This window comes from Thermobia domestica, chromosome 13 (genome assembly GCF_964235325.1).
Source record: "Thermobia domestica chromosome 13, izTheDome1.hap1.1, whole genome shotgun sequence".
Taxonomy (NCBI): domain Eukaryota; kingdom Metazoa; phylum Arthropoda; class Insecta; order Zygentoma; family Lepismatidae; genus Thermobia; species Thermobia domestica.
In genome coordinates this window covers 194,779,025-194,851,113 of record NC_137466.1, presented here as the reverse complement: position 1 = coordinate 194,851,113, position 72,089 = coordinate 194,779,025, and the positions used below count along the sequence as shown (strand labels likewise).

At 36.7% G+C, this 72,089-nt stretch overlaps 1 protein-coding gene and 1 long non-coding RNA gene across 2 annotated transcripts in view; one reads left to right on the top strand and one right to left on the bottom strand.

Moving 5' to 3' along the window:
* Positions 1–27,670: 27,670 nt before the first annotated feature.
* On the top strand, positions 27,671–58,279 carry LOC145667459 (aquaporin AQPAe.a-like). The gene is made up of 6 exons (XM_081734934.1): positions 27,671–27,867; positions 38,175–38,386; positions 44,175–44,318; positions 51,013–51,231; positions 55,148–55,228; positions 57,893–58,279. The coding sequence occupies exons 1-6, from the start codon at positions 27,831–27,833 to the stop codon at positions 58,118–58,120; spliced, it is 921 nt and encodes a 306-aa protein (XP_081591060.1). The 5' UTR covers positions 27,671–27,830; the 3' UTR covers positions 58,121–58,279.
* Positions 58,280–69,681: 11,402 nt separating this feature from the next.
* Positions 69,682–72,089, bottom strand: part of LOC145667458 (uncharacterized) — an 8,611-nt gene continuing 6,203 nt past the window's right edge. The window contains exon 3 of the long non-coding RNA XR_014127891.1: positions 69,682–69,875. This is a non-coding gene — a long non-coding RNA (uncharacterized LOC145667458). The remainder of the gene's footprint in view (positions 69,876–72,089) is intronic.

Genomic DNA, 72,089 nt, shown 5'->3' with positions numbered 1-72,089 from the left:
TACTATTCCCCTTACCTGACTTTCATTCATTCTTCCTCACAAACTTACATAAATTCTGCAATTTACCCGATAAATTTCCTAAAACTAGTGCGGCGATACAACAGGGACCCCGATTCCCTTATGAGGACTCAAACGTTATGGGTAAAAATACAGCACGTAGAAATATGCAATAAAAGCTATAGTGGAACAAACACCAAACAACCTGTGTTATGTGGCCATTAAAAACAAGAAATGTATCTGATCGGTCAAGAAACTAAGAACCTGATGGGTGCATGAACGATTGGATCCGTATTGAGCTAGCGGGGGCCGCGGTGACTCAGTGGTAGAGCGTTCACCTCTGGTGCATGGAGTCCCGGGTTCAAACCCTGCTCCCGCCAAGTGAACCTTGTGGTGGACAAACACCGTGTGCATGGGTTTTCTCGAGGTTCTCCCGTTTCCTCCCACTTTCTTCATTCCACCATTTCATTTATTTCTCATAATCACCGTCTCCTTTAGCCTAACCGGCATAACTGTGGGACGTAAAACTCAAAGATTTCATTTTTTTCCGTATTGAGCTAGCGAGTAAACGAGTACAGTGTAAAAAAATGATCAGACTTGTATTGGATGGCCACAAAAAGTAAGGAAATATTTAACCAAGTCAGAGCAGGGCGAAACTAGTAGAACTCAAGGTGTCTATAGGGACCAGGCGCGTTAGCAAAGGTGGGTATCCTTGTAAACAAAATAGTGTAAACATACTGTATAAAGAATATTCCATAGTTCTTCTGCAAATTATACGTGGCATCCTTATTCCTTAGTGCAGGTTAACTTTCTATATAACGTACCACGTTTATGCCATTTAGGCTAAGGAGGACAATGGTTAAGGCAAGTGACTGATGATGGAAGAATTGGCGGGATAAAAATGTGAAAGAAAGCGAGAGTACCCACCAACCCCATGGACATGATGTTATCCACCACAATCTTACTGGACCGGAAATCGTACCAGGGATCCCACACACCAGAGGTAAGTGCTCTCCGCTGAGCCATCGTGCCCTCCCAGCTTAACATTAAGAAGAAATACCTACACAAGTTTCCTATTATAATTCAATCATTTTTTTTTTTTTTGTACTATGCTTCACAATAATTGAATACAGATTTCTGATATACTCAAAATGATATGTCTGGAAAGCGATTCTTCTCGGAAAAGTACGTACAAACCTCTGCATGGTGGTGACTGGAAACTATCATTTCATCTATTTGAACAGAACGAAGTTGAAACTCACGCGGGCTTGTGTCCATATGGAGGACGCATGTCAGCGACAGTGTATATGTGCGTAAAAGAAGACAAGGGCGAGAAACGAGCACAACCTGTGCTACGTAGCCATTGTGATATGACACATTCTTGGAGTTCAGGAAAAGCAAACATGGGACTGAGTTCTTAGAAAATAAACACGTCAGTACGGAAAGTAAAACGGAGAGGCTTATTTTCGCTTTGTGTTGACGAAAATCATTACAAAATGAAATAATCCAGGTATAAGTACGAGGTTCATTTCAAAAATCTTGCACACAGCCCATGCACGACCGTTTCAGTGGTTTGATTAAGTTCACTTTTAGGTTAGTTTGGGTCAGAGTTTGGGCTTCACGGTTGTTTCTGTGTTTTCTCGTTTGCGTTGCTGTGTTGTGAGAAATTCAGTGGTGAATCCGACTGAGGTTGGGTTATACATGATGACAAGCGTTCCTATATCAAAATCGAAACTCTATGTGGAAAGATACCAACTAAAATTTACAATGCTTTGCGAGACGTTTGTGGAAATAGTATAGTCGATGATAGCACTGTATTACGATGCTCTGCTCGTTTCCGTGAAGATCGTGTAAGCACTGTGGACGCCCTTGCAATAGGCTACATCTTTGAGATTATTGTGAATGACATTTTGAGAGAGGATCGACGAAAACATGAAAGAAAATTGCATATGAGGCCAAAATGACTGTCACTTCAGTTTACAGAATCATTACTGAGAAGCTGAAGATGAAGATGACATGGATTCCGCATGATCTGAATAAAGAGCAGAAAGCATGTCGCAAAAGAATCGCTAAAGAATTACTTCAACGTTATCAAACAGAAGAAGATCAGTTTTTACGAAAGACTGTTGCAATTCTTCATCACACAGTCTGAATTAGAACTGAAATCTCAGTCCTTACAATAAAACAGTTCAGACTCTCACGCCCGAAGAAATTCCACCGGCAACAAACAAAGGTTCAACTCACGATGATCCCGTATGATACGAATGGAGAGATGGCTAGAATAGAGTGTCACAGGGGACGTCTGTACCAAGCGTATACTACAAGCTGTTTCTGCAAAATGTTCTGCGAACGAAAATTCGTGAAAGATATCCTGATTTGCTTGCAGCTGGCATCCTCATTTTGAACGATAATGCAAGACCGTATACTGCTCTACAAGTAAGGGTGACACTTGAAAAGTATGAATGGAAAATACTTCCCTTCTCAATATAGTCCTGATTTGACCCATCAGACTTTGATTTGTTTTCCAAATTGAAAGAACCACTCTATGGAAAACGTTTTGAATCAATTGACAAAGCTTTCAGTGAGGTGACCCGAGTGATCAAACACCTCAACAATGGAAAAAATTAAATCATTAAGTTTTACGTCCCACGCTTATGCCGGTTAGGCTAAAGGAGACGGTGATGATGAGAGATGAGTGAAATGGTAGAATGAAGAAAGTGGGAGGAAACAGGAGAACCCCGAGAAAACCCACGAGCACGGTGTTTGTCCACCACAAAGTCCACACGGCGCGAGCTGGGATCGAACCAGGGACCCCAAGCACCGTAGGTAAACGCTCTACCACTGACCCACCGCGCCCCCTCTCAAATGTGAAGGTGCCTTATACAGAATACAGAATTTACCAAATGTTGGGAAGCTGTCATAAACAACTATGGAGATTATATTGAAGGCCTGTAAAGATATTTTTACAATAAATTATTTACTTCCGAAATTTTACTTTCAGTGTGCGGAAGTTCGAAATGACTGTCGTACAATACATTGCATAAAATATTCCGAACAGTTGCTAGGACATAACATTGTACGTAAGGGTACATGTAAACACTAAGTGCAAACATTAGAATCTATTGGTACCATAACAAATAACGGTCTTATGTGCCACACTAAATAACAGTATGTGAGTCTAATTTCGTAATAATGTTCGTAAAATTTGCAGATCGCAAACGAACGCAAGTAATGAAATAATAATTATAATTGCATACCAAGTATCGCAAAAAAAAAAAAAAAAAAAAAAAAACCTTTGGATTTCGCTAACACAATCCACTGCAGAATAAAGCCGTATAAAACATTTTAAGACATTCATTAATTACTACCCAGCTGCTGCGTATGTAAGAGATGACTTTTGTGATATTAATGCACAATTCACATATTTTTACGTTTGCTGAAGTATCATAGAAGGAGTTTACCAGATGTATACTTTGCTAAGCTAACCAAAGCCAACCTACCTATCCTAACTCATATTTTATGTTCCAGAACAACAGGAAAGAAAAAAAAACTAATTTTATTGAACCCCGTCAGCACTATATTGCATAAGTTAAACATATCACGAATTGTTGTGCGTGAGCCCGTGTATAATACATTACGTCAGTCTTACTACTTGTATTTTGGTTGACTTATTTACCTTTGAATTTATAATAAATATGGAGCTGGTTTACTTTTGGTAAACCAAATTCGGTAAGATTTACAAGTAAAATTCAATACTTCGCATGAAAAGACATATATTTATAAAGAACAAATTTCTGCAAGCGATAGAATTAAATACAAAGTAATAACACATCTGTATTTTATGTTTACAAGTGCAGGGTTACTAGTGTAAAATCCTTACAAGTACGGATAAAATAAGTGAGTGCATATGAAAGATGGTTCTATTAGAAACTATTTTCGGTCCATGTTCCGTTAAGGGTGTCCAAAACTACACTGGACCCCCTTAACCTAACCTAATAGAACCTAATGTAACGTTATATTATGTAATCAAACGAAAATCAATAGAAAGAAGTGGTGTCAAAGACACTGGACCTCCTTAACGGAACATTGACCCAATTTTCCACCGGTGTTGTGCAAAGTGTACAGAAGATGTATTTTATGTTTACAAGTGGAACGCTACAAGTATGAAACCCTGACAAGTATTATTGAAACTCATATCAGACAGTAGCGCGTTTCAAACTAATTCGATGAATTGTAACTACACATTAAATAAATGAACTGACAACTACGGAAGATAACGTGCAGTTTCACAAGCTGGCGGCAAAGTAGAAATGTAAAAAAAAAAAAAAAAAAAAAAAAAAAAAAAAAACTTTATGGTAAATATAATTATCTATTTCCAGAATAAGACCAATTTCACTGCATATAGGTTACAACTCATACATCTAACCTTTGCAGAGATTTATAATATGGTAACAAAATAATAAATAAAAAAAGTACTAGTTAAGGCCAATGACTTTAAAATTTTAAGTTCCTAAGTGAGAGTTCATCTGTACTAACTATACCATACAAAGGAATTTGATTTGTGAAGGAATGGGTATTGCGAGAGACTTGGGGGACCATTCCGTTATGGAATGCGTCAGCGCAAAGCAATATTTACCATTTTGTTAGTGATCATCGGAATAGCAGTTATAACGACTTCTTGCATTTCTTGAATGTAGAATTTATTGAGCATTGCTTCCGAATGATCCTCGTAGACGTGCGTTAGCAAACGAAGGAAGTGAGTGGTTATCTTGGTTACACGTACTTGGTTACACCCAGGGCCGTGCCGTGAAAAATCAGCGCCCGGGGCGAGAGTATACGACGGCGACCCCACACATACATTCCAAACAATTTTTCGTATCTTTTCTCCTTTTTCTCCCGAATTTTACGCCCCCTTACTTCGGCTCCCGGAGTCGTCGACCCGCTCCCCCTCCGGCACGGCCCTGGTTACACCCACTAGCTACCACACGGCCAAACAAATTGTCCTTGCAAACCATCTTTTGTATTGCTTCAATTGCAACAAACTCTTATTTATTTCATTCATTTGTGTTTAAAAAAGAAATGGTAGTAAGTCGGTAATATTTAGAGATAATATTGAATTGTTTCGATATTACTCCCCTAAAGTTGCACAGAATAAGTGTATTCACCGCACGAAAGTAGCTATTAGGTAACTCTCGTAAACGTATTTCTACCATATTGTTGAAATATGAATTCGTATTACTAACTCAAAAACAATTTATATCCACAACATTACGTTTGATTAGTCCCTTCAAGAACTCAAATGGGTTTCATTTCATTGTATGTTCATTCATTAATGTTTTATTTCGTTTTAATCATTTCTTCACGATTTCTCCAACGCTGAGGGAAAAAAGGGAATTTTGAGACATCGTTACCATCTTGTACAGCACAAAATTCTCAGCTTTTACAAAGTACCGAATATCTCGGTAAGTACTTTACTTATCGATCTCAAATAAACGTGACAATGTTCCTTATGACATACTTATTTGCTCCATGCATTTTACACCATACTGTACTAGGAGCCTTTTCCAAGTTATTGCACTATTTCCAAACTCCACTTTTCTTTCTTCTGTTGTGGCAACACTGTTTAACTCATCCTTCTAAACTTGAAGTCATCTTAAAGAGTTCTTCCCGGTATTTAATTTAATGTGCACAAATAGTTACTACTTCATTCCTTGTGTGTGTTAAAGGCGTTTAAATTTGACACATGTTTAACGTTATTTCTCAAAAAGTATGCAACACTGATTTGCGAGTGTCATCTCTTTCGTCTTTGTTTTCATTGCTGATTCGAATTATGAAATTAAATTTAGGTCATTCCATTTAAAAAATCATAACTTTATATTGGGTTGGCAACACTGTTCACCTGGTGATGTTACCCAATATATGGATAGATGTCCCCCTTCCTGTAGTTTCTTTGTGCAAAGTTTCGCTTCTCTCTCTCTCTTGGTTCCTCTGTTATAAAGTTGGGACATTATAAATGGTGCACCCGGTATATATATATATATAAACAAAACAATATATTTCTATATTTTTTCTGAAAATATAGGTGTGTAATGAACCAATTTGATCCATTACAGGAATTATGTGATCTAGTCTGTGTGCCCTTATTCTTTACACTAACCTATTTAAAGTGTTATGACATACTCTTAATGTTGAATTTGAGTAATCAATTATGCCAAGCTATGTGCCATGGTGTTTATGTTAATTGTTGTTATAATGTTCCATTTTATTATTACTGTTACAATATTATTTGGTACAATTACAGAGTCTTTACAAGTTGTATAGTAGTAGTAGATATTTTGCACGGAAACTTTGTCATCTCCGACAATGCTATTTCTCTGGTCTTTAAATACTGGTCTTGAAGAAAGAAAAAAAAAAGTTATGTTGGAATGAAAGAAAATTGTGACACTATTGATCAATGACATTATAAAATAGGATCTTATTTTTAACATCCTTGCCATTGATCTTAAAATGTACTACACCTATGCCAAACTAGGTAATCTGCAATTAAGCATAGGAAAGTACAAGACCTAATTTTTGTGAATCGTATTATCAAATAATTAATGTTTTAACATAAGTTATTAAGTAGCTGCGATTAAGAGAAATGTCCTTATATGTCGCTAAGCTTTATGACTAAAATTGAAGTTACCGAAACAATCTACAACTTATAAGGTCAAGCAATTTAAGTTGGTATCTATACTGATTAAATTAAATAAAATGTAGGCCTACTGGTGTAGTTTTGGTGCATCACATTTTAGAATATGTACAGGTAAAATTGAATGTTTTGTATGAATAGATATATTCATAAGGATCATTTTTCTGGAAGCGATAAAATTTTATACGGGTTAAATTCCAAAGTTTGGCGTCCGTTTCCAGCGAAATTTTTAAAATTTACAGGAAATATATGGATAATTTGATCGTTTGTGTGCTTGATAATATATGTCTCTCCAGAAATCTGTTTATTTGTTATATATAAGCGGTTATAAACATGGGACTATATGGCGAGCGGAGGGAACTACTTGGCGCAAGGTAACCGAACAGTTGCATTGTGGGAAAGAAACGAGCATTTATGTTACCAACATGGCGAATGTACAAGGGCAATGAACTAGCAGTTTTATCATTTGTGAAGGAATACATTGATAACGAGCAAAATCTTTTAAAAGTTTGTGAAGAGCACGGATTAATGAACCTAATAACAAATTGCAGAAAGTGTGGAAAGGAGATAACAGTGAAAAAACTTGACGAAAGCGGACGCCCAACTTCGGAATATATGCCTTTTATACAAAGTAACACAGCTGTATTTCAGGTTTACAAGTGTAGGGTTACAAGTGTAAAAGGAGTATGTTTAGTACAAGGGGTCCAGAAGCACGTAAAAACACAAAATTTACAGGAGAAATAAATGATGCAAGTACTTAGACGTAACATAACGTAGCCAAATCTAACCCAATCTAACATAAACTAACCTAAGCTAACCTGAACTAACCTAAACTTACGTAATATTATAGAAATAAGCGAAATTCTATCATTTTTTGGAAAATTATGCGGGACCCCTACACTAATTTAACATGAACTAACCTAACCTAAACTAAACTTAACTAACCTAAGCTAGCCTAAACTAACATAGCCCACTCTAAACTAACCGAATGTGAACAGAAATTACCAAAATTGTAAAAATTTTTAGAGAAAAGAGCTGGACCCCTTCTGCTAAACATAGGCCGTGTAAAATCATTACAAGTGCTTCACGGTGGATCAAATAAGTGAGTGCATATGAAAGATGACTCTATTAGGTATTATTTTTTCGCCGGTAGCAAAGTCAATGCAATGCTATTGAAACTTGCGTATTTGCTAAAATGCACTTCTTTTACAGTCCTAGCTTATACGTATACCCACCATCGCTGACACGCCTGATCTCTTCTAACGTACCCCCGCGCAACCGTGCCGGTCTGTAAGCTTCGCCCTACCCTGACTCGGTTAGATAACATTCGTGCTTTTAGTGGCCACCTAGCACATGTTGGTTTATGCTTTTCCACTGTAGTTCTTATGCCGTGCATCCGGAAACCGTATTTATACACAAATCGAAAAATAATTGTAATTTTTCAACAATTATCTCTAGTGGCCCCCTTGAATTTCATCTATGCCAAGTGACATATTTTTATGTCGCCCAGCGCAAATCTTTTAGGAGACAATAGGAATTAAATTAGTGAAAGAATTACAATTTTTAAACAATTGTTTCTAGTGGTACGCCAAAACTACACCTGCACGAAATAAAATATCAGGAGCATTGAAATACCAAAATTGAAGACTTGTTTCCTAGTTAGGCTTATTTGTAGCAGCAATCTGATCATTAAATGTACGTCAAGCAAATGTCGGAATAGTAGGAGTTTCAACGGAATATCATATGTCAGAGTGGTTTAATCAACAGAGGAAGATAGTAATTAGTATGACGCTAAATAAATATAAAAGATAATGTATGAAATGAATATATGTCATGTCGACGACGATTGTTTTATGAAGTTTATGAAGAATAAGAAAGTACCCGATTAGTTGACAATTGCACTCTATTGTGTTCTGTTGTAAGTTAATAATTTGTTTCTACATTAAAACTAAATGTACTCGTAACAAAATATTCTCCTATAAACGCTGAACTCATGTAGCGCAAATTCAGGAGTTGTTTAATCGTGTGTATTGTAGGGAATTGGTTGACTGGTTGAAGTTGAGTGTATCTTTTCAGCACCAAGACCATATGACACGCGGACCTACACTTTTAGGTGGAATTTGATTCATCGTAATTCGTTCAAGTGCCAAGTCTCTCATTAGCAGGATGTCTATCGGTCACGAAAGTCTCCAAAAAGTAATAAAATCAGAAAACGACCATGAAAGTCAAGAAAAATCCACGAAATTTAGCTTATGGGTCACGATGTTTTTTTTATCTGGACAAATATAAGTACAGACTGGAAAATATTGTTGTATAAAACGTCAAAATTCAAAAAATGTCTATTGTCTGGTCTGCTTTACACACTACCAAATCGCAAGGAAAACACGCTTCTATCACATTCATAAAAATGTTGTCTAATTCGCTCTTGAGAATGTTACGAAATTTTATGCTTTGGTAAAGAAAAGGTCACGAAAAAGTCACGAAATTTCATTTTGGAGTTTTAGTAGACACCTTGGTTAGATATTGAACTCGGGACTATCGTGACGTATTGCGAATTGCAAAAATAAAGTTTAAAAATATGATGGGCGTTAGTTATGCGATTAGTTAGTGTCGTATTAGCTCTGTAGTAAGGAGGGTGTACTTTTTGGTATTTAGAACCTACTTGCAGTTCAACTAATAACTTGATTTATGTATGATTAACTAATACAATCCCAATACCTCAAGTGAGACAAATAAATGTAGCAACAACGGAAATCTAGACGTGCGTATGTGTAGTTTTTTAAAAATAAAAATATATGAAATCCGAAATTGGAAATGGTTTGTTTGTGGTTTAACATCAGAACACCTTATAGATAATTACGAAATTGATTTAAAATCGAGGTATTCATTTCTGAGGGATTTTTAACGGGAGAAATAAGTAGAATTCAATTAATATTAGCGACAATAGATCATGTTGTACTATAAGGGAATTTATCGATCAGGTATTCGTATACCTCAGGACACTGGACATTTTCTACTCATCCCTACCTGTTCACTTTAAGAAACAGTTCTGCTAAACAGGACTCGACTTAATAGCTGATTCATAGTTAATTCACCCGATGAGGTGAAAGAAAAGAAAGAAAGACAGGTAATTAATTGCCTTTGTATTATCAAATTGCAAGTTTAGTGTGATTTAACCAAGGCACCCTCAACTCTAAATTAATTAGTTATATGTGATTAACTTAGTCAACTACTACGTGCTAATTAGAGATTCTGGATACACTTCTGATAACCATGTCTCAGTAAAACCCTTAGTATGGCTCTAATCATATATCAAAACTTCTCTGCATAAGGCCTATTGAGTTTAAATAGTTTAAAGTACTTATGTTGACCAACAAAAATGTATCCAATAATTTCGATCTCGCATTATCAATATCAAGTTTAACTTTCTTTCCCGTAGTGGAACATAAAATAATACGTCGCCAGGTTATGGGGACATTCTCCTCAGCATTACTGGAGTAACGCGTCTGAAAGCATATCGCACAGATTCTTTTTATCCGTTTATCATAATATAACATTGTGGTGCAACAAGATTCTTGATGGATTCTCAGAGCGAATTGTCACAGCCTATAAGTCTGGATTTTGACATGGTCAGTCAATTGGAACAAGCAATGAAAGCAATTCCAGCGCCCTGGAAACACCACATTGAGATAATCTCGAACCGAAGTTGCAAAATGAGGAGGTGCTTCATCTTGGTACAACCTCTCGCGTTTCGAAGAGGGGAATGAACTAGTTTCTTAGCCTATTAAGATATCAGTGTTACTCAACAGGCCAATCAAAAATAAGTAAACTGTAAATGTGTTTACTTTCCACGACAGCCCATATCATAGCATTGGGAGGGTTATTCTCAATCTCCTATAAAAAAAAAAATAAATAAGGGTTTTTCTTTGACCTAAAAACAATTTCTTGCTCGGGAGCTACGGTATATGGCACATTTGCAATTGGAACATTTAATTATTAATTGCAATTGACAATTGAAACTTATAATTGTTAATTGTAATTGTTAATTGCAATTAAAATCAGCAATCAAAACTGAAGATAAGAAGATGTGTGTATAGTGTGTCGTCCACTTGTTACTGTTTTACGTATTTCAAATAAGGTACTTATAAGAAATGCTGGATAACTACTATCCCTTCCACCCCCTGGGAAGAAAGCCGTGAAATTCAGTATTTTTTAAATATATTATGTTTATGGTTCTATCCTCCTCGAAAGAACTCTATATGCCCATCATGCATACAATTTAAGGGTCAAAACATTGAGTGCTAAAACAACGGGCGAGAAAAACAGCGACTGCTGACGAAAGCAGATCCTATCATTAGAAAAGTCTCAAAATTAGGGGGTAATTGAGAATAATACAGTTTCCAGGGGTGGAGTATTTCTAATCATTACAAACATGAAACATATATATCAATCAACTTGGCTTGACGAAAGAAAGCGATCGGTAACGCAATTGGTCACTTCCGGTCAACCACCTCCGGTACACGGTACCTAATGCAGTTTCCAGGGGTTGGGGTGTTTCTAGCTTTCATACATGCGCAACGTATATGTTTATACCAATTAACTCGTGCTGACGAAGAAAAGCGGTCGGTACCTGAGCTGCTCACTTCCAGGTAACTACTCCCGGTACACAGAACCTAACACATTTTCTGGAGGTGCGGTATTTTCAACGAGTGCACACGTGCAACATAATTAATTATCAATTTACTTTGACGAAAGAAAGCGATCCGTATCGAAATTGGTTACTTCTGGTCGACCACTTCCCGTATATGAGCCTAATACAGTTTCCCGAATTTTGGTATTTTGTAGCTTTTGCACACATGGAACGTATATATCAATCAACTCGTGTTGACGAACACAAGCGGTCAGTACTTGTATTACTCACTTCCGGCCAACTATTTCCGGTACATAGTACCTAATACATTTTCCGGGGGTGAGGTATTTGAAACTATTGCACACATACAACATATATATCAATCATTTTGCCTTGACGAAAGAAAACGGTCAGTATTGAAATTGGTCAATTCCGGTCAACTAGTTCCGGTACATACTACCTAATACAGGTTTCAGGAGTGGGGTGTTTCAAGCCTTTGCACACCGTACAGTAAATATATTTCAACTCGTCTTGACGAACGAAAGTGGTCGGTACCGGAAATGGTCTGTTCCGGTCAACTACTTTCCATATAGGGATGGGCACGAGCGAGTTTTCTTTAAAACTCGACTCGACTCGAAGCAGACATTTTTGAGTTCGACTCGAGAATTCGGCTCGAAAAATTTCCCACAACTCAACTCGAATTCGGATCGAGTTTTGAGTCGAGCCGAGCCAATTCGAGCTAAATCCTTTGTGTAGTTCAAGAAGTACTACTCTCTTCAAGTATCCTACATAGACAATATAATTATCAATGATACTACTACTACTAACTAACTAACTAACTAACTAACTCTATGGCCTATGGAACCCGGAGGTTCAATGCCGCGTTCACAAAAGCTCTCCACTGACTTCTATCCTTAGCTAACTGCATCCAATTTCTACTTTGTATTCCAATCTCTGCGAGATCCATCTTAATATTGTCCTCCCATCTGCGCCTAGGTCTTCCTAATGGTCGTTTTCCTATGGGTCTACCAGTCAAGACTTTGAAAGCGTTTCTACTTTCTTCCATTCTAGCTACATGACCTGCTCACCTAAGCCTCCTAGACTTGACGACCCTAACAATGTTGGGTAAACCGTATAAACTATGTAGTTCCTCGTTATGAAGCTTCCGCCATTCCCATTCTCGTTCCTCTTGGGTCCGAATATTCGTCTCAGGATCCTGTTCTCAAATACTTTCAGTCTATGTTCTTCCCTCAGAGTAAGCGACCATGTTTCACAACCATACAGAACAACAGGCATGATTATCGTTTTATATATTTTAAGCTTCAAATTCCTCGACAGAATTCGCGACGACAAGAGATTTTGAACCGAATAGTAACACGAATTCCCTGCTTTTAGTCGACATTTAATTTCTTCGTGAATATGATTTTCGTCTGTTAATATTGATCCTAGATATTTGAAACTATCCACTTTATCAAAAGCATTATTTAATATTTTAACGCATCCATAATTTGCTGTATTACGGTCCCGACACATTTCCATGTATTTAGTTTTCTCTACATTTACTTCTAAATCCATGTCCCTGCAAGCGTTTAATAAGATTTCTGCATTTCTTTCTATTGTTCTCCTATCATTCCCTATTAAATTTACATCATTAATATATGCCATAACCTGGTGAATGCCGTTCAACTCTAGGCCCTGGTTGTTATCTTTGATTTTCCTTATAGCGTACTCCAGAACAAAGTTAAATAATAATGGCGACAATGCATCTCCTTGTTTCAGGCCATTTTCGACGTGAAAGTTCGTGAACAAAAATTTTCCTACCCGGACTTTACTTTGGGATTCATTTAAACATATGTTAATTAATCTAATTAGCTTTTTCGGTATTCCAAGTTCTGTAAGAACGATGTATAATTCTCTCCTAACCGAGTCATACGCCTTTCTAAAATCAATAAATAGTTGATGTACTGGGGTATTGTATTCCCACTTTTTTTCGAGTATTTGGCGAATGGTAAATATTTGGTCGATAGTTCATCGATTTCATCTAAATCCGCACTGATAATCTCCAGTAATTTCATCTGCGTATGGGGTCAATCTTGCTAATAGAATATTTGAAAGGATTTTATAGGATGTTGACAGAAGAGAAATGCCTCGATAATTATTACAGTCAGTTTTGTCGCCTTTCTTGTGAATTGGAACAATGATTGATTCTTTCCACTGTTGTGGCAATTCTTCCTTGTTCCAGATAAGGAGAATGAGTTTGTGTATCTTGTTCCACAATTTTTCGCCTCCAGCTAAAATTAACTCAGCAGGAATTTCATCTACACCCGGAGATTTGTGTTTCTACTACTACTACTACTATAACTAATTATTATTACAACACCGTATGTAAACATGATATATAGACGATTTGTATATAAATACTACAAATTAGGTGACTGTCGATATCGGTCGTCAAGAAATCTTCAGGAGGCAAGGACATCGAAAACGAGGTTCTAGGTTTGAGTTCAGGAGGAGCAAATATTCGGGCTCGAGCCAAAAATTGTTAAAAGTTATAGGACTCCGGCCAAACATGTTCAAAAGTGCTCGACACGGGTTTAGGGTTGACAACGACTCAAGCGGCTTGCTCACAGCTCATTCATTATCGAGGCGAACCGAGAGGTGAGTCGAGCCAACAGCTCACCCAACCGAGCCAGCTCGAGCCGATGGCTCACCCGAACCGAACCGAGGTGATTGCTCACCCCAACCGACAATGTTCGACCATCGGCTCAGTTGAGCTGACTCGAACCCAGCGGATGGATTCGTTTCAACGGATCTGGTTCGAGCCATTGGCTCCAATCGAGCCGAGTCGATGACTCGTCCCTACCGAGCCGGCTCAAGCCATCGGTTCAATTGAGTCCAGTCGATGGGTCATCCCAACCAAGCCATCTCAAACTGTTCGCTCAGTTGAACCGAGCCGAGCCGGTTGATATCACTATCCCGGCTGGGCTTCAGCTTTGGCTAAAAATTTGGCCCGTGCAATTCTCAGCCTTGATGGTAAGAACTACAGTATATACTTACCTAGGTATATTGGTGCTCACGGAGTCATTAACTTGTTCCGCCAACAGTGAATTTCGAGGTGCTTTGCTTTCCATTTTTTGTGTCGCTTTGAGCGCCTATTCCTACTTTTAGTGCATCATCGGAAGTGGGTCAAAATAGGCTCGCAAATATGTCGGAACAAGTTATTGTTGTTCCACCACCAACGAATTTCAAAATCGTTTCCTTCACATCGTTCTCTGCCGTTTTCAGCGTCTACTTCTACGTTTTGTGCGTCATGGAAAGTGGGTTAAAATCAGTCTCCAAGGTGGGAGGAAAATGACCCACTGTTCCGCTACCAACGAATTTCGAGGTCGCTTCTTTCGAATCGTTTAGTGCCAGTTTCTCGCCTTTTAGATCGCGTATTTTCATGTTTTGTGCGTCACCGGAAGTGGGTCAAAATGGGCTTCCAAGAAGGGACGAAAATAACCAAGAGTCCGCCACTATTGAATTTCGAGATCGTTAATTTCACATCGCGTTCCCTTTTGTGCGCCTATTTCGACGTTTTGTACGTCACTTGAAGAGGGTCAAAATAGGCCTCGAAAGTGGGACGAAAATTGCCCACTGCTCCGTCACTACCGAAATTCGAGACCCTACCTTTTGCATTGACTGTTTTGTACTGTTTCGTGCACCTATTTCCACGTTTTGTGCGTCACCAGAAGTGTGTCAAAACAGGCCTCCAAGATGTGACTAAAATGACCCACTGTTCCGCCACTATCGAATTTCTAGGTTTTTTTTCGCATCATTTAGTGACTATTATTTTAAAGTTTTCTGGGCCTACTTCCTCGTATTGCGCGTCACCGAAAGTGAGTTAAACGGGCCTTCAAGGTGGGAGTTAAATGACTCACTGTTCCGCCACTATCGAATTTCGATGTCGTTTCTTTCGCATCGTATAGTGCCTGTTTTGTGCCGTTTTGTGCGCGTATTTCCACTTTAGTGTCCCAACGAAAATTGGTCAAAATGGCCTACAAGTATAGCGGAATAAGTTAATACCTTTCCGTCACCATCGAATGTCGAGGTCGATTCCTTTACATTTTTGTGCGTGATATTTGTCGCTGTGTGCATCAATGGAAGTGGGTCAAAATGGGCCTTAAAAGTGGGATTAATATGTCTTTTTCTGCCATATTTGTAGGTCCTCTTTGATCTACTTTCGGTGGCCCACAAAACATGAAATTATGCGCAGAAACGGTAAAAACAGGAACTAAACAATGCGAAAGAAGGGACCTCGAAATTCGATACTGGTGGGACAGTGGGTTATTTTCCTTCCCACATTGAATGGCCATTTTGACCCATTACCATTGATTCACAAAACGTGGAAATAGGTTTACAAAATGGTAGAAAACACGCACAAGATGGTGTGAAGGAAGGGACCGCGAAATCGTTCCTAACCGAACAGCATTAACTTGTTTCGCCATATTTGTAGGATAACATTGACACATTTCCAGTGACACACAAAACATGGAAATAGGCGCACAAACTAACTAACTAACTCTATGGCCTATGGAACCCGGAGGTTCAGTGCCGCGTTCACAAAAGCTCTCCACTGACTTCTATCCTTAGCTAATTGCATCCAGTTTCTACTTTGTATTCCTATCTCTGCGAGATCCATCTTAATATTGTCCTCCCATCTGCGCCTAGGTCTTCCTAATGGTCGTTTTCCTATGGGTCTACCAGTCAAGACTTTGAAAGCGTTTCTACTTTCTTCCATTCTAGCTACATGACCTGCTCACCTAAGCCTCCTAGACTTGACGACCCTAACAATGTTGGGTAAACCGTATAAACTATGTAGTTCCTCGTTATGAAGCTTCCGCCATTCCCATTCTCGTTCCTCTTGGGTCCGAATATTCGTCTCAGGATCCTGTTCTCAAATACTTTCAGTCTATGTTCTTCCCTCAGAGTAAGCGACCATGTTTCACAACCATACAGAACAACAGGCATGATTATCGTTTTATATATTTTAAGCTTCAAATTCCTCGACAGAATTCGCGACGACAAGAGATTTTGAACCGAATAGTAACACGAATTCCCTGCTTTTAGTCGACATTTAATTTCTTCGTGAATATGATTTTCGTCTCTTAATATTGATCCTAAATATTTGAAAGTATCCACTTTATCAAAAGCATTATTTAATATTTTAACGCCTCCACAATTTGCCGTATTACGGTCCCGACGCACTTCCATGTATTTAGTTTTTTCTGCATTTAGTTCTAAACCCATGTCCCTGCAAGCGTTTAATAAGATCTCTGCATTTATTTCTACTATTCTCCTATCATCCCCTATTAAATTTACATCATCAGCATATGCCATAACCTGGTGAATGCTGTTCAACTCTAGGCCCTGGTTGCTATCTTTGATTTTCCTTATGGCGTATTCCAGAACAAAGTTAAATAATAATGGCGACAACGCATCTCCTTGTTTCAGGCCATTTTCGACGTGGAAGCTCGTGAACAAAAATTTTCCTACCCGGACTTTACTTTGGGATTCACTTAAACATATCTTAATTAATCTAATTAGCTTTCTCGGTATTCCAAGTTCTGTAAGAACGTTGTATAATGTTTCTCTCCTAACCGAGTCATACGCCTTTCTAAAATCAATAAATAGTTGATGAACCGGGGTATTGTATTCCCACTCCTTTTCGAGTATTTGGCGAATGGTAAATATTTGGTCGGTAGTTGATCGATTTCGTCTAAATCCGCACTGATAATCTCCAATAATTTCATCTGCGTATGGGGTCAATCTTGCTAACAGAATATTTGAAAGGATTTTATAGGATGTTGACAGAAGAGAAATGCCTCGATAATTATTACAGTCAGTTTTGTCACCTTTCTTGTGAATTGGAACAATGATTGATTCTTTCCACTCTTGTGGCAATTCTTCCTTGTTCCAGATAAGGAGAATGAGTTTGTGTATCTTGTTCCACAATTTTTCGCCTCCAACTAAAATTAACTCAGCCGGAATTTCATCTACACCCGGAGATTTGTGGTTCTTCAATTTCTTTTAGCGGCTTCCACTTCTATTCGATTGGATTCTGGAATATACGGTTCTGCGGTGTGTATCTTCTTTTCTCCACGCACATTTGTTTTTGGCTGCGTGTTCAGCAAATCTTCAAAGAAATCTTTCCATCTATTTAAGAGGCTATCCGTATCGGTGAGAACTGTTCCGTCAGATTTCTTTAATATATAAGCACGAGGTTGATAGGCTTTCTTAAATTCGCTGATCCCCTTATACATGTCCCGAATATTTTTATTTTTACTATTATCTTCAAGTTCCTTAATTTTAGCTTTCAAAAAATCCCGTTTCTTTGTTCTAAAAGTTTTGGAAGTTCCCCGCCTGATATATGCGAAATTTTGTGTAGTTGTTTCATTCGGATTTTGTAGCCTTCGTAATTTTGCCTGTTTTCTCTTATCTGCTAGTTTAATGCATTCTTGGTCGAACCATGGTTTGTTCCTACGTATTTCCGCGTGTCCCAATTTTTCTATTGCTGAACTTTTAATGCTATCTCTAATTTCAATCCAAGTATCCTCAACACTAGTGCACTCCGAGTCTTCTAAAACCGCGAATCTATTCGAAACTTCAATCTGGTATTCCTCTCTTACCTGGCTCTCTTCTAATTTCTTTAAATTAAATCTCTCCGTTTTAGGACATTGAATATTACCTTTATTCAACGATAATCTCTCCCGTATTATCGCTACTACCAGGTAGTGATCAGTGTCACAATCAGCCCCTCTAAACGACCGGACGTCAATTATGCTAGATTGTCTTCTTCTATCTACTAAAACGTGATCAATTTGATTATGTGTTTTTCCGTCTGGTGATGTCCAAGTGTATTTATGAACGTCGCGATGTGGGAATTTTGTACTCTTCACGATTAGGTTTTTGGATGTTGCAAAGTTCACGAGTCTAACACCGTTGTCATTACTTTCCTTATGCAGACTTTCGTTCCCTATAATCGGTTTGAAAATATCCTCTCGTCCTACCTTCGCATTGAAATCCCCTAATAGAATCTTCATATGGTATCGCGGGAGTTGGTCAAATATCCGTTCCACTTCTTCGTAAAAACTATCTTTTATATCGTCACCCTTATCTTCAGTTGGAGCATGTACATTTAAAACAATAATATCACACCACCGTCCCTTAAGAGTAATAAAAGAAAGTCTGTCAGTAACAAATTCAACCCGTTTAATTGCTGGTAATATTCGTTTGTGAATGAAAAACCCTGTTGCTAACTGGTGATTTTTATTTCCTTCCCCGTAAAAGATCGTAAAATTTCCGGAATTCTCAGATCCATTTCCTCCCCACCTAACTTCCTGAACTCCTACTAAGTCCATCCTGTATTTCTCTAACTCACTCGTTACAGATTTTAACGCGCCTGCCCTATAAAGACTTCTAATATTCCATGTTCCAAATCTCATGTCCATTTTCTTTTGCTGATGTCGTGCCAAGTTATCAGTCCTTGTCCGAGGCTTTTGTGAATGTTTCTGAACAAGTACCTTTTTTTACAGGATGAGGGTGTTAGCCTTACCCAAACCCCCAAGCTGGAGGACCACTCCTAGTCGTCTGTCCGCGACTGCTTATTCAGTATATTCGCAGCTAACCTCTATATCTAGAGGCCTTCTCCTCGATCCGCAACCTGAGGACGCGCCATGCCGTGGTGACATGAACCCACGTTACACGGAATAGGCGCACAAAACGACACAAAAATGGAACTAAATGTTGCGAAAGAAACGACCTCGAAATTCGATAGTGCTAAAGTTGGTTATTTTCGTTCCACCTTAAAAGCCCATTTTGACCCTCTTCCAGAGACTCACAAAACGTTGAAATAGGTGCAGAAAACGGAACAAAACAAGCATTTAAGTATATGGGATTAACGACCTCGAAATTCGATAGTGGCGGAACTCTTGGTCATTTTCGTCCCATCTTCAAAGCCCATTTTGACTCACTTCCAGTGACGCACAAAACAGACACTAGGCGATTTGAAGGAAACGACCTCGAAATTTGTTGGTAGCGGAACAGCATTAACTTGTTCCGAAATATTTGTAGGCCCATTTTGACTCATTTCCGGTGACGCACAAAACGGCAGAAAGTACGCACGAAACGATGCGAAAAAATGCACCCTGAAATTCGTTGGCGGCGGACAGTGGGTCATTATTGTTCCACCATGGTGACACATTTTGATCCATTTCCGATGACACACAAAACGTGGAAATAGGCGCACAAGGCAGTACAAAACGATGTGAAGAAAACGACCTCGAAATACGTTGGTGGCGGAAAAGCGTCAACTTGTTTCGTTATATTCGTAGGTCCATTTTGACCCACTTCCGTTGACGCACAAAACCGCACAAAACACGCACAAAACCATTTGAAGGAAACGACCTCTAAATTCGTTGGTGGAAGAACAGCATTAACTTGTTCCGCCATATTTGTAGGCCCATTTTGACACTTGCGGTGACGCACAAAAAGTGGAAATATGCGTACAAAATGGCCAGAAACGATGCAAAAGAATCCATCTCGAAATTCGTTGGTGGTGGAACAAGTTAATGAAGCTGGTGCTCACAGATTTGACGCTGTCTCGTTATAAAAATCTATTGTCGTTTCGTTATCGAGACGAGACGAGATGCACTAAAAGCCCTCCTCGAGATGCGCTAAAAGTACGAGACAAAATGGAACCCTGTTGGGAGCACCACTGAAAGTATTCCACATTACTGGTTACATTTCTCATGGCTTTCGATTTCCAGTATAATCAGATCATGATTGCAAACCAAGTTAAACGAGCTATTTGTCAAACTCGGCTCAACACGAAACTCGACATCAATTTATAGAGTAAAAAAAAAAAAAAAAAAAAAAAAAAAAAAAAAAAAAAAAACAGAACGTGTCCTAGCATTTTTAAAAAAATCTCTTTTATGATGGGGGGGGGGACTTTCTACGTATGGGAAATTGGTAGTGAGTTGACTTGTAAAAATAATCGAAAACGATCGATATTAGTTGAAAAAGAAATTGAGAAACAAAAATACAGTGCTTTGCATTATATATCGACTGCTTTCTATTATAATAATTGCTTAAGCTTGTGTTTAGCATTCAGAGCACAAGGAAATCAAGTTGTGAGAAAAAGAGACATAAAATTTGTACTGTAAGCTTAATTACATGGAAATTTTAAGTTTGTACGGTACGCTTAATTATATGGAAAATTTTATACTTTTCCCTTTTACGTTGGTCTACTTTACCTTGATTTGGGACTTTCAAATTTAGTCTTTTTTCCACTGAAAAGTATCTATAATTCAACAAGGAAATAATTATCAATGATAATTATAATAATTATCTATATAATTGAATTCATTGTAATTTGGTCCATGACAAACACTTTACCATTTCGTACTAGCTGTTATGCCCGTTCTTCGCACGGATTAGATAAAATATCAATATAAACAAACTGAACAGCGGAATGACAATTAAGAAACATTTCTAAAATTGGATATATTTTGTTTGGATATATATACAACAACGTACATGTTTTTTCCATTGGGAAGGCCGATGGGGGCTGAATTTGAACGTAAACACTATCCGGAGTATCACTATACATCTGAGCAACCCCGATAAGTATAGATTCTACACAAATATTGGTCATTTTGTACTATTTTTACATGTCCCGGTAAACGCCCCCTGAGACCCTCTTGGTTCAAATTATGAAAAAGTCGCCTCTGGCCCCCAGCCGATACCGCGAATACTATGAATGTAACACTAACATCTGTCATTTTCTACTACTTTAACATATCCCGGTAAACGCCCCTATAATCCTCTGATTACAATTTTGAAAAAACAACGCCTCTGGCCCCCAGCCGATGGGGGCTGTATTAGGAAGTCAACGCCTGTGAGAGTATCTACCATTCATCTCAGCGACAGCGAAAACTGAAATTTTATGTCTCTTTTTCTCACAACTTGATTTCCTTGTGCTCTGAATGCTAAACACAAGCTTAAGCAATTATTATAATAGAAAGCAGTCGATATATAATGCAAAGCACTGTATTTTTGTTTCTCAATTTCTTTTTCAACTAATATCGATCGTTTTCGATTATGAATTTGACACTAATATAGGTCATTTTCGATTATTTTTACATGTCTCGCAATTCTCCACCTCCCTCCCACATACAATGGTGACTGAATTTGAAAATCATCCCTAATGAAAGTATCAACATTGATCTCAACGACCGCAAAAACTACGGATTTGACATTAATATCGGTCATTGTGGATTATTTTTACATGTCTCGTGATCCCCTTTATAATGCCCCCGTTCCCTAGCTGATGGGAGATAAATGTGAAAGTAAACGCGGTCTTGAGTTTCACCATTGATCTCAGCGACCGCGAAAACTATGATATTTGACACTAATATCGGCCATTTTGGATTACTTTTACGTTTCGGTATCCCTCCCTGCCCGCCGATGATCCCCGGCCCGCAGCCGAATAGGGTGAATTTGGAAGTTAATGCAATCGGAGTTGTTAATGGATTCATTCTTTATCATCTTGACGACTAAATATAGGTATTTTAGCAGAAGACCCATTTTCTGCTACTGAAACCATTATAATAAAAGTTACAATTTCACCGTTACATGACAGCAAATACCGTCCAGTAATAGCCATCTACCGGATGAAATTCGAACTTTTAGTGTGTGTGATCCTTTTTCTCTCTACCAGAGTCTATTTATTTATGTATTATTAAATAGTAAGTTGTATGTATTGTTGATTTTCTTCTACCAATGACAGCCATACTTCTCAAGCAGTAACGCATATACGAGGGTGATTCACAAAGTAACACCTCCAAAGTGACATCTTTATTTGTGTTTGACAAATAGCACCGATAGAAGTATCAGTGGAAATCTTGCAATGTCCGCTACAAATGGTGGCATCATTTTTCAACATAGTCCCCATTACGAGCAACACACTTGCGTTAATGCGAAACAAGGTTTTTCATGCCATTGGGGAACAATTATGGTGGCTGCTGGAGATACCATTGCCGAACTGCTGTTCCCTCCTCTGCATCACATCTGTAGCGTAGAGTCAAAAGTTGCAGGCCGCAAGATCTGGACTATGGACAGGATGAGGCAGAATGTACTTTGCCAGCAAATGGGACAATCTTGAATATTTTGGCGGAGGAGAGGACATGTGGTGGTACTCCATCGACTGACGCATCGTTTCCAGATCGTAATGGTGTATCCACGACTCGTCGTCAGCGATGAATGTTGTTGGTCCTGGCACACCTTCCGCAGTCAGAAATTCACTGACAGCCCGCTGTTTCAACCGGACATCACTACTGGATGCCATAGATTGCTCCATTACTCTAGGACGAGAAGAGATAGGAAGGTGAAACAAATGACATTCTATAACTTAAACATCAGTGCATTAATGATAAATAGTTCAGAATGGGACTTGGCCAGGGCTTGGAAGTATTACTTTCTAATACTCCTAGGATCGTATATGAATTTGCTAACATTTTCTTAGGTTTACACGAAATATTCCTTTGTAAAACGTATCTCCTTAGCCTCACTTCTGAATTGGTAACAGAAAGATGGTAAAAAATCCTTTCTTTTTCTGTCCTCGTGTGAAGTGCTTGATGAAAATCATTCTTATGTTTCAATTATTTAATTAAGATAAAGCTCTTTAATTCTTTTCTGTTCTTATCTCTTAAAATAATAATTAGTAAGAAAGATCAAATTATGATAAGTATTTCTTTTGTATTAATTATTTTCTTTATCTTTAGATAAGAATTCTCACATGTGAAAAACCACTCACATTTTTAATTATTCATTGGGTATTTTTCCATGTTATTACCTCTTCTATGGACACGCATTACGTCGCAAAAAAACTTTGGTCCTTATCCTACATAGATAAAGTAACGTTAATTCTTTGTCTTTATTTACGCACAACTTAGGTTATTTGATCGTAAACATTCTGTGTTATTATGTTTTTCATGTTCTCAGTTCTAATTCTTAATAGTGGCTAGTGTTTGAGTTTAGAGAATGATATCCTGGGTTCGATTTACCTTGGGAGAGGGTCAAATGCGTTACAGTGGTTCAGGACCCGCTATGAGGCAGGCAATCCAGCTAGGGATTGCCAAAATTTTCCGATATCAGAATTTTCTGAAATCCGGATTTTTCCCCGAAATCCAGAAGTTTTCCGAGATTTTTCGATTTTACTTTCCGGATAGTAAAAATTCCGGAACTGGCCATCCCTAAATCCAGCCAGAGTACAGTACTATAAGCATAGCAACAAAGCCCTGATAAAGCATATTCGCTCTAACATGTGCTACACAAAGTCTTCTCCAGCGCTGTGATTGACAAACACGGTCCATACATTCAGTCACTCTCTCCGTGTCAAGGATGTTATAAAATAGAGGATCTGCCCATACGTAGCTTCATCATATGAACTATATGAAGCCAAGAAAAACAGCCGAGCATCGTCCGAGCTGGCACCTCTGATTGGCTACTCTCGTTTCCACCATGATTGTTTGCTCGAAACATTGTGATCCTAGTGGCTCGGAGTGGGCAGAGTAGGTGTGGCGAAGCTGTGACGTATGGTTTCGCGATTTTGTTGTATGGGCAGATCCTCTATTTTATAACATCCTTACTCTGTGTTCTCCTTTGTCTTTACCTGCCTCGGCTTAGCTGTCATTGATCAATGTGCGTCTACCATAAGCTGTACGTGTTGTCATGTTAAGTCTCGCTACTAGATGGAGATAAATACAGGTTAATAAGCTCAGTTCTGATTATCGCAATACGTTTTTGTAAGTAGTAGTATTGAAAACAACAAGTTAAAATTTGATACTATGTTAATATATAAAACTGTTTTGAATGTCAATTTTATACTTAAATTAGCTAAAATACCCGCTCCTCGCACGAGTAGAATGTTCATCGAAAATATTTGTCCAATTTCCAAAGCGCACGATTTTTTTTTTTTTTTTTTTTTTTTTTTTTTTTTTTTTTTTTTAGCCAGAGAAAACATATGATTTGCAGGCAACTCAGGTATCGGTATCGGCAGGTACCAAGGTGACAAATCTGTGATAGGTAACAATAAAAATTGGAACGACAAAGCAGAAAAACAGTAGTATATGAACTTCCATGAGAAACACAATAGATTATTTGCTTTAAGGAACATAAGGTGAACTCAAACGTTGTCGAATTTCAAACATTTACAGAGTAGTCGCTCTAAGTTAATAGGAAGTTCGCCCCACTGGTCTGTGTGATTATTATTATTATTATTATTATTATTATTATTATTATTATTATTATTATTATTATTATTACTAAGTATGCTGCCTTTCGGCAGGTCCTGGGACTAATGAGGATTTTTTTTAAATTTTAGATTTGAGCCTGGAGATGTTTCTTCCACTTTTGTCGATCTTCAGCTTCCTCTTTTAACTCTCAATATTTTCTTCTATCTTTCAAATCATTGATCAGCTGTGTTCTTCTTCTTCCTATTCCTCCATTTCCTTCCATCTTTCCTTCTATGGCGGTGTGAAGAAGACAATTTCTTCGCAAGATGTGTCCAATCCAATTGGCCTTTCTATATGGTGGCTATAAGTGTCATCTTCTCTCCTATTCGTTTTAAAACATCTTCGTTTGTTGCTCTCTCTGTCCATTTTTTTTTTCTCCATCTTCCTCCAACACCACATTTCGAAGCCCTCTAAATATTTCTTCTCTAACTTCCGTAATGTCCAAGTCTCTGAACCATACAGTCCTATGCTCCATATATAGCACTTGACCAACTTCTTCTTAAGTCCAATATTGAGCCTGCTAGTTAAGAGTGATATTTTCTTGTTGAATGCTTCTTTAGCTATGGCAATTCTTGACCTGATGTCTTTGGTGCGGTAAGCGTCTCTCATCAAAATACTTCCCAGATACTTAAAATTATCGACCTCTTCAAGTTTTCTTTTTCTACTCTGATCCGTAAGGGCGTCTTTCCACTGGATATTCTCATGACTTTCGACTTTTCGATGTTAATTTCCATTCCTTACAGTTTTCCGGTGTCAACTATATTGTCAATCATCTTCTGTAGTCCTTCTTCGGTTTTAGCTATTATAACCGTATCGTCTGCGTACCTGATCTTGTTAATGATCCACCCTCCAATCGTGAAATCTCCAGTTTCTGTGGAAGTGCAGAATAGAATCAGCCAGTGACCTTATTTTGTTTTTAGGTTAATACTTGTAATGATGTCATGCGACTTCGCTTCTTTCGTCTTTGAATTCCGTGTTGTTTGTCAATGTTGCCATATTCAATGAAAATCCCATGGCGTAGGGATCATTCTCGTAAAGATTGATTGGGGACTCTATAAGAAACCATTATCCCCAAAGAACGTTAATCTTTTGTTAACAATCTCCCTCAAAAAACAATAGAATTTAATTTTCCTTACTATATTTATCCACCATTGTTAGAATTATTTTGAATGAACATTAAACAAAAGAAATAGCTCGGACCTATGGAAGAAAATTGGATCAATTTGAAAATATCCTTGGTTATCAGTAAGAGCAGCTGAAACATCAAATGATAGTAATTTTGTTTCGTACAGATATAAATTTGTTCATTAAACTAGTAAATCTGTAGTGTTAGTGATGTGTTAAGACATTGAACGTTTATGTATCTGTCCTTAGAGAGTTTTGTTTCAAATATCAATACTTGCAATGAAGTGTCCTCTTTTTAGCTCCATGAAGTTTGGTAATACTAGAGCAAGCTTCATTCGGTTTCGCTAATTAAATAATCCATTCGCAGATAAAATAGAAGTAAATTGGCGAAATTGTTCATACTTTATTGGGATACCTCAGTACTTTCAAGATTTATGTTTTGTGTGTTTGAAATATAGTTATTAGACTAAGAAACAAACATTTTTTTAAAATCATAAATGCACAAAATTGAAAAGTATTTAACGCAAAACTTACATGTACATATCAATATTCAAGATTTTTCAGTATTCGTTCCAAGTTTTTAGTGCCGAAATTGTTCACATGTATTTTATATTGAAAAATTTCCAACCCATTTACTTCATTACAAATCATAAGATGCAATACACTGGTGATACGTTTATTTTCCTCAAACCAAATCATTAGATATCTGTACTAAATATCTCATGACAGCCCCTTTGTTTAACAGAAGCACGATTAACAGTAAACACTATAATGTTAATTAATAGTTAGCTTTCTAGAGTACGGGTTACTCACCCCTTTATATCACATTTTTCACTCATTTAACATTCTACATATAAATTATTATGTAAACAAGAATTTTAGGGGAAAATGAATCAAAAGGTTACGATCTTCGCTATTAATTGGTTTTTGGATCATGGGCCACAAAATTTTTGAACGGCCCCTAAATGGAGTTTTCGTATTTTCACTGGAATAAGCACATCATGCTGAGTTAGGTGATGGTTCGGGTTTGGCTACACTACATGTAGTTCTCCAGATATAAGGTCTACAAGAAAATTTTTGATTGAAATATATTGGATCTTTTGGGCTAATTGGATCAGGGGACACAACATTTCTGAACGGCCCCTAAATCGAGTTTTCGTATTTTCTACGGAATAAGCAGGTCATACTGACTTAACTGATAGTTTGGGATCGGCTATATTATGTAGTTCTCCAGACATAAGGCATACAAGAAAATTTTCATTGAAACATATTGGATCTTTTGGGTCAATTAGATCAGGGGCCATAAAATTTCTGATTGGCCCCTAAATCGAGTTTTCCTATTTTTTACGAAATAAGCACGTCATACTTACTTAACTGATAGTTTGAGTTCGGTTACACTATTTGTAGTTCTCCAGATATAAGGCCTACAAGAAATTGTTTGATTGGAATATATTGGAAACAAATAAACAAACAAACTTTCTCATCCTCTTGAGTTTTGTTTCTTCTGGTTATGACTTCGAAATTTAACTTCCCTTTCAGTATGAAGACTCTCATCAGACACGAATCTAGGGATTAACGTGGTATCTGAACCACGTGAGCTCCCATCAGGAATCGAATTCAGGACTTTAGTTGTCAAAAAAAAACGAATAACAAGTTCATTGAAGTGAAATGTTACATAGCGTCACAAAAATCAATTATCATATCCTGTAAATACTCCACAAATGAATGCTTACTATGTAATTGATCTAACCGATAAGACCTTCAAACTGCTGACATATGTGGTTATCTAGAAGCAGATAACACGAAAAGGTGATTTTGTTATTGAATTGGACATTATAACCTGAGTTGTGCGTAATTGGTCTTTTACTTCTATTCGAATCGCACATAAAAATGTAGATCATGTTCTTGCTCTGGCATGTTTTGTAAAACGAATAGTTAAATGTGACAGATTGTTGTATATTACGATCCTTGTAATCACTCACGTATAACGTGACAAGATTGACTAAAAGATTTAGTGTTACATGGTATATATACACGAAAAGAAAACAAAAACATGGAAGAATCATGCTTCTGTGGAGCCGCACGCGAAAGTAAGTTCACTATTTTTTATATATATCAATATATTCAATATTTTACAATATCAATTTATCAACAACAAATATCATGAAGTAAGCTACTATTAGTGAAGTATATTGTGTGCTAAGAGTTGACAGATCTTACGTTTTGCTCCGTAACGTTTATATGTTTCGCTTGTACGTTTTACGTTGTAGCTTGTTTTTCTTATTTTCGACATAAAACTATTTCTTCACCTTTCGTTTTTCTTAATACAGTGAAATCTGTCTATGTTGGCCACCATGGGTCCCATTGAAAAGTGGCCAACTTAAACAGGTGGCCAACTCACAGAAAAAAGTGTGATTGGTGTATTTTTAGAATAGGATTTCTAGTATTACTTGATTGTCTGCCTCTTGTTAATAAGCTACAAGTGTTTCCCTCAGAGCAAAATATGTTTTGAAAAAATATTAAGGGAATTCATATCACAAAACCTTCTTCCTACAAGCCGTCAAGTACCAATATTTGACAATCGAGATGATTAGCTTTAACCTTAGGAATTTTCCGAAATTACTAAAGCTCCCCACTATGAAAGGAGCCGAAATCTATATATATAAAAGAGAACGTACAATTTTTTGTCCGCTCATCACGCTAATACGGCTGAACCAATTTCTTTCATTTTTGGGGGGTTATTAGGATTTGGACCCTAGATGGTTTTTATCATATCACTTTAATTTTTAATTACCAGTGTCTTGAGATAATTGACTATTCAGGTGTCCACAAATCCTTTGTTATTAGTTCATCATAGGTAAAAATAAACGTATTCATATGCAACCCGCATGACCGTGTCACTCGGCGGGTTAACATAAATGACAGGCGATATACAGCGGAAAATAGCTTGAATCTTCTGTTTAAATTTTTTTAATTGATTTGCTTATTTTTACAGACACTTTTACAATATGCCAGCACCGGGATGACCGCAGCGAAGCGGGGCGGGTTAACATAAATGACAGGCGATATAATGTTAAGATTTACTGCAATCTTCTATGGTTTTTATCATATCACTTGAAAGCGAAAAAGTAAAAATTATCTAAGTAACAAAGTTTATTGCGTTCCGGGGTGACCGCAGCGAAGCGGGGTGAACGCTGCTAGTAGCTAATGGTTTTACCAAAACAGGTAAGGTAAACACATACGGTACAATCATTTCTTGAATATCTGTACGTGCTTTTTCTTGTTCCATCTTCTTTCACCATCCCTTTATTAGGGTAGTGGTCTGCCATTGACTTCCAAGAGCAAATCATGAGAATCCATGATTCTTTGTCTCCAGTCGCAAATACAGAACATCTGTCTCTCATACGGGTATACGAACGAGTTATAAAAAAAATAACAAAACGGTATTTCGCGTGGCCAAAATAGGCAGGTAAATTTATCATTATTATCGTAGGGTAAACATAGCTTCAATGCTGCAACTTCCAAGATAGACAGGTGGCCAACTTACAGAGTGAATATGTTATGGAAAAATGCAGGTTCAAGACGAACGAGGCCAATATGAGCATATGGCCAAGTTACAGAGATGGCCAAGTTGACAGGTTTTACTGTATAAACACTGTTACTGTACTGTTTACACGAAACCCAGTTATAAACCTTAGTATTCAGAGAGAAAATGCAACGGGTTACATTCTTATCTAGTTTGTAACGAGCATCCCAACCTTATATTTAAGAATAATCAGATTTTAGCAACTTTGTCTTCGTCTGTCAACATCGTTTCAATCATATCGCAGTTTGGATTAATCGTGACATGCTGATGCCAGAGACAGAGGCTACTGTGAACTATAAAACCAAACTGAAAGCGGTTATGAATTACGGTATGTCTTCACTCTTCTTCTCTCAACTCCTATTAAGGTATGAATTAAAAGTCGCTGCTCTTGAAAAGTGATGAACTATAACCTAAAATTATCTATTATGTGTTATCCTGTGGATTTCCTGGGTTGCGTACAATCCATCATGATGAAGAAATGATGGTGAGCTAAAATATTCCTTCTACTAGAAAAGATTAGTGATATAATCGTGATGAGTTACGTTAAATATTATCAATATTAGTGTAACGGCAGGAGCGAAGTTATAAACTGGACTGCTCTTCAATAATAGTCTTTTTTTTATCAAAAGAACCAATACATTTCAATTAAAAATTTTCTTGTACGCCTTATAACTATATGGAGAAGTACATATAGTGTGGCAAAACCCAAACTGTCACGTAACTCAGTATGATATTTTTCTTCCGAAAAAAAAACGGAAACTCTATTTAGGGGCATTTCAAAATTTCTGAGACCCCTGATCCAAAATTGCATCAAAAGACTCAATACATTGCAATCAAAAATTTTCCTGTAGGTCTTATATCTGGAGAACTACGTATAGTGTAGCCAAATACAAACTATCACTTAACTCAGTATGACGTGCTTATTCGGTAGAAAATACGAAAACTTGATTTAGGGGCCGTTCAAAAATTTTGTAGCCCCTGATCCAAAAACAAATTATTGGCCAAGATCACAATCTTTTGATGTATTTTTTTTTATCATTCCTAAAATTCTTGTTATAAGAATAAGGCATTTGTATGAAAGAGTTTTACTATTTCCCAGTAGTTATAAGAGTAGTTCAAAAAACATTTTTAAAAATCTGAGTATTTTTTTAAGAAGTACGAAATACTTAGTTAATATTTTCGAGATAATCTTTGTATTCTTGCTAACTACTACTAATTTAATTCAGGATCTAACTGTGCTGTAAGCTAAATGAAACGGATGATTCTGAAAAAAAATTGGTGGAATGAGAATGTGAGAGGTAAATAAAGAATCACGAGAAGACTCACGGGTATGATGTTATCCACTATAAATTCGCGTGGTTGAGTTTCGGACTAGAGACTCCTTGAACCAGAGATAAACTTTTTTTTTTGTGTTGTGGAGGGACTGATATAATCTCTTTGATACAACTAATAGGTAAGGGCGCCGATCCTGGGGGGCGGGGGCCCGGACCCCCCAAAGCTCATGTGGGCCCCCTATTGTATTGAATACAATTCGTCTTAAAACCCTCATATATATGCCTTCTGCATCTGAATACCCCCCCCCCGAAATTTACAGAGAAATCGGCGCCCTTGCTAATAGGGTCTATGATAAGGAATAGAACTGGAAGCTTATCATTTGTGCCAACACAATTTTTTTCCTTAAGTTGATATTTCCGTCCCTGAATAATACACGAATTATCATGTGATTCGGGTCTAGGTCAAAACCCCCACAGCCAAAACCCCCGCACTCAAGATATGTCAAAACGCCCACACGATCGGTCACAACTCCCACACAAATGGACAAATCTCCCAAACGCACAAACGGTCAAAACCCCCACAGCCAAAACCCCCGCACTCAGGAAATGTCAAAAAGTCCACAGGATCGGTCACAACTCCCACACAAATGGGCAAATCTCCTAAACGCACGAACGGTTAAAACCCCCACAGCAAAAACTCCCACACTCAAGAAATGTCAAAACGCCCGTCTTCCACGTCTTTGTTGCGGCTCTTTATGACGCCCACTTTAGTGTTTCTGTCATTAGAAAACAGTGCAAGAAGAATAGTTGCAACATCAGTTTAAGTGGAATAAAAAATGTTATTAAAAAGTACAAGGGCAAGACATGCAACCAGGATCATTTCAGAGTATGGGAGATTTGTCCGATTGTGTGGGGGTTTTGTCCATTTGTATGGCAGTTGTGACAATTTCTGCATGTGGGAGTTTTGTCCATTTGTGTGGGGGTTTTGTCCATTTATGGGGATTGTGACCGTTTTTATGTGTGGGAGTTCTGTCCATTTGTGTGGGAGTTATGACCGTTGGAGGTTATGACCGATTATCAGTGTGGGAGTTTTGGCTGTGGGGATTATGACAGTTCGTGTATTTGGGAGATTTGTCCATTTGTGTGGGGGTTATGACCATTTGTGTGGGCGTTTTGACATTTCTTGAGTGTGTGGGTTTTGGCAGTTTTGACCTGTTCCCTAAATTTCTGCATAGCATTTACCACCACGTAGCACTCCCTCATGTTCCTATCGGTAACACGTTTGGAATGGCAAACTACAGAACTGGGAAACATAGCAACCCTGGAAACATGTCTTTTGCCCTTATAGTAGATCTAGTAAGAACTGGCTAAATTATCAAACCAATCTGAGTGTTATTTTTCGCATGAGAGGACAAGTTAAGGAAACTTTAATTTTGTTTAATTTCTCGTAGAGGAAACGTAAGAGTTAGGTAAAAACTTATAAGCTTTTATTATATAATCTTCCTATAGAATTAAGACTTAAACAATAAGAAAGATTGATAAATATTTTTGTTTCTTGTAAAATCTTTGAGCTTTGATAAATCAGATTATGTTCAGCGAGTGTTGGGAGAGTGAAAGAAAATACCACGCAGTTGCTGTGAGATAAATTCGCGAGGTATTCACACGAAATATGACCATTTATCGTGGATAGTAGAAGCTCTTGAACAAATATAAACTTTCAATGTATGAAAAGAAATGGAAGACTTGACGTGAAAAGGGATGTAAGTGCCATTTAATGAAAATTTCTCTTTTAATGGCAAAGAAAATTCACAACATATGACAAGAGCTTGTCAAGTATTACGACCTCCAACGCAAACAGTTAGCAATCAAATATACTGATAGCTAGTACAACAAAGACAAAACGCAAGGTAAAGAACAAAATATCAAATGCATGCCGTCAGCAAGAATGGTGTGTGAAGAACTTATCGCGGTCCCTCGTGCCTCAGAGGTTAGCGTACGAGCTTTTGGCGTGGGAAACCTTGGTTTGATTCCCGGCAAGAGGTGATGTGGTTTGTATTTTACATTAAGCGATATTATATAAGACATGGACCTACTGATTAACGTGAAATTTGAACCACATGAGTTCCCGTCGGGAATCGAACCCGGGTCTCCCACACCAAGACACTCTACGATCAATTCAACTAATTTTCTTTAATTGACCCTATCTCCTTAATTAGGTATTGCGACTTACACTTCCCCTAAACTTTTTACTTTTTACTTTTAAACTTATATTGATCTTCTGAACACGTGTACGAAAAATTTGCCGGTTTATCCCCGAGACACCATATGTATAGCAAATTACACCGTTAACTAGCAGATTGTGTGTATGATGATTTGTCTCTCCTAACAGTGATACCCATACTTCTTTCCGCACATTCTTGCAAGTGAATGGCGTAAAGGAATGACGATTGACAGGGGTGCCCACAGGCGAGTTTTAGGGCACAGGTTATACCTATAACTTATTTAAAGGTAGGTCATAAGTTTTCATTGAAAATGGAGTACATTGGAGTAGTGTAACTTTGGAGGCAGAGAAACATATATTTCAGAAACATATATAAGCAGAATGGTAAATTGGCTGTTCTGCCCAAGCTTTTAGTAGATGGACACTCCTGCTAGATCAATAATGTTTCACGAAATGAAATGGAATTAGGGATGGCCAATTCCGGAATTTTTACTTTCCGGAATCCGGAAAGTAAAAACGGAAAATTCCTGATTTCGGAAAAATTCCGGATTTTTTCCGAATGTCTGAATTTTTTGAATTCCGGAATTTTTCCGAAATCCGGATTTTTTCGAATTCCGGATTTTTCTGAATTCCGGAATTTTTCCAAAATCCGGATTTTTTCGAATTCCGGATTTTTTTCTGAATTCCGTTTTTTCTAAATTCCGGTATTTTCTAAATTCCGGCATTTTCTGAATTCCGGAATTTTCCGAAATCCGGTATTTTTCCGAAATCCGGAATTTTTCGGAATTCCTGAAAGTAAACTTTCCGATTTCGGAAAACAAAACTTCCGGAATTCGAATTCCGGAAAATTTTGGCCATCCCTAAATGGAATCTTTCAATTTAAAGTCCCACGATTATGCCCTTTAAGCTAAGGGAGACAACAATCAAAGCAAGTGAATGTTGTTTGAAGAATCGGTGGAATGAGAAACTGGAAGGAAATTGTATTACCCCGAGAAAACCCACCGTCACTATGTTTCCCATCACAAACTTACCTGAATGGGGATCGAACCAGATACCCTACGCACCAGAGGAAAGCGCTCTATCACAGAGACACCGTGTCCTCGATAACGTTTTATTGCTTTCCCTTACTACAATAACTAGGCCTTACTTTTCCACAGCCATGACCATTATCTAAACAATTACTTTCAAACAAGTTGTATGTTTATTTATCCATAACAAAAGAAAATCATTCTTCTTGCAGACTTAGCTCCACGTGAGTTCAAGTACTTTATCTTATCTATGGAAAGTAATGCACCTGGATAAATGTATTTTTTATTGGATTCTTGTCGAGTACTTTTCACATTGCAAAGCGGATGGTTTGATCCAATTTGGACGAAGTATGACCTTGGAAGCATGACATCAAGAAATATCTTGATCTTGTGTTCATGCACTTCAGAGTTTAATAGGAAATACTTGAGCTCAAGTGGGTGATGTATGCATGTTATCAAAAAGATCTCTAATGTTTAATGTAAATTTTATTATCATTTTATTGTTGCTATCTGAAAATATATGTGCTACCAGCAATGTGTGAAATTGGTCATCGTAGGCCTATAAAATGCCTAAGAAATATATCGAGTTGTAGAAATAGGACAGCAATATATGAGATGCTTTATGATTTATACAATTCATAGGTATAAAATTCTAAACGGTAAAATATAAAATATTACCCGTAATGACATGAGGAAGTGTGTAACTTTCAACGCTTACCTCAGACGTAGAGTGTGGTGATTAGATTCGGTCAGTGGTCTAATTGAAACCATATAACGATGGTTAGTTTAGGTCAGTGGTCTTACTGAAACCATTTAGTAAGCAGTACTATGATTAGTAATGTGGACTACACGCCTTAGTTGCACTGTTGTAGAGATGGAGGTAGATCTTAAATACAACAACAAATTAGTGCCATAGAAACACACGCATTTTACCAATTGCATACTGGCAATCTTAAAGTCTTTTCGCAGAAATTAGTTGCTTGACACAGAAGTATGTTTTATATTTGAATTTAAAAGTCTTTCAGTGAACATTTGGGACATGTAGAGTGTTTGGTGAAGTGTAGTGAATTTGTGTACGCAAGGAACATATTTTTCTCTCATTAACGTGTTGTTGGTTTTTTTTTTTTTTTAAATCAAAAGATCCAATACATTTCAATCAAAAATTTTCTTGTAGGTCTTATATCTGGAGAAGTACATACAGTGTAGCCAAACCCAAACTATCACTTAACTCAGTATGATGTGCTTATTCCGTAGAAAATACAAAAACTCGATTTAGGAACCGTTAAATAATTTTGTGGCCCCTGATTCAAAAGCTAGTTATTGGCCAAGATCGCAATCTTTTTGATTAATTTTTAGTTTTTCTAAACTTCTTCCGCCTTATGCAGAGTCGTTTCGACGTATGATTAGCGTCATACTATACTACTGACTACTGCAGAAGACTTACGTTAGTCGAACTCTTTAGTATGGCACTAATCGCGCTTCAAAACGACTCTGCATAAGGCCCCTTGTTTTTAAAATGAATCTTGAAATGGTTTGTCTTCGTAAAGTGAAGACTGAGATTAAATACAAAGTTCATTAGATTCATTATTTATCCACTGGGACGTAGAATGAGGATAGTTGGTCAGTGAGAATGCTACTTATCAAACGATAGGTTCAGTTCAGAGTTTGCATTGCAGATTTGGCTGTTTATCTTCGAAAGATTAAGGTGTTGGTTTGCTAGTTATGTATGTCTATACTACAGGATAAATGAATGGAACTAAGAAGTTTTATTCCACATTACTAGTGCAAGTTGACTTAGCATTAGTATGGTTATTATATTAATACTAAGTAAATTGTTATGTATTCGTATATTATTAATATATATATTGTCCTGACACTGGTAACAGTGACAAGGATTAAGTTACTGCAGCATGCTTATTATATTTGATAGTTTGTTGCCAAAAATCCACCAAGTGTTGAATCTTTTTAAGTTTTACGTCCCACGGTTATGTCGGTTAGGCTAAAGGAGACGGTGAAGATGAGAAATGAATGAAATGGTGGAATGAAGAAAGTGGGAGGAAACGGGAGAACTCCGAGAAAACCCACGAGCACGATGTTTGTCCACCACAAAGTCTACACGGCGCAAGCTGAGATCGAACCAGGGACCCCAACCACCGGAGGTGAACGCTCTACCACTGAGCCACCGCGCCCCCTCACCAAGTGTTGAGATAGACCTAGAATTAAAGAAGAAGCAATCGAATCTATGCAGTTTCCCGATTAATTAGAAGTTTCTTCTCAACTGCAAATATTTCTTCTGGTCACTAAACATAGCGACACGTGCGTGCCAAAACACAGAAAATTAGCGGAATAATTTCATATCTGTGTCTGGCAGGAAACAACACAATGTTGCAGAAACGAACTGTATCTGCACATAGGCTAGAATTACATTTCCATTTGTGAATGCTATAGCATATAAATAAATAAATAAATAAATAATCACGGCCTCAACTGCAGCTTCTCTTAATTCTTTCTGTAAAAGCTGGGAAGAAAATAATATAAACTTGATTCTTAAATATAGTACCAGACAATACTTTTTTTTTTCGCAAAGAGAGAGAACTTTAAATGCCGGTTTCTGGAACCGGTTTGCGCTAACTGGAGCGAACCGTTTGAGACAAACTGGCAGGATTGCCAATTTAGCCACTTTGCGACTAGATCTGGCCATTTTGAAAACTTGGCTAGCCACAAATTTTCGAAAAAGCCACTAACGAATTTTCTAGCCATATGCTTTTCGATTTTAGCCATTTCTAGCCATTTTCTGAGTTTAGCCACTTTTTTATATACTCTGTGGATCATTTTGCTATTTTCTAAAGTTTGATTCGTTCTCTAAGTGATAAACCTGCTAGAACTCATCCTTCAAAAGTTAGAATTATAGTCATATTCACCCCTCCCGACATCTTGGTTACACAATAGAGAATGAACTCAAAATCTATTATCAGTAGAAAAATCTTGGGGAAAGACGATAAAGTTTAGTTAAACTCGTTAAAAAAATTCAGAATAGACTTCCTTATAATATACACATATCTTAATGTCAATGAGGATTTTTTTTTAACTAACGATTTTTTTTAACTAACATAGCTATCACTTCGGAATTTGAAGATATCAATAAATGAAAATTAGTGACGCACATAATTTTCATGAAATAAGTGAGTACGTTTTCAACTGAAGAATTTTTTAAGAAGTAAATCAGTACACAGAAGCTGTAGGGGAAAGTCCATTTTCAGAATTAGTTTCGTTAGCTTTTCTTTCCTCTCTTTCTTTTCTTTTTCTTTTCTTTTTTCATTTTAGCACTTCCATATTCGAACTCGGAAGTGAAACTTGTATTTAACCAGTTAAATATAGTAAAAGTCAGGAACGGGTTGAAAACAAAGAAGCTTCCTTCAATTTTAAGAGATTTGGATTGCACCGTGTACGAAAGTGTTATTTTCAAAATTTGAGTCACAGTTTTGCAACAAGTTAAAACAAAAGCAACTCAGTACAAGGACCTGAGACAGAAAAATTCTTCGCCTGAATCTAGAGAAGCAGATATTTCTGTTAAGGGAAGGTGTTTTAATTTTATATTATGGAAAAGGAATTTGTTTAGCTTTGTGTCAGCTTGGAAGTTTTTTTTTTTTTTTAGCCATTTTTGGTCATTTTTAGGTATTGATTTTAGCCACTTTTTCTCGTTAAGTGCTGGCAACACTACAAACTGGTGCGAGTCGGCTGAAAGACACCAACTGTTAGTCTTGGCATATTTTGGTGCTGTGCTTCACTTTGTCTCTTTTTTGAATTTACGTGTCCATCTTTTCATAAAAAAAGACTGCTTTTATAACCCTTTTTCATATTTTCCTTAAATACAATCTGTCATTGTGTATAGTATCCAGAGACCGTTTGCAACATATAACGAGCTGGTAATTTCTCAGTACCGAGATTTCCGAGACATTTCCAACGGAATATCCCGTGACGTCACACTTTTTGCTCACACTCTCAGTAAACAATACCGACAGAACAAGGAACAGACATCAAAGTTTGTGTTTATACAGTAGTAGTGACAGAATAACAGGGACGTTAATGGTTTTGCGAACACGTTTCCCAGGGACCCAAGGTCTCTCCGCCCATTTCTCACAGCCCTTTTTGAATCACAAAAACCGTTCTATTACGATAGATATTAGCTCGTTCGAAGTTAACTGATCTATACAATGTCTGATTGAAACACGTTGCTGGTAACTACAAAATTAACTATGATTAAATATCATTTGTTTGTCTATTGCAGGCATGAAGAAGATGTGTCGTTTGGGTCAAAATTCTTCAAATAAAAGCAGCGTTATCCGACACTTCATAATTCTGGCCCTCTCGGAGTTTATTGGAACTGGAATTCTCATGTTCTTAGGCTGCATGGGTGGCATCGAGTATTGGAAAGATGGAAAACCAATAGGGTTACAAAGTGCATTTGTATTTGGATTCACAGTGATGTCTATAATACAGGTAGGGCAAATACATTATGACACTTCGTGGCGAAACGCGATATTCTGTCCAAATCAGAACCCCTTAAATATACACTGTTAAAAATACTTTCTTAAATCCGAGAAACCGTTTCTTGTTTGTGCACCGAAAATAAATTTTCTTAGAAACAAGATTTTGAAGATCTCGTTAATGAGAAATGAAGAAAAAGTAGATGAAGTTGTATAAAGCGAAAGGAGAAAATATACTGTTACTTTCCTTATGAATGAGAATTGCCAAATCTCATTTCTAAGAAAATATCTTCTCGGTGCACAGATAAGAAACGGGTTCTCAAATTTAAGAAATTATTTTTAACAGTGTAGATTTACAGCAATGTTGGGGCTACATACCAATAGAAAATTTAGGCCTAAGTCCTCAGAACAAAAGGAAAAAGCTTTACGATTGTTCATGAATCGAGACGTCCTAAGACACACCTGTACCAATAGAAGTAGATACAAGTAAATATTAATGAGTGACTCAAAGAAAATATTAAGTGTAATACCATGGCATATAGTAGACGTGAAAAATTTAGGACTTCACTTACTCGTTCAATGGAATAAGTTTAGAAAAAATAGATACAATTAAAGATCTAGGTGTAATATTTGATTCACATCATGTGGCAAATATCACCAAGGATGCATATAGATACCTTAGGTTTCTTACCAGAAAAACCCAAGAATTTATAAATGTTAACTCTGAAAACGATTTACCTTTCTTACGTAAGGTCCAAACTTGCGTATTCCTCACTTATTTGGAACACTTCTGTGAAAACACGTAGTGAAAAAACGAGCAGATACGTTTCTCAAATAGCACGAAAGAAGAGAATTTTATTCAAAATATGAACCTATGAAAATTTACTTGGTAACTTTACATTTCAAACATTTGAACAAAGACGGACGTCGAACAACCTTCTTTTCTTACACAGACTTTTGCACAACAAAATAGACAGTAGAGACATAATTGTGAGGATAATGGTCCGGGTTTCATCTCTCAAAACACGCAAGGGAATTAAGAGGCCTGCCCTACTGCAGGAAGACACGTATAAATACACTGCATATGTCACCTACATGGAGAATTTGTGCTACATACAATAAAATCAGTAAGAGTTATATATATATATATATATATATATATATATATATATATATATATATATATATATAGGGTTTTCTCAAAAGTCCCCTTGCATAGGATAACTCTGTTGTTATTAGAGTTACAATAAATGTAACAGCGGAAATAGTCTCCAAATATGATGTTTTCAATCTAAAGTGACAGATTTTTTTTTTTTTTTTTTTTTTTTAATCGGATGAGCCGTTTGGACTGTACACTAGGGTGCATCGAATTTCCACTTTTTTTGAAATCAGCTTACCCTTAGTGATATTTTTTTGCGAAATGGCCTCCATATAACGTGTAAAAAATTGCAAGTCGATTGGTCAATATCTTTAGGTGCCACCAACGGCCAAAAGTTTTAAAATGTTGTTAAAAATTAAATGTTATTTTAAAAAATGTAAAATATCTAGTTTTATGAAATATGGTTATCCTATGTGGTTTTGTTTCTGTAAAAGGTCAATATTTTACGTGAAAAAAAAATCAGCTTGATGAGTCAAGTCATTCAGGTGCCACCTGTGGCTTAAAATATGGACAAATGTGTCCCTACTTCTTCATTTTTTTAAAATTAAGTTGCATTGTTTGTGATTCATCTGGATCGTTAATTAGATAAGAAAGGTTTTGTTTTACATCTGCAGCTATTTGCTTATTTCCAAATGTTAATGATGGAAATAACCCAGAACTCACCATGAGGAGATGGCTGTAGTTCGAGTTCCGCCCACCCGTATATACTAATGTTGCATATGATAGTGCAAGTCATATTGTTACTCTTTTACCTCAAACTGTTTTTCTTTTCTTTTTTGTATTACATTCTGGTATGTTTTTTTCTTGATTGTAGTATTGATAGGACAAATCTATGTCGTGCTTCTTGCCCACATACCGTTGATGCCGCTTCTGTCCCCAACTTCACCATTCTTTCTACCGCGCTAGTGTGAAAGAGTAAGGATGTAATATATTCATTAGCCATTGGAGCCGTCTTTACATTTTCTCTTAGCTTCTGCAGGCTCAAGTGTTTTGTCAGTGGTGACTCCGTCAGCGTCATGTTGACCAATTAATCATATCAACATAGTTTGTCGCTTCTAAGTTGATTTCAGGGATGACGAATTCTCGTACCGGTACGCGATCACCAGATTGGGTCGTTTGTCTTGCTTTTAGGACTCGTCTCCAGCCGAGCTCTCGTACGTTAGCATCTTGGTCAGTCAACATTGATAGAAGTAGGTTCTCAGGATGACCGTACCACTCATTTCTACGGACACTGGATCAATTATTTTCCTGTATTTCGCTTCCATGTGGCGAGAAGTCGTGATGAGTTGCCACAAATGACGAGCTTCTTCTGCACACGATGGATTACGGATCACAGCAAACCAGAGTGGCGCGTAGACCGTCATGATGTACTGGACGATGGTTTTAAGTTCATTCGTGGGTTCTTTTGTTCCTACGCACAAACGTAAGACTATTTGCAGTAATTACCCATCTAGCTTGATGAATTTTACCAGGCTTCATGTGAGCTAACTCAATGGGCCATTCTCCTGAAGAAACCGCTTGGCAGATATTCAGCACATATTTTTGATCCGTGTTTAATGAATCCTCAGTGAAGTTGAGATCCCCGTGTACTGGAACGGGCTGAAAAATCTGGAGTGACAACTCTTCGCAGATTGGAAGTGCTGATCCTATTGGTCCTTTAAATGTATTTGGTCCAATAGATTTGCCGTCTATAAATTCAATCAAATGTCGAAATGGAAGCTCATTCGTGTGTATGATGATTAATTGGTGATGTGATTAATTGGTCAACATGACGTTGACGGAGCCACCACTGACAAAACACTTCAGCGTGCAGAAGCTAAGAGAAAATGTAAAGACGGCTCCAATGGCTAATGAATATATTACATCCTTACCCTTTCACACTAGCGCGGTAGAAAGAATGGTGAAGTTGGGGACAGAAGCGGCATCAACGGTATGTGGGCAAGAAGCACGACATAGATTTGTCCTATCAACACTACAATCAAGAAAAACCATACCAGAATGTAATACAAAAAAGAAAAGAGAAACAGTTTGAGGTAAAAGAGTAACAATATGACTTGCACTACCATATGCAACATTAGTATATACGGGTGGACGGAACTCGAACTACAGCCATCTCCTCATGGTGAGTTCTGGGTTATTTCCATCATTAACATTTGGAAATAAGCAAATAGCTGCAGATGTAAAACAAAACCTTTCTTATCTAATTAACGATCCAGATGAATCACAAACAATGCAACTTAATTTTAAAAAAATGAAGAAGTAGGGACACATTTGTCCATATTTTAAGCCACAGGTGGCACCTGAATGACTTGACTCATCAAGCTGATTTTTTTTTCACGTAAAATATTGACCTTTTACAGAAACAAAACCACATAGGATAACCATATTTCATAAAACTAGATATTTTACATTTTTTAAAATAACATTTAATTTTTAACAACATTTTAAAACTTTTGGCCGTTGGTGGCACCTAAAGATATTGACCAATCGACTTGCAATTTTTTACACGTTATATGGAGGCCATTTCGCAAAAAAAATATCACTAAGGGTAAGCTATTTCAAAAAAGTGGAAATTCGATGCACCCTACTGTACACTCTTTATGCACCCAATGTTAAATGAAAATGCAACGTTGTAATTTACCTGGATACACAACATAAGTGAATGAAGTTATTGTTTAAAATCTGGACTGGCCATTGATGTCCTAAAATACAGTAGCTTCATTCACTTATGTTGTGGATCCAGGTAAATGGCGACGTTGCTTTTTCATTTAACATTGGGTGCATAAAGAGTGTACAGTCCAAACGGCTCATCCGATGTAAGAACTTCTTTCACTTTAGATTGAAAACATCGTATTTGGAGACGGTTTCTCCTTTTACATTTTGTTGTAACCCTAATAATAACAGAGTTACTCTCTCAGGAGACGTATCTACTTGCAACAATCAAGATGGAACTAATTATTTTAACTTTGAATATTACTGGGAATGTTAGAAATTAGATAATTTCATTGTGGGGGGATATCTATCAGAATCCTTATTTTTCTCTTACATATTGTCTAGGTTCAAGATAACGTATAGTAACCGTGCTCTATAATTTGACTGTGGCGTTTAATGAATGTTAGTTGAAATCTCAACTTCGTGTCAATTGTCATTTGCAACCCTAGGCAAGCGTGGAGCTCAGTGTATCAAGAGAAGAATACAGGGTTTGTCCGGAAAGTAATAGGACTGAGTCGATTTAAAAAAAAAAAATATTGAGCCAATCGTTACAATTCTTTAAAAACTTTCAAAATAGGCTCCTTCTGCGTCGATGCAGCGCTGCCAGCGCGATTTCCAAGCATTGAAGGCGTCACGGAAGTCATTCTCCGGAATAGCCTTGAGAGCCGCGGTGCAAGCTGCTTGGATCCCCTCTGTCGTCTCAAAATGCTTGCCTTTCATCGTGCGTTTCAGGCGAGGAAACAAAAAGAAGTCCGGGGGCCACATCTGGGCTGTAGGGCGGCTGCGGAAGCGTTGAGATGCCGGCCTTGGTCAGGTAGCTGTTCCCAAGAAAGGCGGTGTGAGCCGGGGCGTTGTCGTGGTGCAGCTTCCAGTCGGCTCCGATGTTTGGTCGGACTCGATTGACCCTTCGTTTGAGTCTCTTGACCACTTCCACGTAAAACTTGGCGTTGACGATTTGTCCAGGAGGAACAAATTCATGGTGGACGATGCCTTTGATGTCAAAAAAGACAATGAGCATCGTTTTCACTTTGGATTTGCTCATTCTTCCCTTTTTGGGGCGAGGAGACGCCGGCGTGTGCCACTCGGAAGATTGCCTCTTTGTCTCGGGATCATACTCAAAGATCCATGATTCGTCACCTGTGATTACGTTATTCCAAAATTGGGGGTCACTTTCACACATGTTCAAATTTTCTTGGAACAATTCCACTCGCCGCAATTTCTGGTCGTCAGTGAGCACTTTTGGAACAATCTTCGCGCACACCTTGCGCATGTTCAAATGCTTCGTCACAATTTCATGAACCACAGTTTTTGGTAAATTTAACATCTGGGCAATTAAATGAATACTTAGTCGACGGTCTGAGTTCAAAACTTCGCGCACACGAGTCACATTGTCGGTGTTTGTCGAAGTCGAAGGTCTTCTAGCACGGTCTTCATCGGCGACCTCTTCCCGGCCCTCCGAAAAGGCCTTGTGCCACCGAAACACACCACTTCTTGCTAAAGCATCATCTGGGTAAGCCTGCTTGATCATATCAAATGTCTCTGTCGCAGATTTACCGAGTTTAACACAGAATTTAATCGCGTACCTCTGCTCTAACGAACGCTGCATTTTCGGCTTGCACCACTCACAGAAACACGTTGCGCGAGAAAGCCTGTCCTGACTCTCCGTGTGGTCGAAGACAACTGACCAGCCGCTAGTTCGTTAGTTAGGAACGCCCTCTACCGGATCCAGTCGGTGCGCGCACGCTCCGAAGTACAGCCATGGCGGAATAAAATCAGTCCTATTACTTCCCGGACAAACCCTGTATGTCCTATAAACTTAATATGACTCTCATTCGAATTTACTACCTTCTAAATAACGTAACTGAGATTATACTTTTTGTTTTACGTATTTCACGTACCATATCTTTTTTTTTTTTTTTTAATCTTCCAGGGGATTGGACATCTGAGCAACGCACACATAAACCCAGCTGTGACCTGCTGTGCAGTGACTCTTGGCTTCATGTCCTTACCTACAGCTTTTGTATACGTTGTGTCACAGATTGTTGGAGCCATCCTAGGATACGGACTGTTACGTGTAAGATTTACAATTAACCGCTTTTATACTCGACACACAAAAAGTATGTGTAAAGCGTTAATTGCTAATATTTGTTTAGTGACATTTGATTTAGTATATGGAAGTTCAAAATCTTTCTATGTTAAAGCAACATCTTTCAAAGTGACTCGTAGTTCCTAAAGTGCCGCAATATTGAGAGTAGAAGTTCCTAGCCTCTTACAATAGCATTATTAGCCAACCCCTCTTTCCATAGAAATAACGCCAGTGACGGATATTGAAGGTAAAAATCGAGGGGGGGGGGAGCTGCCAGAATCCAGACTATGAAAGGTAGTGATGAGCTTACTATAAAATTTCAAAAATATATATAATAGCTTAAATTATTTTCGTCACTCTGAAATCTGTGGGCCTAGATCCCCGGTCCCGGGCTAGATTCACCACTGAACAACACATCTTAAAACCAATAATTTTAAAGTAGGGTACCCAATCATAATAATTTTAATTTTGGTAGCGTTGATTAAAAAGTAAAATTCACAAAATAATAATAACGTTAAGTTTGAACCACAGTACCTCTATAGGTTAGGTATAACATTCATAAGCTTATGTTATAGAAGGAAAAAATCCAGTAATATGTAGGTCTTGTCCCCTCTTACACTAGATAATTAGTGGGTACTTAGTACCGATACCTATATAACTAGCTTTAAAAATAAAGTCATACTCATTATATTATTATTATTATTATTATTATTATTATTATTATTATTATTATTATTATTATTATTATTATTATTATTATTATTATTATTATTTGTTAGGTTATGTTTTAAACTGAAAATGAACCACTATCCTAATACTTATAAGCACTGGAATAATTATTGGAGTTTAGGAACTCACAAACCATGGTTACCAACCTCGGAGAACAAAATTATTTTTTTTATCGTATTAAAAATTATCGTATATTACAAAAATTTATCGTATATTCGTTATGCACATGTTAACTGTAGAAGCAAGTATAATACTACTAATAATAACAATAAAATATAATAAACCTACTTAGTAATCTACCGTTTCGAAGTCTGGTGTGGGAGACCTGGGTTCGATTCCCGGTGGGAGCTCATGTGATTCGTTCGGATTCCACGTTAATCAGTAGGTCCACGTCTCATATAGCCTCGCGTGCTGAACGGGATGTTAAACTCAAAATCAACTCAACTCAACTCAGTTTCGAAGTCCAGTTTCGCAGCGTTTTGAACTCATCAATCTGCGCAGTTCTTTTACGTTTGAAGAACGTATGAGTGTCCCTTGCTATGTCTTCGCAGATTCTTGGCAATTGTTTACAAGCCTCGCTTGCACACAGATGCAATGAATTATCTATCTATCTATCTATCTATATATATATATATATATATAGGTATATATAGATAGATAGATAGATAGATAGACTTCTTCCTCTTCGCGTATGATCTTTCTGTTTTTATATCATCCATTAATTGTAGTCCCCTTCGCCCCCTCCCTCTCTTTCCCGCCCTCATGATACAATCTCTTCTTAGGCAATGTCACAACCAGTTTCTCTTCCTCTTCCTAATAATATCTAAAAGTGTTCTTTTCTCACACACCATTTCTAACACTCTCTCATTCGTTTTCCGCTCGACCCAACTAATTCTTTCCATTCTTCTCCACACCAACATTTCGAAGGCTTCCAGTCTATTTTCATCACATTTACGTAATGTCCACGTTTCCGCCCCATAGAGTACAGCACAACACACTGCATTTTATGAGTCTTTTTCTCGACTCTTTATTCAAGGTCCCACAAAACAGACTTTTCTTCCTCCTAAAGGCTTCTTTCGCCATTCCTATCCTTGCTTTTATTTCACGTTCGCACTTCATGTTATTACTAAGAATACTACCCAGATATCGAAAACTATTCACTTGTTCTATTTTCTCCCCTCCTACTTTTATATTTGACACAGACCGCTTTGTTCCAATCACCATGGCTTTTGTCTTTCTAACATTTATTTTCATCCCATATTCTTCGAAGCCCTTTGTCATTTTTTCTAACATTTTATTGATTTTCTTTTCAGATTCTGCAAGAAGCGCCATATCGTCTGCAAATCTTATGCATCTAATCATTCTACCTCCTACCGAAATGCCGTCATCATCATATAGGCTCTTTTTCACTCTCTCTTATAGGTAGACATTAAATAGTGTTGGCGAGAGGCAGCATCCTTGTCGAACTTCCCTTTCAATTGCACTCTCTTCCGTCAGTTCTTCCCCTATCCTAACACTTACTTGTTGATTCATGTATAAGTTTCTTATGAGTCTTCTATCTTTCCATTCCAACCCTGTCTTCGTTAGAACTCCCAACAACAATTCCCAATTCACGCGGTCAAAAGCCTTTTCTAGATCAATAAATATAACATACAGCTCTTTCCCTTTTTCTATAAATCTTTCACCGATCGTCCTTAATAATCCAATAGCATCTCTTGTGCCCTTGCCTCTTCTGAACCCGAGCTGCTCTTCCTCAGCTTCTTTATTTGTTCTTTCATATAACCTTCTGTTCAGTGTTCGGAGCAGAATTTTAGCTGCATGAGATATGCGACTAATAGTTCTATAATCTTCACATCTCTTTGGGTTCGATTTCTTAGCCATCGGTATCATGATCGTTTTCAGAAAGTCTTTTGCCCATTCTCCTGTTTCATATATTTCATTGCATAGTCGGAACAGTTCTTTCTTTCCCTTGTCTCCTATATTTTTAATGAATTCGGTTGGTATGTTATCTATTCCGGTTGCCTTTCCATTCCTAATCTCGGATATAGCCTTTTCAAACTCATCCCTAATATATATATTACACAACTGCCAGGAAAGTGCTTACGTAGCCTACCTTCAACAGAATTATGTTTTCCCATCATTGTGTTGCACCCATCAGATGTGAAGCCTATTACATTTGCAAGTGGGATATTACTATTATTTGTTAAAGCATATATAGGAGCCCATAGAGACGATTTGCAGTGGCACTTTCATGTGCAGCCAGGGCCATAACTTGTGGTGAGTAGGAGGGGCAACTGCTACACCCTCCCCAGGAAAGCTCCCCGCCGTTCGAGGAGGGCCCACCTTAAGACAAAATTTTCTTGCTTCACGTACGATACGAACATGAAATTATAAATGAAGCATCAAACAGGTTCACTACATTACATAAACAAAACAGTACACAAAAGGTAAATAAAACAAAAATGGGCCATTGGTCCATTTCAGAAAAAAAATGCCTACTATTAGGGGCCTTACAAATAATATTTATTCGTATGGCTTTGAGATTTGTCAATATTGTCCCCTTAATTAATTTGTCATGTATAGAACGGGCCCAGGACCGTGTAGGAGGGCGCACAGGTTTTGGCGGCCCACAAAGAGTAAGAGAAACATGAAAAAAGGGGACTATTTCCGAATTTTGAGGGAGAGCCTAAAACAACTTATTCTTGGGAGCCCAAATATGCATGCTTGCCCCCCCCCCCCCAGAAAAAAAATCTGTGTGCAGCTTCTACATTTTTAATACAATAAATTTGTAATAGCTGACAAAGTTTTGTTTGTATTTTCTATTTTCATCGGAATACCTCATACAAACACACATATTTCTATTTTTTTTTGTGATACGAACAGATGAGAAGTTTTTCTTTTCTTTTTCTTTTTTTCTTTTTCTTTCTTTCTTCTTTTTTTGTAAGAAAAGCTGCTAGAAAATATATTATATTACAGTAAATATTGTTTGCAAAACATTTGCTTCAAAGTTCCAAACCACAGTGTAAAGAAGTAGTCCAATTTATTCCCGCTACACTAGAAATATGAAACTTTAAGAAGGTTTAACTCATTCTTTTACGTAATTTGACTTTTTTTTTTTTAAGTGTGTTGACTAGAAACATTTTAGAAGATGTAATTTTAAAACGACTTATTGTAGTTTTTCCTTTGTTCGTTTTTGAGTCTAAAAAATTCTGAATGTTCTAACAATGCGACAAAGGACTTATTCTGCTTCAGTTGATCTCCATTAAATGTTTTTAGTTTTCCCTTTTTTTTTTTCGTTCACAATGAAACTATACATGTTGTATTAAGATACCATAGAAAATGCTCCTGTATTTCTGCCCAAAACCGGTTCACAGCAGTATAACAAAAATTATTGTTTACTTTTTTGTAAGATAAAATGGATAAACAAGGAGTTCGACATATTTGCAAAACAAATTTGACAAAAAGTTCCACACTGAATGAATACTTCCCTATAGATTTCGTTAATTGAGAATACGAGATGTGCCATCTCTTGACAGTTAGAGTAACTAGACAGAATCCTTAATGTTGTTGCCTGCCATCTGTCGGGTAATGTATCAACTATGTAAAGGATAAATTCAGGCTACTGATAAAGATTCCGGTCGAGAAACAAACAAGATCCGAATAACCCATTCTTCTTCTTCTTCTTCTTCTTCTTCTTCTTCTTCTTATTATTATTATTATTATTATTATTATTATTATTATTATTATTATTATTATTATTATTATTATTATTATTATTATTATTACTTTAGTACTAGTAGTATTTCTTGTTGCAAAAATATGAAGCTATTCAAAGAATTGACAGTTGGCTAACATTTACGTCAGTTAAAATCCTAAAGCATCCGCATGCAAACAGATAACTAGTTCCATTCATTATCGAAATCATATGTCTTATTACGTTTATTTATTTATTTTTTTGTCAGCGTCGCGTTTGGTTAATAAAGAAAGATAATGTTAAATTACTTATGCTGATAAACTGAAATTTTTAAAAGAAATTTGCTCTAGAAGCACACTTTGGAGGAGAGTCTGCTTTACCGTATGTGCATCACATGCAGTTGCACGGGACAGTACGTTTTTGAGAGGACACCAAAAAATCTGGCATAAAATATACAAATTAAAATATTTGTAAAATGTATATTTAAAATAAATATTTGTAGTCCAAACTCAATTGCTGACAAACATTACATACTGTAATTTTTTTAACAAAAGAGACACTGACCAAAGCTTACAACTTTACTTTATTTTAAATTATAATTTGTACTGTTTCGGATATCTAACATATTCTTCAGACACGATCGAAATTAATGAAAATACAGACATATATATAAATGTTGTTAATCCAAAGCCATGAATAGTCTTACTGTAATTTTGTGTGTTCTCATGAACGATTCAACTCATATTAATAGTTTTTTTTTTATTATTATACAATGAATTCAATATTTCTATTAACACTACTAAATTTCTGATGGGATAACGTTCTTAAAATCGTGCCATTTAAGATGTGTTCTTTCCAGAGAAGAGGGATGAAAAATGACGTAGGGCTGGCCCTGCACTGTAGGCCCTACATAAGCAGTTGGCCCTACATAGGCCCTGGTAGAGCATTCTAAACGTAAAATTGAAGAATACGTTGAACCAAGGTAATTTACACTGAATGTTGATCAACCAAAAATTTGTCACCATTTGTCAAGTGGATTCGACGACACACTTCCAATATTAATGTTATTCGTTCCGTAGGAATCTACATTGTCAATTAAGTTTTGTGGGCAAATGATCGGCAAAGCAGAAATTACAACATAGTGCCAGCGTTGGTAGTTCGCTGGCCTACTGTTTCCTACTGTTGGGCCAATTGTAAATGAAAAAAAGAGTTAGTAAATAAGCCTTTTTTCCATTTATTTAGAAATATGTTAGTTTTGAAAAGGAAGTATCTAGAGTTTGATAACTGTTAGGTCAGTCCACCTTGGTCAAACGACAAAACAACTGAACCAAGAATTAGTCCTGTAAGGAAATACAACAAAACCCTTACTCTCCACCCCTCTTCTTCCTCCCTTTGCCTTGCCTTGGGTGTCTTGCCTCCGGTTAATATGCAGCCGGCCTTAGTCAGTAATAGTTACGCAGATCATAGTAGAAGCATATTATAAGATATAACTCTGTATAATGATAATCGAATCCTCTCTCAACGTTAATACATTTTTTAGAATTCCTCTCTCGACGTTAGTACATACGAATAGACAACTGCGCCAACTTTCCAAAATTTATGTGGGTGCATGTCAGTGGTGGGACGTGTTATATATTTTCAGGGGAGTGTCGATATTTTTTTGATTGATTTCCTTTGCGTTAAAATCCTTCATGAATACTGTCATAAAAGGCTGTGCTCGATTATATTCAGAATATAGTTTCATTTATTATTATTATTATTATTATTATTATTATTATTATTATTATTATTATTATTATTATTATTATTATTATTATTATTATTATTATTATTATTATAGAGGGTACTGCCTTTGACTAGGCCAGAGACAGGCAAAGAAGAGGGCAAGATGTTGCTTGGTTGCCTTTTCATAGACACATTTGAAACAAAAAAGTTGTTTCAGAGGTTAGAAATTTTAACATCCATCCCAACGTTTTAATTGCTTATTATTTTTTTGATAATGACAAGTGAGAAATATTTGTTTTATATTGTTTCTATCAAACTGAAAATCTTGTAGGTGCGGCGCACCCACAAGATTATTTGTGTGGACGCTGGAGCCCCGGAGCACCCACGTAGTCGGCGCCTATGCGAATAGATACTACAGTTAGAGAAGCCAGTGGTGATCATTGAGCATAGAATCAAAAATTGGTTTAGAAATTTCAAAGGTGTCAGACTTGTTACGCCTCTGATAGTTTCTTTCTTTGTTTGCTTTTTTCTTAGGCGACGACACCATTCAGCAAATTAAACACGACAAATGGTTTCTGCACAACAGTTCCACACGAAGAGTTGACAGTAGCACAGGCATTTCTTATCGAGTTCTTTATCACAGCGATACTGATGCTAGTTATTTGCAGTCTGTGGGACGATAGAAATGCTGACAAACAGGATTCTGTGCCAATCAAGTTTGGATTTCTTGTCACCGTAATCAGTATAGCAGCGGTAAGTTTTTAGAGCAAATTTATATTTTGTACACATCTATAAGAGTAAAAATGAGTGGCTCATCGTTGTCCAGGCCATGTTACTACAAGCAGAAAGGTGAAATTTGGACAGAATATTCCTCTTGTTAGGAAAACAGGGAATAAGGAAAATATTTCGAAATACTGTATGTATCTAAAGGCAACAATAAAGGAGGTTGAATTTTCTTCCCAAGAAGTCACTAATTCCTGAAGATAAAAAGATGAAACTCGGTATGTAAACTCTACATTACAAATAACAAAACACGTATTTGAACATTTTTGGAAATTTCATTGCTAAGAACGAAAATGGAGACATTTCAAAAATACTTCAGTTTCCTTTATTTAATGAGAAAGGTCGAATGTGAGGATTAAGTTGTAAATCTGAAATTCAGTATATATACTTTTAAGAAAGAGTAGGGACACGCACTTCAGCGTTTCCCGCGAAATTTCTGCTCCTAAGAAAGAAAATGGGAGCAATTTCTATAGTATAGAAATTTCCCTTTATGCCGAACGTGTATTAAAAAAATGGAATACGTTTTTCATCATTTACCTTAATTCGGTTCCTAAGGAGTTAAACAGGGCTAGGTTTGCGCACGAGATAAGATTTGAAGCTGTTTCCTCTCGAAAAGGTGCCGCGAAAGTTACGTCTTGTCTCGAAAACTATATCTGTTTCTATTGAATGAGCTTTGTCTTGTCTCGAATTTCGTAACGAAAATTCTGTTTCGTCTCCTCCCTAATAGGGAAAAAGATATATATTGTAATACCTACAGTATTGGTGATCAAATGTATTAAAATGTCACGTTTCTTGTTCACAAAGTGGGATTCGAGAGAGAGTATTTTCTACATTAGTTTTGAACCTCCTATTTTCTTTAGGATAATCCATTTATTCAACGTAAATATGAGAGCTCCTTCGTGGTAAGCGTTTAGCGTACGCAAGCAGGGTTCGATTCCTGACGGGAGTTCGTGTGGTTCGAATTCCACGTTAATCAAAAGGTCCCGTCTCATATAACCTTCCTGCTGAAAGGGACGTTAAAATCAACTCAACTCAAAGTAAATATTGAAACTTAACTGGTATTAAGTATGTTCTAAAATTCATTTAAAAGTTTTCAGCCGTTTTTCCGTGATGTGACCACAAACAATAGACAATTATTTTCAATGCGGAGGGGAAAAGTATAAGAAAATGCACCTTTCGTCATAAAACAGAAATTTACAAAAACTTTGATACATGAATCCGCTTTTATTTAAATGATGTCTGTGTGCCGAGATTCGTCTCTCTAACTTCATAAATTGGTGTGGTATTCGTTTTGAATCCCCTTTATCCCGTTTAGCATATGAATTCTTTTCTTTTCTTTTTTTTTTTTAATCCTTTCTCATTCATAGATTTCGTAATAAAGGAAGTTATGAATCCGAATCTTATCTTTCTAGACGTCACTAGGTAAGTAGAAAAAAATAGCTTTAAGAGTCCCTATCACTGTGAAATTAAAATACCGCTAATTTTACAGTAATTATGTTATATCTTCAAATAGATAAAAGATAATCGAAAAGTGGATCAAGACGTCCCTAGACGATGTTATTTTGCATGAGGTACCGTCGTCACGAGTCACCTAGTAGCTTTTCGTTTGTAGTTATTTAGAAACGCGAAAATAAATGCCAATTTTCTAAATGACTGGAAATCGAAAGCAGATAAATGAGTCATGATAAAGGTATCTCATGCAAAATAATATTGTCTAGGGAGGTCTTGTTTCACTTTTCGATTATCTTTTATCTATTTGAAGATATCACATAATTACTGTAAAATTAGCGGTATTTTAATTTCGAAGTGATGAGGCCTCTTAAAAGCTTCAAACTCACAGCTGGTTGAAAAGAAGTAAAATTAAGAATAAGCATTTCAATTTATTTCATTTACAGGCGTTCTATGTAGAAAGAGTTCACTAGGTGCATTTACTTCCACCTAGCTGCTATTATATAAAAAAAATCATAATGCATTTCACATAACAATCTTTAAAGGGCATTAATAAACACTAATTCTTTTGTTTCTTTCTTGAACGACAGTCGTAATACGATGACTTTGAAATAGACAAATAATCATAAGAAATATTTAACGCTGCTAATATAGAATATTTTTAGTTCTGAAATCTAAAATTAGGAACGGCGTCAAATCTCAAATATGAAAATACTTGTGTCAGTTCTTGAATTGTGTGAAAAGTGAGTAGCTTAATACATTATTGTTTTAAATACAGATAGCAGACAAATTAATTTAACTTATATCAGGAGATAGTAATACCCTGGTATGGCAAATTACTCGGTTCAAACATATGTGGTTCTCGTCATGAGATTTCTCTCTTTTTAAAAAATAATCAAAGAACCTTTAATATCAATTGTAACGATAACTTGTTGAAATATGTACATGTTATTAAGGATAATGGTTCGTATCTTTAAAGCCTGTTATATTTTCTCCATGAGAATACGGGAGACCTTCCCATCTTCTGTCCTCCCCAAACATATCCAACTACAAAAGAATCGCCTTAAAAATTCAGGGTGACGCCTTATAGCGGAAAACAATATGCAAATAATTTCATTTTATTTATATGAGTCATACAATCTAACTTCGATATTCTTCGTGTATTTAGCAATACTTAATTACATGGCTGTATTTGCTAAAAATTATGTTTGTCAGTTTAATCTGGTCAAAAACTTAGCTGATTTTTCTCCTTACGTTGTGTTTAATTGTCAGGGCTGGATTAACATATTTCAAAGCCCCAGAACAAACCACAATTCTATACCCTAGCCTCTCAAAAAGATTATTCATAATTATTTTTAACTTACCTAATGTCTTGCTGGAGAAAAGGTCACTTGTCTTCACTGTGCTTGTAGATGCACTCGAAGCCATTTTACATTTACTTGTTTTCTTGATGTTGGAGTGTCCGAGTTTCCACCAAGTGCAATGAAAAAGTAAGATTGCAAATTTTGCAGTCAACTTCATTGCTTTCAGATACGGGCACTTATGTTTCAATTTGGAAGAATACGTGCACTTCAGTTTGGACATTCTTGTTGATTCAAAATTGGAACACTTCACTTTTAATGTATTATCAATGACAGTCCAGCTCGTGCACTTTATCAAAGACTGTAGATCTCCTTGATTCCTAAGGGACAGCTGCAACTCTGCGTTGTAAGTCTATTGGCTTGCTCGCTATCAAATCGGAGAGAGTGGTGTGATAACTTGCTCGAAACTGTTAAATGTTATAGCTTATTGTTCATTCACTAATTACAAAATTCCCAGCCAATATCAGAATTTTTGATTTTTCACTTTTTGAGTAAGCTGATATTGATAGAAGAAATGGGACCGGATTAAAATACGGGACATTTGCCTGTCCCGACTACATTTACGGGAACGCGGGGCACTCGGGCCCAAAATCGGGACTGTCCCGTTTTTTACGGGACATATGGCAGGCTTAGTATCTTATATAATTTCCTATGGTCTGTATCATATGGTATAATTTCCTTTTTTGGTGGCCAAACATGTAGAAACTTGTTCTCTCTGGATAGTTCTTTGTATAATGAGAGGAAGCCATAGTGGATGCACGCAGGTTCATTTAAGAAGATTAATTATAAAAATAATAAGTTAAATGCAGAAAATCCACCTGAAATACAGTAGTTCAAATAAATTCGATTTCTTGTGTTATCTTTTGAACAGTTAATATGAATTATTTTTGAAATATTTCCATAATTTTAACGTAACGAACTCATGGCTATTATATAACGTACAACGTTATATAATTTAAATTGTGTCTGTAATGAAGCACAAGCATCTTATGAGTGAAGCAAGATGTTAACCTTGTGAAATGGTATGTACTACTGTTTTTTTTTTTTTTTCTTTATTTCTTTCTTATTTTCTTTAGGGACCCTATACCGGTGCAAGTATGAATCCTGCAAGAACACTTGCTCCTTCTATATGGACAGGAAATTGGAAAATGCATTGGGTAAGATTGGCTTGATTATTTTTTTAAAAATATTACCTAGGCCTAAGGAGACGTATTCAGCTTAATATGCATGGTACAGCGTTTGAAAGCTTCAGACAAGAATTAAGGTAGTAATTATATGAAAGTATCCATTCAAACTTTTGGTGGCCAGTAATACATTATGGATTATATAACCACAACGGAAATAGATTTTCATTTCTACATCAATAATATAAGTTATAAACGGATACTTCCAGTTGACGTTGAAATTTAGCATGCTTATTAAGAGATTTTTTTTTTTTTTTTCATTTTCAAGAGGAGGTAGCATTGTGACAAAACGTATCCATGTTATTTAAATGGATGTTTATTGTTTAACGAAAAAGCTCATGTTTTAGGTAATAGGAATTAGTATAAAAACTTGAAATTCAGTATGGTTGTAGAATTGTGATAGTATTATTTACGCAAATCATAAAAAAAAAATATTTAAAAAATCAACTGTAGTGTGAGTTTATGGGAAACTGTAAACGCTTCCCCACGTTATTTAAATAGGACATCTTCTACACCCCACAATCATTCGGCACTGTCGATATAACTACAATGATGAAAGCTGGCATGTTTGTTACTTCCCTAGACTAACCCTCAGAAAAACTTCGCGAAAGTGAACATTTTTTTTTTAATTTCTAGAGACCTAAATCTAATATTATTTAAACAGAGTCATTTTCAATGAAAAACTTAGAAGTTTAACTACTTCAAATTGAAACAGAAACTTAAAACTCGAAACGCTCGTAGCTTTTTGAGTGTAACAAACAAGAAAATCGTAAAAATAAAGAAAGAAAGAAAGGAAAGCTGTTCTGTTTTACGAGTAGAGGGTTCTATGTTTCTTTTTAATTTGACCACATGTGTTGCAATAGGATTAAATGTTTAGGTACTTCCAGCAGCTGCACAACCTTGAAATTTTGTGAGTTTTTAGGGTGGGATGTTAGGAAATATATGTAGAACGAACCTTGTTGACGTGTTCAAAATTTTGATCTACCAAGAAATGGCATGTGGATTTGCTTGGTGAATACTTGGTTTCATTTGTAAGCCAGATCTGTCATTTCGATTCAAAATAGCGACCGTTTGAAAATATAACAGATCGTAACTTTCTTAATATTGATGCTATAAGAAAAATGTTTCTTATCCTCGTAAAGATTTCTACACCTTTTCTTTCAACCATTTTTTGATAAGCCATCTTGTTTCAAAATGGCGACCGCTTTAAGATTTTAACCTCCATAACTTCCTTACTATTGATCGCAGGGAAAAAATTAAACTATGCTTTAACGAAAGGTAGAAATGGAAGCAGAAAATAACTCAGTGCGAGGCTATAGGTCAAGCAAATGGAGGAGTCTAGGGACGAAAACCCATAGGTAGCCGAAAGCTAGTCTTATAATTATATGTATAAAGCAATGTTTGTTTGTTTGTGTATATGTGTTTGTCCAATATATAAATACACGTTGTTGGTTTGGCATACTTCAAGGCGACTGCAGCGAAGAGACCGTAGTCTAGGATAGACCGTAAACTTTTTAAAATTTTATGATGCGTATCCTAAGAGGATGGAGATGGGTTCAAAGGGAAAAAGATAGTTTAAAATGTAAGCCAGCCAAAAATTGAGGCATAAATTATAAGTATTTCACGACATCCTAATGATAGAAAGCTAAAATTTGGTACGTAAACTCATTTTCAAAAACAAATTGACCTATACATATGACTTACAATGTAAAGAAAATACTGTGAAGGTAAAACACCCTTAACATCTGCACGGGGGATAGGAAAGTGTGGTTATAAAAAATCGAAAACAACTAATATTAATGTCGAATCCACAATTTTCTGGGTCGTTAAGCTGATTTGTGACAATCATGATTAAATTTAAGCCCATGTTTAGCCAGGAAGGTGTATCAATTAGCATGGAAATGACTATGGATGCGCACAAGACGAGTCGAGACAGGATTTTCCTGACAAAATTCGAGTCGAGACACGGCTCTTCCAATAGAATAATATACATTTTTCGAGTCGAGATATTACTTTTACAGCACATTTTCGAGACGACACAAATCTTGTCTGGTGCGCATCCCTAGAAGTGACTGGAACAACGTCGAAGGCGTCACTTATCCTTATTTGTTCTACTAAGTTCTTTATTTATTTATTTATTTATTTTTTTATTGATAATAGCAACTTCACTAAGTTCTTTGTTTTTCAGGATATTGTGCATAAGCATTATAATTTGATTTCAAAGCCGGACACTTCTCATAGTTTCACATATTTCCAACAATATTCATATTTCATAAATTGCCATGATTGCTGTTGCTTCATATTACAATACATTTCCTCGATTTCTAATTATATTTAAACATAAATATGTTGCTTTTAATGCACGAGGAAATCAAGTCCATTATTGGTCATTTTAAAAGTGGTTTGTATTTAAAATCGCTATCTCAGTTTCTTTCAGAGCATAAAAATTTCATGTCCAGATTGTGCAAATATAACAACAGTATTAAGTTCTCCAAGTAATATTAAGCATAGCGTACAAACTTTATGCCTCTATCTTTCACATTTCTGGCAATTGGACTTGGTTTTCTGCTGCTCTGAATGCTCCATGTATTGAGTAGAATACGAATAGAAATGCTCAAATATTTATTCTCTTTGCAGATTTATTGGGTAGCTCCGTGCGCAGCGGGTATTTTAATGCCAATTTTCTACCGATTACTTTTCGATCCAAAACCAAGGAAAGCAGACTTAAGCAAGGAGTTGGAGGTGAATCAAACATTGACTGATAATAATCTCAATAAACTATCCCTAAATGACAGATCTGGCAATCATATCAGTGATAATCACACTAATGGATACGTAATTTCAGACGTGCATAGTATACAATAATTGCAAATGGACAAATTATGGAGGAAATATTACAAAGGCGGAGTGAACAGTGATGTTGACGCCTAGTTCGAATTCTTTAATAAAGACAATGGATTTGTTTATTTAGAATTTTATGTCCTTTACACCATTAAGGTCATGTAAGGTTTACAAGGACTTACGTATACACAACTATGTAAAACACACACACACACACACACACACACACACACACATATATATATATATATATATATATATATATATATATATATATATATATATATATATATATATATATATATATGCTACAGTACCGAATCCGAATTAGCGGAGTTTCCAGGTTAACCGAATCGCTAAAAGAAAATGTTTCCTGGTACGCGACTATTTATTTGAAAACATCAATGATGAGTTCAGTATTGTTTATGATGTAACTGTTATTTATGACAGTTAAGTTTGAGTTCAACGTTCCGTTCAGTAGCGAGGCTATGTGAGACGTGGACCTACTGATTAACTTGGAATCTGAACCACATGAGCTTCCGCCGGAAATCGAACCCGGTTTTTCAACGCCAAAGGTGCGTACACAAACCGGTTAGTCATGGAGGAGTTCAGTTATTTCTAAGAGTGAGTTCATTGTTACAATGGGTTGGCTGTACTTATCCATGCTCCATCGCCCTCTATTTTTAGCACACTTAGTGTACTGTGTGGTATACGTCAAGAAACCTTCGCCAGTTGAGATTGTATATAAACATACGGTAGTCTTGTCAAAAAATCTGTATTTCGAAATATTCGTTAAATCGAAGCATTATTACTCCTATTAACTACGGTTAAATAGGACTCCATATATATATTTGTACCACGAATCCCATTTGTGCAATATGGGATTCTTAGTCCTGTAGCTAAGATTACTAATAGGAGAAAGAAGGATTTGGGCTAACAATCCCATCCCAGGACTTTGTTTTACAAACTGTTTGAATTACTTAGGTATTGAGATTGGGACCTGGATTGCATTTCTGAAATGAAATTTAACATTTTTTAATAAGTAAACCAGATTGTGATGTTGAAGGATGAGAGAAGATAAAAGAACTGATTTAATGAAACGAGAAGTTAATCTAACAAACATAGTAGGGTCTATCTCTAATTTATGATGATGATAGTGTTTTTTTTACAGTTTTTTTTAACGATAACTAGGTGACGAGCCAATGGCAAGACGGAAGTTTTGTTGATGTTTTTTAAAAATCACACACAAATGAATACAATCAACAATCAAGGGTGTCGAAAGTATATTGGTCGGATGTTTTACCAAAGATGGCATTCATTGCCACAACTGATGGAAACACTTCCGATGTTGCCTTTTTAACTTAGGCAAATATTCTAAGATTGGATTAATTTGCAATGCAGACACCTTCATGTAGTTAAAATCAGGTAGCCAAACCTTTTGTGTCAACTTTTTTTTTTTTTTTTTTTTGATTAGTCAATGTATTTTGATCTATTGATTTTCAGGACGTAGAATCAGAAGGTACTGCGTCGAAAGAAACGTCACAAACGTGTGATGTTAGATATGCAAAGAAAATTGTTACCAAGCTGTTGTTTTTTTTTTTTTTATTATTGCAACTTACAAGGATGAAAAAAATACTATGTTAACAACTGTAAAAAGAAGTGTACATTAGGACACAGATTGACTCTTAATTAAAGAATTTTTAATATTTTAATATGTTTTTTTTATTGCAATCTCTCTCTCTTATATATATATATATATATATATATATATATATATATATATATATATATATATATATATATATAATATTCTTGCCTCAATAATCAGCACACATTAATATTCGGTTTTAATATGAATTGCCAGAAACAGATTGGATTTGGATAATAAAAGGTCAAGTAAACATAATTTGTAAGCCAAAGGATACGTGGATACATATTGAACTGTGAAAGAAAAAAATGACACAAAATGCTAATCAATGCTTGGTAACAGGATGTGAAACAGATAATGGACCAAAAAGACCTCCCATTAATATTCGGTTTCGATCAAGGATGTTATAAATAGAGGATCTTCCCATATGTATTTCATCCTATTAAATCAATGAAGCCAAAAAACAACCGAGCATCGGCACGTCTGATTGGCTACTCTCGTTTCCGCCATGATTGTTGGCTTAAAACATTGGGATACTATTGGGCGGAGTGGGCAGAGTAGGGGTGGCGAAACTGCGACGTATGGCTTCAAGGTTTTGTTGTAAAGGCAGATCCTCTATTTTATAAGATCCTTGGTTTCGATAACGCCTACGAAACTCGTTTGTGTTTACTCGTTTCTGTACTATGTAGAGGGCATGGTATAGTGACAAGACAAGTACTGCAGATGACAGCAGAAGAGAGGTCATGGTAGAGGTGCATAAGCAGCACTGAACATTGTAAATCAAACATATTACATGTACTGTGGCGAAAATGGGTAGAAAATGTAAAAACACAAGTCTCGAGCAGCAGCAATTGTTGGTCTGTCATCATGCAAAATTGCGTAAATACTCTAAAATAGCTGAACCATTACACATCCCCAAGAGTACCGTTAGAGATATTGTCAGGATGTATAAAAATGAAAATAGAATAGAACCCATACCACAAATTAGACATTTTCAGATGGTGACGAACGTGCTATTCTTCGCAAAATTAAGAACAACTGCAGGCTAAGTGCAGTGAGTATTACGGCATCCCCAAATACCGAGTTAGGCAAGAACGTTATCGCCAGAGTGTTGAAATATTCCGTGTTTCATGGTAGGGTACCTAGTAAAAGACCGTACGTAAATAAAGTCAATAGGAGAAAAGATTTAATTTCGCAAGAAAACATGTGGGTGAGTCGGTAGACTGGTGGGAAAATGTAGAAACCAAACACCTCAAATTTACTTTCGTTCACGATTAAGACTTACTCCAATATTCTAGGTCTCGTGCCCAATTCGAGGTGCTTCTTTACCACGATTGGAGTAGACTTTTGTACCGTGTGCTTATATTCCCTCGGCACAAAGAACCCTTCGAACACTTTCAGGCCAAATGTCTGCGCCATACTCAGCCATTTTTTATGCTTAAGTCTATTAGAAGTTGCACTTCTGTTTCCCAGAGCCAATCTTTTTAGTTTTCTGATACCTCTTAGCGATAGCTTTGGTTTTCGCCCATACTTCCCAACCCTATTTTGGCTCTTGTTCATTTCAACAGAGATTCTACTCACAGATTTTTGGTCTATCCCCTCTAGTAGCAATGTATTGCCGTGTATATCTTATTTCCACCAGAAGTATTTTGTTAACTTCCATTTTACGCGGAGGAAGGTCTTTAGCTTTTCCCATTATGCTGCAATTACAGCACTACACAGAATAAAAGATTGATACACGAAACACGTTACACGATTATTTTAAACTGACCCATTCGAATTGTTGATCGCCTTGAATGGCAACCACAACACTTTAGGCTGTAACTTGTTGATAGGAAACACAATAGCTATCTACAACTGAAACACCACTTTCAGAACCCCCCCCCCCTCACTAATACCATCTGCAATTCAACAGTGATATCACCACTTCAACTGTACAGTAAACAAATGATCCTATATTGGTGGTTTAACCATTAAATTAAATGTTCTAGAACTCTGAAATTAGGACTCCTACATCAATTTTGCATTTTTCGAGCGTGAGTCTTATAATTTGAACGCGTCTGTATTTTGAAGATTTAATTGCAAGTTAAAGGGTATTGTCTCAGTTTAGTTGTTTGAAAGTTATTTGGACATGAATAATGATGAGGCTGAGTATGAACGCGTTTTGCTGATTATAGAGGCAAGAATCATAATTATATTTCGATTGGAGCAATAATTATTATGTAATTTCAAGTTAATTGCTAGACAAGAGAAATACAGTAAGAGTAAACAATTAAAGCTCTTAAAAAGAATGGTTTTAACCTTTAGTGTACGGCAGGTCCAAGCAGGGCCGTCATTTCAAAGTTCGCTTGGGGGGGCAACAGCACCACCGACATAACTTTTACGTTTTCTACTAGTATATTAGTAGAAAATCAATTAAAATATATATATTCCTCAAACTCTTGAGGGCGCAATTGCCCCCTTCGCTCCCTAAATGACGCCCCTGGGTCCAAGGCTTGGTAGATAGAATCAACTAGTATAGTATTGAATATATGCGACGCGTACAGTATTATGTTGTATTCAGTGTTTGCATGGTATGGTAGTTCTATTACTAGACCTTATTGTAAGGAGTGTGTGGCAAATATGACTATTTTAAAATTAAGTTAGCTCTAGATTATATCACTTCTACATTTTGCCAGTGTGTTTCTTTTGTTTAATAGGTTTCGTAATTTTCTCTATATGTATTTAGGGTTGCCAACAATCCGGTATTTTACCGGACAAATGGGTTTTTAACCTCCTTGTCGCGTGTCCGGTACGACCTCAAAACGGGACGTCAAATGTTCGGTAATTTTTCCTCTTTCAAGTCCTATTCCCTGTTCTATTCATATTATTTCGGAGTGACGAAAAGAATCGTTTCTCGATGAACATGGTTAAAGTAGAGCTTATAAATTCCCTTTGATATTAACACGTTGTGCGCGAAATTTGCTGAAGAGTTGAAGGCAGGAAAATTTACTGAATTTATCAAAACTGCTAAGTCAACAAAAATACATTTTCCAGAGCGCAACTAGCACTGTTTCATCCTCACCTACAATCAACAATTAAATAATGTAGATTGTATATACAGGGTTCATTATGAAAGTAGAGAGCATTGCTTTAGAAAAAGTGTTTTATTGTTCCGATTGTTACAAATCTTTACAATTCCTCAAAATACGCTCCGTCTGCATCGATACATTTCTGGAGACGTGTTTTCCATGCCTGGAAAGCATCTTTAAAGTCCTCGGCTAGAATAGCTTTTAAAAACCTTGTAACATGGGCTTGAATGTTCTGCACGGAGTCCCAATGTTTTCCTTTGAGGAGTCTCTTCAAACGGGAAAACAAAAAAAAAAGTCACTACGAGCCAGGTCAGGACTATAGGGGGTGGGGGACCACTGGGGTTCTGCTCCGGGCCATGAAATCGACGACGATGAAGGTGGTGTGACTTGGTGCATTGTCGTAGTGGAGTTTGATTGAGTCTTTGATGTCACTTCGAACGCGGGCGACCTTGCGTTTCAATCTCTTGAGCCCTTCTAGATAAAATCCTGGTTGACAGGTTGTCCTGGTGGCACAAACTCGAAATGGATGATTCCTTGAACGTCGAAGAAGGCAATAAGCATGGTTTTGATTCGGGATTTACTCATGCGCGCCTTTTTGGGGCGGGGGGAGGATGAGATGTGACACTCCGCTCTCTGCTTTTGGATTCTGGATCGTATTCGAACATCCAGGATTTGTCTCCAGTTACGACCGAGTCTAAAAAGTCCGGATCACTTTCACACAATGCCAACAACTCCTTGCGGCGCAAAACTCGAAGTTCTTTTTGTTCGTTCGTCAACACCTTCGGCACAAGCTTCGCACAGACCTTTCGCATTTGCAGGTCCTCGGTCACTATCCCATGTACCGCAAATGTTGACATGTTTAGGGTGTCCGCGATTTGTTGAATGCTCACAAGCTGGTCTGCGCGGAACACTTCACGCACACGGTTAACGTTGTCGTCCTGGCCGTTGTTAGGCGTCCAGAACGGGGCTCGTCGGCGACCTCCTCCCGACCCTCCTTGAACGACTTGTGCCATTTTCCGACCTGGCATTTTGACAAACACTCCTGCTTGTAGGCCTCTTTCAGCATCTGGTGAGTTTCCGTAGCATTCTTACCCAATTTGACGCAAAATTTTATGGCGTAGCGTTGTTCGAGCGAACCCTCCATCGCGCAGTGTTACAACTTGTAAAAACGTGGTTCACGCGGATCGACATCAACACGCTGTCACTGCTCGCAGCAGACTGACTCCAAGGTATATAAAATAACAGGTAGCCCCAGTTCGCGATTAGCATTCTGATTGGCTCCTTGTCTCTGGCGTCATGTGGAGGTATCGGTGAAGATTTTCTTCGCTTGCCTGCTTGTTATATTTCGCGCTTTACTCATAAAACTGGATTCAAAACAATATAATTATGAACTCTTTGTCTTACCAAATGCAAAGAATGAGTTTTTTACTCGCAGATAACACAATATAATATAATATAATAAATAAATACCGTCAATAATGATTAATTATTTATACAAATAAAAATGAATATAATGTTTGGTCGCTAACTTTTCCTAGACCTTCGGGCCGATTTTTACAATTTTTAGTACACGAGTTGACCTGGCCTAACTAAGATTTTTATTACATTACTTTGATTGAAGGGCGAATCCTAAGTGGGTAGAAAAGGTTCCCGAGCCTATTAAGTTAGAAAGATGAAGATCGGTATATAAACTCCTCCATTGCTTTAAGGGCAAGAATGGGCATTTTCTATTCATATAAATAAAAATCATTGTAAGAATGTTTGACTGCTAACTCCTCCTTGATCAACTTGAAGTACCAAGTATTTTTGGTACTTTAATGCACCAGACCCAGTGGCGGCTTCAGTGGGTAGGCACAGGCTTACCCAAAAATTTTGAAAAGTATATAAACGCTAAAAGGTACACTAAAGAGTAAATATATTTTCCACTAAATATACTAAAGTATAAATAAATATACTTTAGTAAATATACTAAAGAGTAAATATATTAATGGTAGATAGTTGTTTAACAAATAGTATCAACCACTACTGTATAAGTAATTTCCTACTGTCATTAATCAATCAAATGTGTGTATGTATCCATCAGCAAGGCAGCGGGCCTACCCAAAATTAAAATCCTAAAGCCGCCCGTGCCAAGGACTAACTTAGGAGATTATCGTTTTTCGGCTCGGGGGTGAGAGGAGATACGAAGGAGCCGACAAATAAAAATCCTAAATTAGTGTCCAGTCCATAATTTTCATGGTCACTGAAATAAATAGTGACCCTCCCGACACGGTTTAAATCCAAATTCATCCTCTTTAAGTGTAGAGAAGGGATGACATTATAGATTTTTGTCAATACACTTTCATTGAAACGTGAATTCTAAGGGAGGAAGGAGTTCAAATACTTTCCATAAACCAATCCTCTCCATGAGAGCATTTCAGGTAATAAAATACATAAAACAACTGTAATTCAAATTATTCACAGATTCGGTTCCAGGTATGTAATAACAAATTAGGTTAGATTGTGTCAGGATAGGTTAGGTTACGTTAGTAATCTAATCTACCTTAAGCATACATCATTCAAAGTATTCATAGAATCCGGGTATATAATAGCAGGTTAGGTTGTATAAGGATAGGTTAGGTTACGTTAGAAATCTAATCTACCTTAAGCAGACATAATTCAAAGTATTCAGAGATTCCGGGTATGTAATAACAAATTAGGTCAGGTTGTGTTAGGTTAGGTTAGGTTACATTAGAAATCTAATCTACCTTAAACGAACCTAACTTAATTTGGTTAGGTTAGGTTTGAAATCTAACCTAACCTTTTGTATTTAGTGTGTATTAATCAAACTGTCAGATATTGTCACTGCAAAATATTTCCTTTACATTATTAATATTCGTTCATTACTCAATACAACACACTTTATATTATGTATTACAAGTTGCACAGATATCTATAGAGTGGTATACATACATAAAAGAACCACCTTTACAGGGGAAAATTTGCAGTTATTTGTCCTCCACTTTACTCTTCGATTTCTTGGAATTTAGTTTTCGTGGCTTAGCCCCCTCTGTCGGTCAGCCCTTCAGTTACACGAATAATGGTAAGAGTGCACTTTGAGCAAAACAAGTGATTTTATCACACGATGTGAGTTTGGAGAAGAAATAAAAATCAAGGTAATTTGTACGTAACAAGTACGGTTCGTTTAGACAAGATTAGGTTAGGTTAGGTTAAGTTCGGTTCGTAATAGGTTCCTATGAATGTTCTCCTCAAAGTGTATTTTAAGCACTTTGCCAGAATAATGATTCAGATACTCAACAAAACTTAAAAATAAAATTTAAACTAAAGAATATATGAGAGTATGTATTTATACACTTGTTGGTACCCCCTTCCACCTCGCTTTACGTACATAAACTCCTTAAGTTTCAGGCCCTCAGAAACAAATGTCAATAAAGTAAAATAAATTATTGTTGTTACACGCCTGCTTTTCAACTTCACTAACGTCTAGTTTATTTTTTCCTCATGACAGTTTGGTATCAATAATGAAGGAACAGCGTCAGATCTTAAACACTACTTTTGCAGGAAACCTAAAAACTCATTTTTCGAACCCTTTGATAATCCTATGGTGATAGGTCAGCAGAACATATTCATGCGTTATCCATATTAAAAGCGTTCTTTTGCTTACAGTGGGAAATCCATCATCTTCGAAGTTCATCACTTTTAGGGAACCGATAGAACATGATTTCATTTGTATTGCTTCCTCTGTTATTGAAATGAGCTGCTGCGCAATTAAGATGGTTCTTGCCCATCTTGAAACAGTAGCGTAATTGTTTATCCATTATTTCGCTTGTTTTGTTCAAAAATACCGCGATACCTCCACGTGACGTCACCGGCCTCAAAGTATCCTAGGAAAAAGTATGAGAGCAGAAAAGCTAAATCAAGAGTCCCCTGGACTGACTCCAGGCGCGTTTGGAAGGACAGACCAGCCACTACTTTTTCCCCGCCGGCAGCGCGCGCCGCGGTGGATTTTGAGTCAGGGTAGCATTATGCTCATTACTTTCTTAATGAACCCTGTACATCTTCAAGTTAAATAATGCATCCTGGTCCAGTAAAAGTATGTAGGCATTATGAGACATTACCAGCCCCAGTGAAGTTAGTAACACTTATTTTTCAAGTATATTTTGTGTATGCCATAATTATATTGAAATTATATTTTGCTTTACTGTTTTAAATACGATGTATTATTGATGGTGGACTGCAAAAATTACATGTGCGGACTCAACCAAAATTGAAAAACCAAAATTCAAAAGTAACTGAAGTTATTAAATTCGAACGCCGAATCGCTTAATTTTATGTGAAATAACCAGTTTCAAACTTTTCACATTTTTGACACGTACTCCTGAATGGTGTCAATTTTCAAAATTTGTCAACCCTATATGTATTAAACTATTAGGTTTCCGAGCTTAATTACAGAATAAATAAAGAAAATTCGGATCGTATGATCGTAGTTTGAGAGCTCCTCCGTTGCTAAGCGGTTAGCATACGCGCCTTTAGCGTGGGAGACCCGGGTTCGATTCCCGGCGGGAGCTCATGTGGTTTCGATTCCACGTTAATCAGTAGGTCCACGTCTCATATAGCCTCGCTGCTGAAAGGGACGTTAAACGCAAAATCAACTCAACTTCTAGTTTGTTATTGTTTGTTAATACGCAGTCTTTAGGGAGACCTATGAGAGTGTTATTTCCTTCTGTTTATAAAAGAGTATAAGTCGTTCGTGACATATACAACACTATATGATTTTCGTCATTCTATATCTGTTGAAATTATCAAAGTTTGTTTTGCATTTCTACTCATAAGCAGAGAAATAAAAAGCAAAATAGTTTTGCGTGATATAGGTAATTTTAATATTTAATGACACACTATTTGTTACGAGTCATTATTATCTTTAATATATCATACGTCAATGTATAGTATAAAGAACAAACAATTTCATAATACTGAGCTTGGTTGAATGTTAAACGAGCTATGTATGGCACCGTGATGTCTATATTCAGCCAAGGACTATACTGGAATGAACACTTTGAAAGTCTCACTTCGTAATGATATGGTTTCTCGCTTGCTTTAGTGCTTGCAACAAATAGACCAAGAATTACAAAATTTTGGCCCTACAGTTGCTATACGTACTTGACTATCTTCTGGCAGGTAAATATATCAGGTATATACAGTAAACGCTAGAATTTGCGAAAAAACGAAAGTAGGATTAGCAATTAACCAGGATTTACTTATTAAAAGGAAATAATAGTAATAATGAAAAAAAATTAAATGAAATCTTCAGTTTTACGTCCCATGTTTGTCCCGTCATCCACCGAAATGAATGAAACGGGGAATAAAGAAAGTGGAAGGAAACGGGAGAGCCCCGAGAAAACACACGCACACGGTGTTTGTTCACCACAAAGCTCACTTGGTGCGAGTTGAGATGGAACCAACACTGTTAAAAATACTTACTTAAAAATGAGTAAAATTGACTCAAATTTGAGAACATTGTGTTCTCAGAATAGCTCCGAATACATTGTTCTCAAAAGTGAGAAAGTGTGGGTGTTCAAAATATAAGAACAATATGTACTCAAATTTGAGTAAATTTTACTCACTTTTGAGTAAAAATTCTCTTAAAAGCGAGATAAAATATTCTTAAATAAAATGAGAAACTGCTATTTCTCAAAAATAACGAGAACACATTTGCTCAAAAATGAGAAAGTTAACCGTAAAATGAGATGAATGTAATCAACATTGAGAAATTCTTTGTTCAAAAACTAGTAATGCTCTCCTCAGAATTGAGAACATGTATACTCAAAATTGAGTAGAAAAGTATTCGAAATGCTCAGATAGCCGCAAAATTGAGAAACACACTTTCTCAAAAATTGAGAATATTTCCTCTCAAATTTGAGAAAAACCCTTCTCAAAAATGAGAAGGTTTTTTTTTTAAAAAAATGAGTAAAAAAGTACTCAAAAATGAGATTTTATTAGTATTCAAAAATGAGAAAAAAGTACTTATTCTGCTGCCTTGCTGACACAGGGAAGGTTTCCTGCAACTAGAAAGGAAGATTACTCTCACACTGCACTGGACAATTTATAGTAAGTACGCCTTCTACACATTAATATTGAAGTTAAAACATTTTCCTCTTAAAAGTTGGAAAATAGAAATCAGTTTTTGAAAAAATACGAGTACTTCAAAAATTACTTCTATTTCCCAGCTTTGAAGATGAAAATGTCTAACATCAATATTAATGTGTAGAAGGCGTACTTACTATAAATTTGTTAGTGCAGTGTGAAATTCATCTACCTTTGTAATTTTGGGGAATTTTCCCTGTGCCTGCAACGCAGCAGAATAAATACTCCCATTCCTATTTTTGAATACTAATATAATCTAATTGTTAAAGTACGTTTTTACTCAATTTTGAATCTGCAAGTTACATTTTTATGCTGAGACCTGTTGTTTCCATAAATAGCATAGATGAGAATTTTAATTTAATCAACACACAAGCTCCTTGTAACTTATTATGTTGGTTTGCGTAGTTTGAAACAAGTAACCTGATATGGTGGACAAATTTTATGTGCACTGGTTTTCTCGATGTATTCTCGTTTCCTCCTACTTTCTTCATTGCATCACTTCATTATCATTTTCTTCTCCTTTAGCCTTGAAACATATTCATGCGACGTTACACACACACACACACACACACACACACACACACACATACATACATACATACATACACACACAAACAAACAAACAAACAAACAAACAAACAAACTTAAATGTATTGTTTCATTTTGATTAAAGGAAAATATGTTTGTACATTGTATTTTTTATTTGTCAAATAATAAACTAAGTCTATACATGAGCACAATTTTTATAACAACTTACACAAGACAATGAGGATACATGAACCCTCTGAATAGGCCTACAAAGTACTATGACAGATGTATGCATTCGTTGGAAAACAGTCTGTGTCGACTGCCAATGGACACGAGATCCTCCCAGAAGTTTTTCATTTGCTATAAATGTGTCTATGCCTTCATCTCCCTGGAAACAAAGAGATTGTGTAATTAGTGACAATAGAAATAAAAATAAAATGAAATACTTATAAATCTTGTTCGTGTATGGCGATATCTCGAATAATATTAGTGTTGCTACGTTCTAAGTTGAATTAGTATCAATTGAAATACGATAATATAGACTCTGGTAAAGACAGTAAAGAGAATTACGCAATATTTCTTCAATTAATATTGAAACCAGAAGTTGTAGTAGATCTACCATTTAGTGTTTTAGCAGAGTGATTAGAGTGGAAATGGAATATATTCTAGGGACGCTTAATCGATTAAAAAATATACAATGTGAGATTACTCTCTATGCTCTATAGTGATCAACGTTAACCGGAAATGGTTTATTTCTATCACTACAAGTAGGTGGATCACATCCATTAACGAACTCCTCCGAGATAATTATCTAGCTGTTGATTGCAGAAAACAATTTTAAAATTATCTTTTGTTGAAGAGTTATTGAGCGGTGTAACGGACGTACTAAGCCAGAGGTGTTTACCCTTGCGAGGATGGCCCTCTCGAGGGCATCCTCACCCTCAAATTCTCTCTCAACCATAATGACGCGAGGGCGATGACAAGCTTGGACAGCGAGGGCGAGGGCCAACTGTCACTGTCAGGGCTAGAGCGAGGACAAATTCCCAACACGAAGGCGAGAGCGATGGTCAACTCTCTTCGAAGGTGAGGGCGAGGGCCAATTCACTGTGAGAATGAAGGTGAGTGAGGTCGGAGTAAAATGAACACCTATGGTACTAACATTACAATATTATATATATCCCACTTGCGTGATCCTAATAAACATCAAATGAAAGACTTAAGACCTGACTCGTCTGTGGCGATCTTTATAACTAGGAATGCAATGGATGTACCCGATTGCAATGAAATGAGCTGAGCGAGCTTAAACTACGTAATCATTCCTGGCCATTATGCAATAATAAATGTCATTTTTAATTGTTGACAAAAAAATCGCGTGAAAACTTTTTTCCCATGTTAAGTCTATGCAAGCGTTTCTCGGTCATTATTCCTCGATGGTACATCGGATTTTTGATTTCGACCTATGTTGTCACTCAGCACGACACTCTATCAGCGTGCTAAGTTTGGTTGAGATCGGCCAAACGGTCTAGGAGGAAGCGTTTTTCGGTCATTATTCCTCGATGGTACATCGGATTTTTTATTTCGACCTATGTTCTCACTCAGCACGACATACTCTATCAGCGTGCTAAGTTTGGTTGAGATCGGCCAAACGGTCTAGGAGGAAGCGTTTTTTGGTCATTATTCCTTGAGGGTACATCGGATTTTTGATTTCGACCTATGTTATCACTCAGCACGACATACTCTATCAGCGTGCTAAGTTTGGTTGAGATCGGCCAAACGGTCTAGGAGGAGTTCGTGGACAACCAAACGGCTAACCCGAGTATAAGAGCTTCGCTTCGCTCAGCTCAATAATAGTAGGGTTGTCACGTTCTGGAAGGATTAATATCAATTGAAATAAGATTATAAAAATAAGGAAATTGAAAGGTAACCAAAAACATTTCGATCTGTTTCATCTATGCAAGACAAGGAAACAATAAACCTGAAAATTAGTCATTTCTGCTTATGTGTGACGAAAAAAAAAAAAGAAAAGAAAGAAAGAAACAATGAATCACACCACAAATTCTAAGTTATATAAAATTTCACCGTTATTCGATTTCTACTTTTTTTTAGCAATTGTTAAACAAATTACTAGAATGTTTTGAGAATAGTAGCGTAACTAAGAATGCATGCCCCCCTCCATCCGCGAAAATGTCAAAAGGGCTCTTCCTGTTTCTACGTTCATGGCACACGTACAATTTATACAGTAGTAGAGTTATTTTTCCATCTAGTCAGACACTACTTGCTAATATACAAAAATTGCACATTATTATTATTATTATTATTATTATTATTATTATTATTATTATTATTATTATTATTATTATTATTATTAAGCAATTACATGGGACTAAAAAGTTTCTTAAAAGAAATAATTTCTAGGAATTAGATTCTGGGCTGTCGGCATCTAAGGCCACGTTAGCCCATCCCGTATAAAGAATGACGTCCCTCAGCGAGCCCACTGCACGATGAAAGGGAAGGAAGAAAGGATTGGGAAAGGAAGGAAGCAGCCTGGGACCATTATATTAGGTACCTCCATCCCGGCATTTGAATGGTATGAATGAACGAA

Excerpts from the sequence above, each read along its gene's own strand:
- LOC145667459 (XM_081734934.1), top strand. The coding sequence starts at position 27,831 with ATGGAAGAATCATGCTTCTGTGGAGCCGCACGCGAAA. Across the intron at positions 27,868-38,174 it reads CTGTGGAGCCGCACGCGAAA|GCATGAAGAAGATGTGTCGT; the intron begins GTAAGTTCACTA and ends TGTCTATTGCAG. Across the intron at positions 44,319-51,012 it reads TAGGATACGGACTGTTACGT|GCGACGACACCATTCAGCAA; the intron begins GTAAGATTTACA and ends CTTTTTTCTTAG.